Source organism: Lytechinus pictus, chromosome 6 (assembly GCF_037042905.1).
Source record: "Lytechinus pictus isolate F3 Inbred chromosome 6, Lp3.0, whole genome shotgun sequence".
Lineage (NCBI taxonomy): Eukaryota > Metazoa > Echinodermata > Echinoidea > Temnopleuroida > Toxopneustidae > Lytechinus > Lytechinus pictus.
The window spans coordinates 18,997,442-19,069,530 of record NC_087250.1 but is presented as its reverse complement, the minus strand read 5'-3'; the positions used below and the strand labels follow the sequence as shown (position 1 = coordinate 19,069,530).

General features: G+C 37.6%; 1 protein-coding gene across 5 annotated transcripts; it reads right to left on the bottom strand.

Moving 5' to 3' along the window:
• Positions 1-26,629: 26,629 nt before the first annotated feature.
• LOC129263184 (uncharacterized) lies at positions 26,630-60,229 on the bottom strand. 5 transcript variants are annotated; one of them, XM_064101105.1, is made up of 16 exons: positions 59,932-60,229; positions 59,617-59,685; positions 52,946-53,052; positions 51,030-51,158; positions 49,176-49,243; positions 47,608-47,815; positions 46,917-47,114; positions 45,867-46,244; positions 43,478-43,581; positions 42,890-42,932; positions 38,862-38,953; positions 36,512-36,685; positions 31,270-31,486; positions 30,008-30,262; positions 27,862-27,971; positions 26,630-27,412 (listed from the first exon to the last, which is right to left on the bottom strand). In XM_064101105.1, the coding sequence occupies exons 3-16, from the start codon at positions 53,004-53,006 to the stop codon at positions 27,236-27,238; spliced, it is 2,214 nt and encodes a 737-aa protein (XP_063957175.1). In that variant the 5' UTR covers positions 53,007-53,052; positions 59,617-59,685; positions 59,932-60,229; the 3' UTR covers positions 26,630-27,235. The 5 variants fall into 5 exon arrangements, with proteins under 5 accessions (XP_063957175.1, XP_063957177.1, XP_063957174.1 ...); XM_064101107.1 differs by having other exon boundaries at positions 52,946-53,046; positions 59,932-60,139; XM_064101104.1 differs by lacking the exon at positions 59,617-59,685 and having other exon boundaries at positions 59,932-60,206.
• Positions 60,230-72,089: the final 11,860 nt, after the last annotated feature.

Here is a 72,089-nt window from a genome sequence, read left to right as displayed (position 1 = left end):
ATTGATTGAATGATTGATTGATAATTAATCGATTGAGTGATGGCTGGATGGAAGAATTGATTGATTAATGGATTGATACTTATTATGATTTCATTAAAGTTTTAACGATCAAATTAACGATCATAATTATGAACCCGAAAGCAATGAGAGTATATTTTATCATTATAATTTTATTTTTTTAATTTTAATTCTTTGGCTACCCTGGGTAAAATATATAACTTTCTTATTAGGATTATGACTTTTATTATTATTATCATCATCATTACCATTATCATCATTATTGTCATTATTATTATAACTTATATTATTATCATTATTATTACTATTCTAATAGAAAAAATGCAACTTTGTCAAACCATACATCAGAGGAAATCCATGGATTATGACGATCTCTCAATCTACTTTCTTTGGAAGGAGCATGTTTGTTACAAAGTTCAAGGAAAGACGTTTTCCATTTGGACCACATTTTATTTAATGGTAAATTATTGGTATTTGAATTATTGAACGTATCACATATCTTCAAATCTTGAATAAATAATTTGGCTTTAAAATTTTGAAAGTCACGATAACGAATCATTTTATGTTTTATTTTCTTTTCATTACGTACACCAATGCATGTATAAATTAGATAGTGATCACTTAATGCGATTTTAGCAACGTCCCTGATTAAATGCTTATCAGGCATTGAACTGAGAATGTGATCTAAACATTTCGATGATGCACTGGTAACTCTTGTTGGTTCTAAAATCATTTGTCTTAAAGAAAAAAGGTTTTCTAGCAGATTAATTGGGTTGTCACACAAATGTTCATCGAGCTTATAATCATAGTTTAGATCACCTAGTACAATTAAATCATCATTGCTCATACTTGCTTTTTCAAAAATGTCAAGCATGTTATTAGAATAAGCTACATCAGCATTAGGTGGACGATAAACACAACCAATAGTTATTGTTTTAGATTTTAATAATACATCAATCCACTTCGCTTCCAATAACTTGTTGTCTAAATCAGGCGCGGATCCAAAATTTTGTGGGGAGGGGGGCCCAAATTTGACCTGATTTTTGGCGCCCATGTGTACTTTTCGAAAAATGGCGCCCCCTCCCTCCCGGCCAGGCTAACTTAAATGCCTTGAATGTATTTTGAATTATCTTATTACATAATCACATAAAAAAAGGCAATTAAAGACCACTTTTTTTATGTGTTCTTGAACAAAAAAAATCCATGAATATATAATGTAATATCAATTGGAGCGCGAAGCGCGAGCGATTTTGGGGGGTCTCAATTTGGTTTAACTTCTCACCAGAGTAGGCCCTACTAGAATATTGTGTGAACGGGAGCTGTAGTTTCTTTACTAGTTGTTTAGAATAGCCCTTATTAATATCAATGATAACCTCTTGGGAATAATGCAATCTCGAAGCAATCGACTCAATCTCCTCATCAGTAGCGAAGCTGTGATTTATTCAGCAGGGTTGCACGGGGGGGGGGGTGCTTGTTGAACTTTTGTAGAGGGCACCAAGATAAAACAATAAAAATAAAATGGGGGGTAGAAGTTAAAGAAATTCCGAAATTTTATTCTTAAAAACACATTGAGGTATCTCACAAGGCCTAAATAAATAATGATAACGCGAAGCGCGATATATTTGACATAAAATTTGGAAAATAATATTATATTTCCCCATAATCCCTTTCCTTTTCTCTCTTTTTTTTTCTTGGTCGTGATTTTTTTTTTTTTTTTTTTGGGGGGGGGACAAAACGCCCATGTCCTAACAGTCATTTCCTAGCTTTACTTTATAAACAACATTAATGTGCAATAATCTCATAAGCCCTATGCGAGGAAAAAAAAATTAAATTTCATGTATTTTGACCTGAAAATTGAACATTCTGGGCAATGTTTGTGAAACTGAACAAGATGCGTATGTAACTAGATAATTACTACGAGCGCGAAGCGCGAGCAGAAATTTTTAATGTGCGTTCTGACCTGGTCGAAAAGGGACCTGTTAAGGAAATTTTGCAGTTAGCCATTAAGACAATACATATTTCAACGATTAAATAATGCGACGCGAAGCGCGAGCTGAACATTTTTGATATTCCAACCTAAAAAATTAGATTTCAAACCCCCAACGGGACACTCGATTCATGTTTTGTCACTCATGAAAAATGATGGGTAGTTTTTGGTATCTTCCTACATTAATAATACGAGCGCAAAGCGCGAGCAGAAAATTTTGATATTCTGATCTAAAACTGGATAATTTTAGCACGTTTTTAATAAGATCAAGATGCGTATCTCGATAAACATGCATGCACGTGTTTTAGAGTTAGACAAAATCTGGGCATTCTGAATACATTTCATTTTTCATCATGAAAATCAATAATGCGAGCGCGGATCGCGAGCTGGAAATAATATTTGAAATTCCGATATGAAATGGGTCAATTTAAGCAATATTTAAAGCACTGTGTATATAGGGGAATTGTGAAGTGGATGTGGAAAGTACTTAATAAATGATTCGAGCGCGAAGCGCGAGCTGATATTTTATTATTTTTTAAAACTAGGATCGAGACATTTTAGGCCTAAGGACATTTTGTCATATAAAAATGATGCCTATCTTTTATTCCTCTTCCTAGAACGTGTCGATATTTTTTTTTGAAAAAGGACAATTTAGTTATGAATTCATAAAAATTGTATTTCATATTTGAAGAGTTTAGTTGCAAAAGGGGTTAGGTCCACTTTGGACCATTCCGAGAAAAACCATGTTTTTTATTCTCACTTATTGCAATAGTCTTATGAGAAACTAAATTGTCATGATGTACTACCCTATCATGTGAACATAAAATTGGGTATAAAAGAAATCTACCTGTCTTCAATTTTTTTCTATATATCTTTAAAAAAATTATCATTGTGGACCTAACCCCTTTTGCAACTAAACTGAAATTAATCCAATCTCTTTTCATAAGGTTCATAAGGTAGTATTTATTGTCCAGATAAATAAATAAGTGGAAATTTGCATTTTTACATGGTATTGAACATACATAACATAGCATAGAAAATGAACATATTTACAGAAAATCGAACAATCACATATAGTCAATTATGATATACACGTGCAAATACTACCCACTGGGTAGCATTTGAAAAAAATACTGTTATTGATATTAAAATTAAGATTGAAATGGAAATCTGAACTGAAAGTTAGATATCGGATATTGAATTGAAATTGCATTAGAATTGTAATAAATCAGTACTATAAATCTTCACAGCATTGTCCACTTGTAATTGTTATTGTTATCAGTATTTACATATTATTTTTATTTTCAATATTGTTGTTTTAAAGAATTAACATCAACTACCTGACAAGGTAAATTTACATTATTGGGCATATCATTATTCTTATACAATCCCTTCCTCATTCAGCATTCGGATTGAGCTTGGCACGATCGAATGAGTTTAAGAACCTATTTGTTCGACAACGTGCCGACCGTAGTCTATTATCAGATCTCAGCCTTTCGTAGTTTACATTCAATGGGTGATCATTATTGTATAGTATCTCTTTTGCCTTTTCAAGTATTCTGTTTCGGCATACATCAGTGAGGTTAAGGTCGGGTCCTGTTATTTTTTCTGCTTGTCTGACCATTCTACTTAGTATATTCAGATCTTTTTTGCGACAGCTTGTGAACCAAACCACACAATCAAATATGAGGATGCTTTCAATAAGTGATCTATAGAATAAAACCATTATGGTGCGGTCAACATGGAATGACTTCAATTTTCTTAGGAAATACATCCGTTGTATTGCCTTCTTGTAAATTGAATTGCATTGATCTCCCCATTTTAATCCATCGTCAATAATGGTACCTAAGTATTTGAACTTATGAACTATTTCAATTTCCTCTTCATTGATTAAAATTGTGATTTTTCTTTGCCACTTTCACTCACGTTTTCATTTGAATTTCAAATTTTCTTTCGTATCATCAGAGTGACTAAAAATTTAGAGGTTTAGAGACAGAAAACAATAAAATTTATGAAAAATGGACCTAACCCATTTTGACAAATGAGTTCTTCAGAAGAGTTTTGTTGCAAAAGGGGTTAGGTCCACTCCAAGAAAATAATTTTTTTAATTCTCCCAGATTGCAATATTTTTATGCGAAACTGAATTTTCATGATACCCTTCCATGAGAACATTAAATTGGGTATAAAAGAAATCTACCTGTCTTCATATATTTTATGATATACTTTTCCAAAAAAATTCTGTTTGGACCTAACCCCTTTTGCAACTAAACTGAAATGGACCTAAACCCTTTTTAAAAAAAAAGTGGCTTTTGTTTGCCATTTTAGTTCACTTTTTAATAGGAATTTCAACTTTTCTTTGGTATCATCTCATAGAGCTACTAAAAATCTATACATTGAGACATAAAAATCAAATTTGATGAAAAATGGACCTAACCCCTTTTGCAAGTGAGCTCTTCATTTATTAATCTAATAAGCCTAATGAGTGCGTGAAATCTGTTGACAGTGCATGAGGCCTGAAAAACTGGATATTTTATATTTTTTGTAATCATGAACAGCATTCATGGGTTGATACATTTATAGCAAATAATGCGAGCGCAAATCGCGATCCGAAATTTTTAAATGGGGGGAATTCAATTCAAGTAGTTTGTTACAGAATATATAGGTACAGTGACGTACCGTGGGTCACGGCATTGGGGGGGGGGGCACCACCACAAATTTGGTGTCACTTAGGGACCGCGCTCAGTTGCCAGGTATGCTGACCTAATAGAGAAATTTTAAGGACATGCAATGCCATTAAACGGATAAGTATGTCACTGATTAAATAATGCGATCGCGAAGCGCGAGCTGAAAATTTTTGATATTCAGACCAAAAAGAGACATTATAAGCAAATTGTTTGTAATCGTGATACGTACCTGTCTCGCTAAACAAACAATGCGAGCGCGAAGCGCGAGCTGAAATTTTTGTATGTATTGACCCCAAACAGGGACATTTTAAGGACTTTATTTTAGGTATCCATTAAGAGTATAAATATCTCAGCATAGTCATCTAATGATAGTGGCATCCTTTGCTGATTTTGTTAGAATTACATCTAAACATATGAAGCACTTTTTGTTGTCATAGTAATCATGATTATCATATGCATCTCACTAATCAAATACTGCGAGCGCGAAGCGCGAGCTGAAAATTTATGAAATTCAGACCTGAAGAGGGGCATTCTAAGGCTTGTTTGTAGGAATTCACTAAGTCCTTACGTATTTCACTAACCAAATGATGCGAGCGCGAAGCGCGAGCTAAAAACTTTTGATATTCAGATCAGAAAAATTGACATTTTAAGAACTGATTTTAGGAATTCATGAAGAGCAGACATCTCACCAATCGGCTCGGTGTAAAAATGGCAGAGGCAATAATGGCAGAGGTAAAAATGGCAGAGGTAAAAATGGCAGAGGTAAAAATGGCAGATGTAAAAATAGCAGAGGTAAAAATGGCAGAGGTAAAAATGGCAGATGTAAAAATGACAGAGGTAAAAATGGCAGAGGTAAAAATGGCAGAGGTAAAAATGGCAGAGGCAAAAATGGCAGAAGTGAAAATGGCAGAGGTAATAATGGCAGAGGTAAAAATGGCAGAGGTAAAAAAAATGGCAGAGGTAAAAATGGTAGAGGTAAAAATGGCAGATGTAAAAATGGCAGAGGTAATAATGGCAGAGGTAAAATGGCAGGGGTTATAATGGGAGAGGTAAAAATGACAGCTCTAGGTAAAATATGGCCAGTCTTAAACCCCCATGCAATGAATTGTCAAAAAGCCCCCGCATGTACATACATTAAATAAGAAGTGCATGTCACGGTTAGGCATTTCATCATCATTATGTCTTAATCGGCCTAACAATGCTATTTACGAATTCGTTGGAGGTGTACCGTGAACGCTTTTTAAAAAGAAATCAAACGACAGATTTTTTTTCATTCAATTTATCAGGAGCAAAATGAAACTGCACTATTCTCATTCATCATTTCATAACATTCCTTTTTGTCTGGCTGGTTTCTTTATATCTATTTTTTTTTTGTTACCTTGGTATTTTTTTTCTTATGCCTATTATTGCCATTGTTGTAAGTTGTTATATTTCTTCTATGCCCCCAGGAGGGGCCGTCAAAGAAATAAAATCATTGTCATTGTCATTGTCATTGTCATTGCCAGGTTTACCGATGCAAAAAGGAGGAAGAGTAGACATAAGAGAGGTGGAGAGACAGAGTGGGTTACGGGGGCGGGGAACAACATAGAGAACATAGCGGGGAAAGCTTAGACCTTGAAATTGTCACGAATGATTGTGGTTAAATATTATGTCCTTATTTGTAATGTCGTCTGTACTATTCTTTTTAAATATTTGAATGACAATAAGCATGCGTTCCCAGGCTTGGCACTGAATATGTAACTGATTATGAAAATCAATAATAATCCTGTTTTGAATGGTAAACCAATTTGGGGTCGATCGAGGGGGACCGTCTGGTTCAGATTCTTTGCATAAAAGAAGACCCTGAACCTTAACCACTGCATCCAATATGATATAAACGCCTTGATGGTCATAACCCTTGGAAGCGGTTGGGTATTTTGTACACCATAAGCAGCACCCTCTTGGTAATTAGCTTGGTATGCTAAAATGTAGAGATTTGATACAAATCTGTTATTTTTCAAACATAAAAAAAAACATTGTTTATTATCTAATTGTTATTATTTTTGTTGTAATTCGTTTTCTGACCTAAAAGAACTTCATTTAGTTGAAATAATTTTTGTGTAATTTTCCCCCTTAACCAAATCCCCTTTCATTTTGGATTGAAAACTTTTTTTTCTCGGCTTTTTAACAAACCGGTACCCCATTTTTCAATAACTTTTCAAAAGTAAGTGGTGCTCACTCAAGCGGAAATATTTTTCGACAGTTATATCGTCATTTGTTTAAATGGATCTGTACCAATATTAAAATGTGGAAAAATCTTCAGGATTTTACATGCGGGGGCATTTTGACAATTCATTGCATGGGGGTTTAAGACTGACCATATTTTACCTAGAGCTGTCATTTTTACCTCTCCCATTATAACCCCTGCCATTTTACCTCTGCCATTATTACCTCTGCCATTTTTACCTTTGCCATTTTTACCTCTGCCATTTTTGCCTCTGCCATTTTTACCTCTGCCATTTTTACCCCTGCCATTATTACCTCTGCTATTTTTACTTCTGACATTTTTACCTCTGCCATTTTCACCTCTGCCATTTTTACCTCTGCCATTTTTACCTCTGCCATTTTTACCTCTGCCATTTTTACCTCTGCCATTTTTACCTCTGCCATTATTACCTCTGCCATTTTTATTTCTGCCATTTTTACCTCTGCCATTTTCACCTCTGCCATTTTTACCTCTGCCATTATTACCTCTGCCATTTTTACCTGGCACCCACCAATCAACTAATGCGAACGTAAGCATGGACAGGAAATGTTTTATATTAAGACCCTAAAATTGGGCAATCACTTTAAGTAGTCATGAAAAAGAAGCAAATGTCACTACATAAAACAATAATAACTCGAAATGTGAGGAAATATATTTGGTGTATATTGATTTGAAAACGGGAGGTTTTAGTACAACATGATTATACATCTCGTTAAACAGTCCACGCGAGCACCAGGAACAATGAAGACATAGGCCCTGAGCAAACTGTTTCATAAAGTCATGAACAAAATGCTTCTTATGTAAAATAATTATGATAAAATATAACATTATAATAAACAATAATTTTTTTTTTTTGGGGGGGACGTGTCCCCCATGCCCCCTGGTAGTTACGCCACTGTATAGGTATACAGAAATCACCAATCAAAATGCGAGCGCACAGCGCTAGCTCATAGGCCTTCATTTTGACAATCGAGACACCTGAAAATGAATATTTTGAGAATCTTATAGGAAATACACAAAGATAATAGGTAGGCCAACAACATTTTAAAGTTTCGCTTAATTTCACAAGTTATATTCAAATCCTTGTCGGTATGCAAATGAGGAGACTGATGACATCACTCACTCACTACTTCTTTTTGTATTTTAGTATATGAAATATGAAATATTCCATTTTTCTCTGTTGTCGTGTGAAACAACGATTAATTCCTCCCTGAACATGAGCAATTAGCATTGTTTAATACTAAATGGTTCAATCAAGTTGGTTCATATTGTAAAATCTGTAAAAAATGAAATATTGTAAAACTCTAACAATAAAAGCAAAGGAATTCGTGAGTGAGGGACATTATCGACTGTCTCATTTGCATGTCACTGAGTTGTGCATATCACTGTTTTGTGAAAAATAAGCAAAATTTTATAAATGTCATAATTTTCTTATTTTACATCCGATTTTGATGAAATTTTCAGCATAATGCTTGTTTGATTTTTCTCTATTTATTCAAATCAACATTTTTTTTTGGGGGGTGGACTTGTCCTTTAAGAAATGAATGCGAGCGCGAAGCTTTTTCAGTTGTCAGATTAGAATATAAAATATTTTCAGCTTGTGCTTCTCGTTCGCGTAAAAAAAAACCTGTGAGGTTGAGATGCGTATATAACTAAACAGTGATGCGAGCGCGTAGCGCGAGCTCAATTTTTTATATACTGACTTAAGAAGGACTCTTTTAAGGTATAATTGCATTGACGCCCAATGGCGACAATGCATTGTTCTTGTTCCGTATTCCTATTCCGTCGTCTTCTTCTTCTTCTTCTTCCACCAAATCCCATTTGTTTAACACATGGTTTTTGTTAGCTCTACCCTGGCTCCGTCCCTCATCCAAATTCATCCAAACTTTGTAGACATGTCGTCAAGCATCCCTAGTTGTGCACCTCGTCTTCCATTTTCCAAAATCACTCATGCATGACCATCCAGGCGCCATTTTGTAAATTTCAAGTCCATTTGCATACCATTACTAATATCGTCCTAACTCCCGCATCCTGCATGTTACAGACTTCTAACAAATTGCTATAGATAGTCAAAGAGTTGCTCCATCATTTGCGACGTATAACCTGACCTTCAAAATGCCATCTTCATGCCCTAAATTCAAATCCGAAATAGCCTTCCTTCAAAAACTTCATATTTATTGAAACGTAAAGTCAAATAATCGTAAAATGGCCATAACTTTTTTCTTTTTATTCAATTCGAGTTGATATTTTCAGGAATTGATACTGGCAACATATCATACATACGACTTAGTTTTCACGCATCATCGACCTTCCGGCATTGAAATAGCGCCCTCTAAAGTTTCAAAAACGCTTATCTTTGAATGCTCCTCATTGCGTCATGCATGGCCAAACCCGTACCCTTTTTTAGATTTAGGGTGTTCAAGATATGCCCATTCATGCCATTTAGAAAAATATATACCTTACAGCTGACGAAATATCTGAATAATGCTCCCGAAAATCAGCAAAATACGCAAAAATGCACTATAATGCCAGCACAACTTCAACTTGCTCTTATTTCCTTATTATTGAAGCTTATCCTTTCTAACTTGGCAGATATGAGTATTGATATATACTTTAACCGTTCGTCAACCTTTTGTGACAGAAACTGACATAGAGCTCACGTCAGCTTAAAATTATTGTGCAAAACTGTCATTTTTAATGTCTTTCTTTATATGGCATTTACTTCCGGTCTATTGCTTGCGCAAAAATAAAAGTGGTATCAATGTCACCGCATTGGAATGCCCTATCCAGTGATACCAAATACGACATAGGTTACAACAGAAAATTTCAAGATAAGCCAATCTGAACACATGGTTTACTACTCACAGTGCACACATTATCAACAACAGAATTGTACACAATGTCTATGGCATAACGTATTATGCATGCACATCGTTCTGCTATGTACTTTACACTGAGTTACGTTAATGAACTGTCAGGGAAATGTGTATGCGTATTCATATTACTCTCTGTGTCTTTCTCTCCCTTCTCTCTCTTTTTTTTGAGCGGCCATAGGTCTAAAAATGGCCCAATGGACGAAATCCTTTTGACTTGAGAATGTAGCTTCCTATGGAGGGCAAAATGTACCAAAATCCACTTTGATTAACATGTAATTTTTGTTAGTCTTCCCCTGCCTCCGCTCCTCATCCAAATTCATTCCGATTTGGTAGACATGTTGTCCATGATGCATTATTGTGTACCTCTTATTTCATTTTCTAAAATCATTCATGCATGACAGTGCATGCACCATTTTGAGTGAGTGACATCATCATCTCTCTCATTTGGATGTAACTGGCTCGTTCATATAACTCTTTTGTTAAAAATAAGCGAAACTTTGAAATGTCATAACTTTCTTTTTTTACATCCGATTTTGATGAAATTTTCAGCATTGTGCTTGTCTGATTTTTCCCTATTGATTCAAATCAAAATTTCTATGAGGTGGACTTGACCTCTAAATCAGACGCGTCAATGCATGCACATCGTAATGAAACGATTGCAGTTCTAGTTCCTATTCTAAAAGTTTTTCCTTTTTCTCTTCGTCTTTTTTTTTCTTTTTTTCCCCTTTTTTTGTTGCGCCACCATGGGGGGGGGGGGGGCAAAAACTTTTCCCCCTGGATCGGCCTATGTATATTGACTTGAAAAACACTAACATTTTAAGGACTTATGTACGTGTGATCGATGGAGAGGATACACACCTCACTAATCAAATATTGCGAGCGCGTAGCGCCAGCTGAATTTGATATTTACCCCTTTTCTGACCCTGAACAGGTTACCTATCTTGCGAAACAAACTTCAAACTCGAGCACATTGATTTTTGTCTATTATCGTAAAAACAGGATATTTTAAATCAGCCGCATTAATTTAACCTTTTTGGGCAGGAAATAAATTTCACTATAAACAGGCAATACGAGCAATGTTGCGCCCCTGGTCGAACATGAATTTGCATGGAGCCCCCTAAGTTCAAGGTCAATTTAGCGCCCTCGGTTGAACATGATTTTGGCGCCATGTGAAATATCACTTTGCCCTCCCCCTTCTGAAACATGTCGCCTTATGGTCAAACATCAAATTAGCGCTCCCCTAGTTCGAACATCAATTTGGCGCCCCGCTAGTTTGAACATCAATTCGGCGCTCCCCTAGTTCGAGTATCAATTTGGCGTCCCCCTAGTTCGAACATCGATTCGGCCCCCTCCCCCCCCCTAGTTCGAGTATCAATTTGGCGCCCCCAGTTCGAACATCATTTTAACATCCCTTCGAACATCATTTCGGCGCCCTCCTAGTTCGAATATCAATTCGGCGCCCCTACATGTAGGTCCAACATCAATTTGGCGCCCCTAGTTCGAATATCATTTCGCCCCCCCCCCTTGCTCGAGTATCAATTTGGCGCCCCCTAGTTCCAACATCAATTCTGAGCCCCCCTAGTTCGAGTATCAATTTGGCGTCCCCCTAGTTCGAACATCGATTTGGCGCCCCCTTCGTTCGAACATCAATTTGGCGCCCCAAGTTCGAATAGCAATTCGGCGCCCCCTAGTTCGAACATCAATTTGGCGACCCTAGTTCGAATATTCAATCGGCGCCCCCCTACGTCGAACATCTATTTGGCCTCCCTAGGTTGAACATCAATTTGGCGCCCCCAGTTGGAACATCAAATTGGCGCCCCTAGTTCGAATATCAATTCGGCGCCCCCTAGTTCAAACATCAATGTGGTGACCCTAGTTCGAACATCGATTCGGCGCCCCCCCCCCCTAGTTCGAGTATCAATTCGGCGCCCCTACATGTAGGTCGATCATCAATTCGCCCCCCCCCCCTTCCCGTTCGAACATCAATTCGACCCCCAGTTCGAACATCATTTTGGCATCCCTTCGAACTGAATTTGGTTTCCCTAGTTCGAAAATCATTTCGCCCCCTAGCTCGAGTATCAATTTGGCGCCCCCCCCTAGTTCGAACATCAATTCGGCGCCCCCCTAGTTTGAGTATCAGTTTGGCGCCCCCCTAGCTCGAACATCGATTCGCCCCCTTCCCCCTAGTTCGAGTATCAATTTGGCGCCCCCAGTTCGAACATCATTTTAACATCCCTTCGAACATCATTTTGGCGCCCTCCTAGATCGAATATCAATTCGGCGCCCCTACATGTAGGTCCAACATCAATTTGGCGCCCCATAGTTCGAGTATCAATTTGGCGCACCCTAGTTCCAACATCAATTCTGAGCCCCCCTAGTTCGAGTATCAATTTGGCGTCCCCCTAGTTCGAACATCGATTCGGCCCCTCCCCCCCCCCTAGTTCGAGTATCAATTTGGCGCCCCCAGTTCGAACATCATTTTAACATCCCTTCGAACATCATTTCGGCGTCCTCCTAATTCCGAATATCAATTCGGCGCCCCTACATGTAGGTCCAACATCAATTTGGCGCCTCTAGTTCGAATATAATTTCGGCCCCCCTAGCTCGAGTATCAATTTTGCGCCCCCTAGTTCCAACATCAATTCTGAGCCCCCCTAGTTCGAGTATCAATTTGGCGTCCCCCTAGTTCGAACATCGATTCGGCCCCCTCCCCCCCCCCCTTGTTCGAGTATCAATCTGGCGCCCCCAGTTCGAACATCATTTTGACATTCATTCGAACATCATTTCGGCGCCCTTTTGGTTCGAACATCATTTTCTTTCCTCCTCTTCCTCTTTTTTTCTTCTCGTCCTTCCCCTCTTCCTCTCTCCTTTTCTTCTTTTCTTTCTCTCTTTTTTTTTATCTTCTTTCCTCCCTCTTCCTCTCTCCTTTTTCTCCTTTTCTTTCCCCTCTTCCTCTTTTTTCTTCCCCCTCTCCCCCTCCCTTTTCTTCTCTTCCTTTCCCCTTTTCTTCCCCCTTCTCTCTCTTTTTTCTCTTCTTTCTTCCCTTTTCCTCTCTCTCCTTTTTCGCCTTTTCCTTTCCCTTCTTCCTCTCTCTTCCCCCCTCTTCTTTCCCTACTTCCTCTTTTTTCTTCCCCCTCCCCCTCCCTTTTTCTTCTCTTCCTTCCCCCTCTTCCTCTTTTTTCTCTTTCTTTCCCCTCTTCTTCTCCTATTTTTTCTTCTTTTCTTTCCCCTCTTCTTTTTTCTTCTTTTCTTTCCCCTCTCTTTTTTCTTCTCTTCTTTCCTCCCTCTTCCTCTCTCTCCTTTTCTTTTCCCCTCTTCCTCTTTTTTCTTCCCCCTCTCCTTCCCCCTCCCTTTTCTTCTCTTCTTCTTTTTTCTCCTTTTCTCCTCTCTCTCTTTTTCTTCTCTTCCTTTCCCCTCTTCCCCTCTCTCTCTTTTTTTTCTCCTTTTCCTTTCCCTCTCTTTTTCCTTCTCTTTCTTTCCCCTTTTCCTCTCCCTTTTCCTTCCCTTCCTTCCCCCTCTTCCCTTTTCTTCTTTTCTTTCCCCCCCTTTTCCTCTCTCTTTTTTCTTCCCTTCTTCCCCCTCTTGTTTTCTTCTTTTCTTTCCCCTCTTTTTTCTCTTTCTTTCCCTCTCTTCTTTTTTTTTGCCGAAGGGGGGGGGGGCCAAGGCCCCCTCGGCCCCCCCCCATGGATCCGCGCCTGGTCTAAATCACATCTTTCAGAAAACATTAAGGTGTCACGAATAAACAGTAATACTCCTCCACCTCTTTAACCACTATCTCTATCTTTTCTTACTATGTTATAACTTCCAATTTTCATTTCAGTATTGCTAATTTTTTCATGTAACCAGGTTTCAGTCAAAATTAATATATCAAAATTAAACTTGGTGATTAAAAAGCGTATTTCATCAATTTTATCATAAACGCTCGGGACATTGAGGTGACCGATTGTTAGGCCCTTGTATTTAGATAAACGAGAAGCACATTCGCAGTATTCGCTGTTGGGTGACAAATTCAGATTAATTTCATCTTTTCTCGTCGTCAAGTTAATCGGGGCACACTCTTCTTGGCCGTGGACCTAATATTGACCCATTTTCTCTTTATGACCGAATTCAAAACATCTTCGGCATTGTAATTGTATTCCATGTCGGCATGTGTGTTCACGGTGGTTCTGTTCGCCACAAATTCTACAGCTTGCTGGAATATCGTAGAAAGAAGGTGGGGGTCGAGCTACTGAAGCGTATGAACGACGTTTATTGGTGAAATAAGGATCCAGGTACGGATCCATTGAAGTATGACTGCGTTGTGAAGAGTTGGGATATGGAATGTGGTACCGCTGGGGGGCCTGAAAACTAGTGTGGGGCGGGTAATATGACACGGGGGGTCGTGCATTATCCTGAGAGTAGAACTGCGAAGATCTATATTGAGGATTAGGTTGAGCAAGTTGTGTGGGTTTGGAGGGTGCAGGGGGTGGAGGGGGTCTGGATGCTTGAGGTGGTGGGGGCCTTGGATATCCATTCATATGCATCATAGATGGGAGTTGGGAGTTATGATGAGTGGGTACGGCTGGGAACGCATCCTGAACCCTAGGAACATCTGTTTGCACCTGACCGGGACCGTGACGTCTTTGACGATGAGGCTTTTGTGCCGAGAGGCAATCACTTTGATGAACTTGCTGAGAGGAGGGATTCTGGGACTTCATAGTGTTGTCGAGTAAAGCTTCTACGGCGTGTTGAACCTTACGTAATTCCTGCGACAGCTGGTCAATGCGATGATTCATACCTTTACATCTCATCATGCAGTTGTGATCCTTTGATCCACATTTAGCGCCACACTGATGACATTCTTCGGATGTCAAACCTTTGTTCGAGTCTTCATCAGGAGGTGGAATGTCATTCAAAGTGGACTGATCGTTGGGCGGTGACGATACGTCATCTTCGATATCTTTGGCACCTCCTTAGTTCGAACATCAAATTGGCGCCCCCTAGGTCGAACATAATTTTGCCGCCCCCCTATTTCGATCATCCATTCGGCGCCCCCTCATTCGAACATAGATTCGGAGCTTCTCCAATTCGAACATCAGTGTGGCGCCCCCCCCCCGAATTTAAACATTCGTTCGGCGCCCCCTAATTCAAACATCGGTTCGGCCACCTAGGGTCCCTTACTTTGAACGTAAATCCGGCTCCCCCTTCTTGAAACATCAATTAGCCCCCTAGTTTGAACATCAATTCGTTGCCCCCTCATTCGAACGTAGATCCGGAGCTTCTCTAGCTCGATCATTAGTGTGGCACCCTCTAATTCAAACATCAATTCGGCGCCCCCCTAGGGTCCCCTTATTCGTACATCAAATCCCCCCTCCATTGGAAAATCTATTTGCCGCCCCTCTAGATCGTACATCTATTCGGCGCCCCCAAGGTCAAACATCAATTCAGCGCCCCCAAGGCCCCTAGTTCGAACATCAATTTGGTGCCCCCTAGTTAGAACATCATTTTGGCGCCCCCTAGTTCGAACATCAAATCGCCATCCCCTAGGTCGAACACCATTTGACACCCCCTACTTCTAACATCAATTTGGCGCCCCCCCTAGTTCGAACATCAATTAAGCGCCCCCCTAGTTCGAACATCAATTTGGCGCCCCCTAATTCGACCATCGATTTGGCGCCCCCTATAAAGTCGAACATCGATTTGGCTCCCCGAAGTTGAACATCAATTTGGCGCCCCCTAAGGCGAACATCACTTTGGCGACCCCCTAGTCCGATCATCAATTTGATGCCCCCCCCCCAACAACGATTCGGCGTCTACTCATTCGAACATCAATTCAGCGCCTCTCTAGTTCGAACATCAGTTTTGCGCCCCTAGGGCCCCCTACTTGGAACATCAATTCAGCGCCCCCTTGTTCTAACATCAATTTGGCGCCGCCCCCTAGTTCGAACATCGATTCGGTGCCCCGAAGTTCGTGCATCGATTAAGTGCACATCTAAGTCTAACTTCAATGTGGTGATCCCTGCACGTACGAACATAGATTCGGCGCCCCCTAGGGCGAAAACAATTTGGCACCCCCTAGGTCGAACAACAATTTCCCCCCTGGGTCGAACATCAACTTGGCGCCCCCTAGGTCGAACACCATTTTGACGCCCTCCCTAGTTCTATCAATTCTACGCCCCCTCATTCGAACGTCGATTCGGAGCTTCTCTAGTTCGAACAACAGTCTGGCGCCGCCTAATTCAAACATCCATTCGGCGCCCCCTAATTCAAACATTTATTCGGTGTCCCCTAGGGCCCCCTAATTTCAATATCAATTTGGCTCCTTCTACTTGGAACATCAATTTGGCGCTCCCCTAGTTCAAACATCAATTAAGCCCCTAGAGCCCCTTAGTTCGAACAACAATTTCGGCGCCCCCTCATTCGATGGTCAATTCAGCGCCTCTCTAGTTCGAACATCTATTCATCGCCCCCGTAGTTCTAACATCAGTTCAGCGCCCTCCCCCTCCCTAGTTCGAAAATCAATTTGGCGGCCCCTACTTCGAACATCAATTCGGTGCCCCTAGTTCGAACACCGATTCGGCGCCACCTAGGTCGAAAACAATTTGGCAACCCTGAGGTTGAACATCAATTTGACGCCCCCCCCCTTGTTTGAACAACATTTTGGCGCTCTCTCATTTGAACGTCAATTCAGCGCTTCTCTAGTTTGAATATTAAGTCGGCGGCCCCCTAGTTAAAATATCAATATGACGCCCCCTACTTCTAAAATCAATTTGGCGCCCCCCCTAGTTCGAACATCAATTTAGCCCCCCCCCCCCCTAGTTCGAACATCAATTTGGCGCCCCCTAATTCGAACATCGATTTGGCGCCCCCTATAAAGTCGAACATCGATTTGGCTCCCCGAAGTTGAACATCAATTGGCGCCCCCTAAGGCAAACATCACTTTGGCGACCCCCTAGTCCGATCATCAATTTGATGCCCCCCCCCCCTTGTTCGAACAACAAATCGGCGTCCACTCATTCGAACATCAATTCAGCGCCTCTCTTGTTCGAACATCTCTTTTTCGCCCCTAGGGCCCCCTACTTGGAACATCAATTCAGCGCCCCCTTGTTCTAACATCAATTTGGCGCCGCCCCCTAGTTCGAACATCAATTCGGTGTCCCGAAGTTCGTGCATCGATTAAGTGCCCATCTAAGTCTAACTTCAATGTGGTGATCCCTGCACGTACGAACATAGATTCGGCGCCCCCTAGGGCGAAAACAATTTGGCACCATCTAGGTCGAACAACAATTTAGCGTGCCTAGTTCGAACATCAATTTGGCGCCCCCTAGTTCGAACATCAATTCGTTGCCCCCTAGTTTGAATATCAATCTGACGCCCCCTAGTTCTAACATCAATCTGGCGCCCCCTAGTTCGAACATCAATTTTTGGCCCCCCTCTTAGTTCAAATATCAATTCGGTGCCCCCTAGGGCCCCCTTGTTCGAACATCGATTCGGCACCCCCTAGTTCGAACATCGCTTTGGTGCATCCTAGTTCCAACATCAATTTGGCGCCCCCTAGCTCGAACATCAATTTGGCCCTTAGTTCAAATATCGATTCGGTGCCCCTAGGGCCCCCCTAGTTCGAACATCGATTCGGCAACCCAACCTCACGGAACCTCGGTCCGGCCTCAGTTTTACTCTAGGCCTTATCCTTCTCTTCATTGCAACCGGGAGTATGGAGTTTGAATTCCATCTACTCCTTTCACCCCTCTTTCTTTTATGTCAGTTTCCAATCCCACATTTTCATTGATCATTGATAATTTTCCTTTATTTATGCTTACTAATATATTCATGTCAAAATTTCATCGATAAACAAACGCTGTGCTTTCGACAGAGGGCATGAAGACGTCATGACCATTCTCTTCCCCTCCACTTCCAAAGTTGAAAAAAAAAAAACATATTGGGAGTAGTCGCCCAAAGTCAAACATGAAATTGGCGCTCGAAAGGTCGAACACTGATTCGGCACCCTCCCCCGAGTTATGAATGTAAATTTGGTGCCCCCTCATTTCAGGTCGATTTGGCGGCCCCCAAGGTCAAATATTAATTTTGCGCCCCATTAGTTCGAGCATCAAGTAGTCGCCCTCTAGGTCGAACACAATTTGGCACCGCTAAGTCGAACATCAATTTGTTCCCTCCAGGTCGAACATCAGTTTGGCACCCTCCAGGACGAACATTACTTTGGCGCACCCTAGTTCGAACATTAATAAAGCGTCCCCTTGTTCGAACATGAATTTGACGCCCCCCCCCCGTTTGAACATCAATTCGGCGCCCCCCAGTTGGAACATCACCTAGGCACCCCCTCCTAGTTCGAACATTAATTTGACGCCCCCCCCCCTTTGTTCGAACAACGATTCGGCGCCTCCTCATTCAAACGTCAATTTAGCGCCTCTCTAGTTCGAACATTTTTTTTAAATTTATTTATTTCAAAATATTTATTCAGTATAAAAACATGTATCAGCACAATGGCTGTTTTACATCATGGTCCTGAAGGACAAAATACAATCAGTAAAATAAATTCAATATTCATAAGATTAATATACAAGCAACAAAATAGATATAAGATAAACAAAATAGCAAAACGACAAAATTTTTGAATCAAGAGAAATGTGATAAGTCGAGTTTGAAAGTAGAAACAATTGTTTGAATGTCAGTGAAATAGAAACGACCGAGGATTGAACAATAGTCGACTCCGAGGATGGAGCAAAAATAGGGGGGATGGGAGTCAGAAAGAAATGAAACAAGAAATTGAAAAACAATGAGAAGAGGAATATTAAGAAGGAGAATATTGAACCAAACTCAAAATATTAATATGACTAACATATCAAATATATTTTAAAAAGTAAACATGATTATTCTATTCATTATAAAAGAAACCCATCTGATTAAAGAGTAATATCAATCTTATTCAAAAATATTTTTGTTTATAATTTCTCTTGAACGAGTTAAGGGTTTGTTGATTTTGTAATTCATTTGGGAGAGAATTCCATGATTTTGCACCTGAGTATTTGAAGGATTGTTTGAAAGGTTCGGTATTTGGTTTGGGCGGGACGACATTTAAAGAATCAGCATTACGAGTATTAAAACCATGTCTGTCATAAAACATTTCTATTTCATTGCAAAGTCTCAGTGGTGCAGAGCCATGTATGCAACGATACATAAGTACATTAATGAAATAATCTCTTCGCGTCTCAAAGTCTTGCCATTTTAAATCTTTAAATAATTTTGAAACACTAATATATCGAATCATGTTACTAGTGCCTCAGTGTATATGTACGCAGATGACACTACTATTTCAGTATCTGGTAAGACTAAAGCAGAGGTCGAAACCAATCTAACCCAGGCACTATGCGAGACCTATTCATGGATAAGAAATAACAGACTAATCTTAAACTATAATAAAACAAAAGTAATGCTATTAGGGTCAAAACAAAAACTAAGTACTACTCATAATCAACAAATATCAATAAATATACATGGCTGTACTCTAGAATGTGTAAATGAAGTGAAGTGTTTGGGCGTAACAATTGATAATTGCCTTGACTTTAAGCAACATACCAATTCAATTTCAAACCTTATCAAACGTAAGCTTGGAATTATTCGCAGGAATAAACATTATTTTAATAAATCTCAACTTTCCAAACTTTATTGGGGATATGTCATTCCCCATGTCCTTTATTGTTCTAATGTTTGGTTTGGGAGATCAGAAGGAAATTATGACACGCTTAACACGTTACATAAAAGAGCAGCGTATCTGATATCAAATCGCACATGGATGACACGTTCTGAAATCGTGTTTAAAGAACTAGATTGGCCCTCTCTAAACAAAGTTTTCCATAGAACCTCATGTGTTCTTATGTATAAGTGTGTCAACAAATTATCGCCCGCCATTTTATACAATAGACTTTCATTTGTCGATGATGTCTCTACGAGAACCACACGTAGTTCTGACAAATTGCTCTTGAGATTGCCCAAAAGGTCGTACGACCTTTTACCAAAAATCTTTTCTGTTTCTAGGCTCTTTCAATTGGAACCAGCTGCCTGACCATATAAGATTTTCAAAATCTGTACATTCTTTCAAATACCAACTTAAACACATAGACATATCATATCGTTCATTTTGATCAGTATACAATACACTTATCACCCACTATTCTCTTGTCCGTGCCGTTCCTAAAGTACTCTTAATCTTGATTGCTGCTCTTTTCTTGTCTTTCTGTGTTTCCCACTTACCACTTATTATTTAGACATTAAAGCGTGTCGTGTTTTTTCTTTCTTTTTATCTCGATGTATAATAGCAGTAGTGCTGACTTTGAAAAACAACTATTGAAAAGTCATTTATAGAAAACCCCCACAACTCATATGATGATAAAATACTATGTTCATTGACCCTAAATGACCTTTGACCTTGGTCATGTGACCAGAATCACAAGCAGGATGTTCAATGATACTTGATTACTCTAATGTCTACGTTCCATGAAATATATCTTTAACTTTCAAAGTTATGATGGCAATTCAGCAAATACCTCCAACATGACTAAAGTTCGTTGACCCTAATGACCTTTGACCTTGGTCATGTGACCTGAAACTTGCACAGGATGTTTGCTGATACTTGATTGCTGTTATATCTAAGTTTGATTAACTCAATCTATAAGCTCTCAAAGTTATGGCAGTTCAACTAATTCCCCAACATAATCTACGTCCATTGACCCTAAATGACCTTTGACCTTATTCATGTGACCTGAAACTCGGGCAGAGTGTTCAATAATACTTGATCACCCTTATGTCCCAGTTTCATGGACTAGAAGGTTAAGATTTTGATGTTGATTCCCCTAACATGGTCTAAGTTTATTGACCCTAAATGACTTTTGACCTTGGATATGTGACATCAGCCTCTGGCAGGATGTTCAGCAATAATTGATAACCATTATATCCAAGTTTCATGAGCTTGACCCTAATCCTTTTTAAGCTATGATGGCATTTCAAAAACTTAACCTTCGCTTAAGATTTGATGTTGACGACACCGCTGCCGCCGTCAGAAAAGCGGCACCTTATAGTTTTGCTCTGCTATGCAGGCGAGACAAAAAAGGAGGTATAAATGATAATGAAAATATATAAGATGGTGTTATTTACGTGAATGTTGTACAAAGAAAGGAGTTTAGGCAAGAAAATGTTTTTTTTTTTGGGGGGGGGTTATATATTTCTCATTTTCCCTTTCTCTTTATTCATGGCAAATAGATGGTGGTCAGTGAATTTTTAGCATAGGAGGTTACATCTTTTTAATTGTTAGTGACTGACACACCCAGTATTTCCTTTCTATCTCTCTCTCTCCTTCATTTTATACTTGGCTGGGAGATGGTGACCTGTGAATTATGAGCCTACGAGGTCGTATCCTTTAAATTGTAGGTGAACGGCACACCCAGTATTTCCTTTCTATCTCTCTCTCCTTCACTTTTATACTTGGCTGGGAGATGGTGACCTGTGAATTATGAGCCTACGAGGTTTTATCCTTTAAATTGTAGGTGAACGGCACACCCAGTATTTCCTTTCTATCTCTCTCTCCTTCACTTTTATACTTGGCTGGGAGATGGTGACCTGTGAATTATGAGCCTACGAGGTCTTATCCTTTAAATTAGGCACACCCAGTGTTTTCTTTCTATCTCTCTTTCTCTCTCTCCTTCACTTTATACTTGGCTGGAAGATGGTGACCTGTGAATTATGTGCCTACGAGGTCTTATCCTTTAAATTCGGCACACCCAGTGTTTTCTTTCTATCTCTCTTTCTCTCTCTCCTTCACTTTATACTTGGCTGGAAGATGGTGACCTGTGAATTATGTGCCTACGAGGTCTTATCCTTTAAATTAGGCACACCCAGTGTTTTCTTTCTATCTCTCTTTCTCTCTCTCCTTCACTTTATACTTGGCTGGAAGATGGTGACCTGTGAATTATGTGCCTACGAGGTCTTATCCTTTAAATTGTAGGTGAACGGCACATCCAGTATTTCCTTTCTATCTCTCTCTCTCTCTCTCCTTCACTTTATACTTGGCTTGGAGATAGTGAACTGTGAATTATGAGCCTACGAGGTCTTGACTATTAATTATACTTGGCTGAGAGATGATGACCTGTGAATTATGAGCCTACGAGGTCTTATCCTTTAAATTCAGCACACACAGTGTTTTCTTTCTATCTCTCTCTCTCTCTCTCCTTCTTTTTATACTTGGCTGGGAGATGATGACCTGTGAATTATGAGCCTACGAGGTTTTTCCTTTAAATTGTAGGTGAACGGCACACCCAGTATTTTCTTTCTATCTCTTTCTCTCTCCTTCACTTTGTACTTGGCTGGGAGATGGTGACCTGTGAATTATGAGCCTACGAGGTCTTATCCTAGAAATTCTAGGTGAACGGCACACCCAGTATTTTCTTTATATATATATATATATATATATATCTCTCTCTCTCCTTCACTATATACTTGGCTGGGATATGGTGACCTTTGAATTATGAGCCTACGAGGTTTTTCCTTTAAATTGTAGGTGAACGGCACACCCAGTATCTTCTTTCTATCTCTTTCTCTCTCCTTCACTTTCTACTTGGTTGGGAGATGGTGACCTGTGAATTATGAGCCTACGAGGGCTTATCCTTTAAATTGTAGGTGAACGGCACACCCAGTATTTTCTTTCTTTCTATCTCTTTCTCTCTCCCCTTCACTTTATACTTGGCTGGGAGATGGTGACCTGTGAATTATGAGCCTACGAGGTCGTATCCTTTAAATTGTAGGTGAACGGCACACCCAGTATTTATATCTCTCTCTCTCTCTCCTTAACTTTATACTTGGCTGGGAGATGGTGACCTGTGAATTTTGAGCCTTCGAGGTCTTAACCATTAATTATACTTGGCTGGGAGATGGTGATTTGTGAATTATGAGTCTACGAGGTTTTATCTCACAGTTCCAACATCGAAATAATCAACATGTATTCATGTTATCACAATCTCCCTGACGTTCCAGACATAAGAAAATATAAAAGAATAGACCCAAATTATCAAGTAAAGAGAACGATGCGATACATTTATATTTTTGAATACCCAAATTTATTTTCCAAAATGTATGTATTACTCATGTAGATAAGTGATATTTTTGACAAACGTTGGTAATAGTGATTACTTTACATCCTACGTACTACATGGGCCCGTTTCATAAAATGTCTTATAACAAATTTGCTATAACAGTTTAAAGCTACGGAAATCCTTCGATTTGATTGGCTGATAGTACACTTGTTATATAAATTGGGAATTCCTTATTATAACAAGTCTTTTTGAAACGGGACCCAGACTTGATGGACATTGTACATAAATGCTCTTGATTGAAGGTTATCCGATCAGGGGCCTGTTGCAAAAAAAGTTTCGTTTAAACGCATGTAAAAATATCAAGCACAAGTCCTGAATATGGTTGCTTCATTGGCTGAAAATCAAGTTTTTTTTTTTGAGTTGCGTTTGATCGCAACTCTTTATGCAACGGGCCCCTTGACTGTCATTGTCCACTATTGTGTTTTGTACAACGCCTACTTAGCTTGTTGTACGCGAGCAAATGGGAGGCTGAATGTCAAACATTCGTACCGTTGCACAAAAGACGTACCATCCAAAATGTACCGTCCAAAATGTACCGTTGCACGGCTTTATGATGTGACGTCACAATTACCGTGTTTACATGTGATCAGCTTTTGGTTCAGAACCGCGAGCCGATGCAGAATCGGCTTTTGGGTTTATCTTGCACCGCGTTTACACGCTGCATCGGCTCAGAACCGCGAGCCGATGCAAAAGCCGATCACATGTAAACACGGTAAATACGATTTAATTCATTGCGCTCAGTAAAAATGAAGGTAATGACAGTATTGACAGTAATGACAGTAATATTTATTCTGAGATCACCCCAACGGGTATTGAAGAACACAACAACATTTGAAACATATATTTGCATTTAAATTTTAAACATATTTACAAAAAATATATATGAACAAAAAATACAAACAAGAAACCCACATATTTCACTAAAATATTATAATAACATATTATAATAAGATATAAATACATTATTTCTTGAATTACTAAATTTTAGAATTAACATAAAAAAGTAAAACATGATGCGCACAAAGGCACCAGCAGCAAACTTAATACAAAGATTAAACAGTTTATCAAATAATACATATGTGATATCTATATCTATATGGTAATCAAGATGAATTATCAGAAGACAAATAAAAAGAAATAAATGAATACTTTTATTCTTTGATTACTCTATCAGAAGCGAAACATAATTATTTTACAAAATTTAGCCAGATTGAGAATTGTGTTTAATTTAGCTGTGTAGAATAATTTTTCCATTTTGTAAGTGTTAAGCCTCTTTGTGAAGTAATTGTCTAAATATAATTTTCTCTCTGCTGAAAAAGCCGGACAAACAAACAAATAATGGTATCCATCGCCTATAAGTTGTGATTGACACAGATTGCAAATTCTATTATATCTTTCAACGTTTTCATACCTCCCTATAACTATTGGTAGACGATGGTTTTCACAGCGGAATTTTGAAAAGCATATACGATATTTTTTAGGAAAAACAATCATGTATTTTTCTAATTCAAGAGACTTTTTATAGATCCGATAATTATTACATTGATGATTATCTTACATTTCCGAGTACCAATTTTGAAAGAGGCAATCTTTTAAACGTTAATCAATTGTACGTTTGATCCAAGTGCTGTTTGTGGTTTCACATGTATACCATAAATCAGACATTCCTAGCATATCGATAGATTTAATTTTGTTAAGCCATGAAGATTTATATACGTCCTCATTATACAAAACCTTCAAAATTCTATATATCATTCCCGATAATAATGTTTTCCCCAACATGTTCTAAACTACACCAGAAATTAATCATTTTCTATTAGAGATATATTTTTCAAGACCATATCTACCTAGTTTGCCTAACACCATACAATTAGCTGTTGATTTTTCAACTTTAAAATTTGCTTACAAAACTTCATGTGAAATATATCAAGATCTCGTAGAACTTCGAATCCCAAGATTTCACTGCCATACAGAAGAACTGTTAAGTTGGTCAAATAATTCTAACATTATATCAATAGGCAAGTCCAATGAATATGACTTTGTTAACAAGCTCTTCTGGCTTGGTTCAATTGTTTCGTCTGCGCTTTTTTTAAATCTGTTATTATAATTGAAGGTTATTCCTAAATATACATACTCACCAACTACTGATTGTAGAAATGAAAGGACGGTAATTTTCACACTTTACCCCTAGAGAAAACAACAACCTTTGTCTTATCTGAGTTGACATGTAAAGACCAAATATTACAATATTCATATAACGCATTTAAGGCAGTTTGTAAATCATCAGGAGATTCAGCTAAAATCAAAGTATCATCGGCATAAAGCAATGTGAACAACTTAATGTACACTTGTATCTCATTTTGTCGAGCATGTGTATTAATTTTTTTGGGTAAAACATTCAAGCCATGACATCTATCCTGGAGAAAACAACTGAAGTCATTTAGAAAGAGAGCAAAGAGCATAGGTGATAGGTTTTCTCCTTGTCTAATTCCAATATTACATTCAAATAGGGAAGATATTTCGTTATCTTTTATTACACACGATTTTGCCTGGCCATACATATTATATATAATTTTGAAAAACTTTCCATTAACATTGCTATTCATTAATTTCAACCAAAGAGCCGATCTATCTACTCGATCAAATGCTTTTTTGTAATCGATGAATGCACAATATACCCTTTCGCTCTCAGATAAGTACAAATCAATTATTGAATGCAGTACAAAATATGATCAAGAGTCGAATGACCATTTCTGAAACCAGCCTGTTCTTCACCAAGTATATCATTGCCTTCAAGATAAGTTGTTAACCTTTTATTCACAATACTTGTGAATAATTTACCTAGACAACTAAGCAAAGTAATACCTAGAAAATTATTCCGGTCTTTTGGATCTCCTTTTTTATATAGAGGTCTAATTAGTCTAATTGTCCAATCAGTGTGAACTACACCGGTGTCAAAACAATGTTAAATAAAAGAACAATACAAGTTTTTCAAAAATTCATTAAGAATTTGATCAACACCATTGCATATGCTTTACCATTTTTTAAACGTTTTACTTGCGCGACCAATTCGTCGATATCTATAGGTCTGTTCAAATATTCGTTCAGTGAACTTATTGCGACAGTGGTTGGTAAAGGAAAATCCTGAGTAGTGTTTAGCGTCTGGCTAAGATTTCGAAAGTGCTCTTCGAGTGTGTCAATTTGATTCCTTTTAGCATTCAATGAGGTGAGCATATTCCAATATTCACTAGGCTGATTAAATTTAGTTTTACGCAATTTTGAATGTAGTATCCTATTATACTGAATTTCTGCATTTTTAACCATTTTACAACACATATAGCGAATATTCTTATTCGTGCAATGGTGCGAGATTCGGTGAATGAAAGAAACGCTCTATTCAACTCGGCTAACGCCTCGTTGAATAGAGCATCTTTCTTTCACCTCATGCGAAGTCTCGCACAATCGCACTCATGCCTATTCGCTATTTGTATACTGTCGCCCATACATATATCTTCTGTGGCAAATTTTTCCAATGCTCAGAATTTGGTTTTCTTTTCATGCACATACTACAGTTGTTTTTCTGTGTTCACATAGGCGGCGGAGGCGGGGGTCGTGTCCCCCCTAAATTTGAGGTGGGGGACGATCCCCCCTAAATTTGTTGTTGATAATCTTTTTTTTTTCTTGTGAATTTTGTTTCCTGCGTCCCCCCTAAAATTTTGGTGGTCCCTCCCTTAAATTTTTGGTTGATAACCTTTTTTTTGCTTGTCAAAAAAATTGGGTGGTCCCATCTAAAATTTTTGGCTTCCGACGCCAATGTGTGTTCACAATTGTAGTTCTACATGAATTAATAAGTGCATGACTTGTTCTTTTTCTAGGGTTGTTCTACACAGTAAAAGATGTTTTACATTTTTGATAATGCTGTTTTCTTACAACAGCTGTTCATTTTTTAACAGTTAATTTCAATAAATTAAGCATATTTGTTTGAATGTTTAATCACTTGTTTGAAATATCGTATAACTAAACTTATTTAATAGCTTGAACTATTAGATTCCCCTAGTTGTTTAACCTCCAGTTGTTTGAAGTATTTAACAGCTATAGTTCATATAGTAATCAGCGTTTTACTGCGTATTACACATGTTACACAAAAAGTAACAAAAGAAAAAAAAAATAGCTTGATTATGTACTGGGTAGTATTGACAGGATCGATTCCTTCAACATTTGATTTGACCCTTGACCGTTCCTGACAGATGCCGGGCATTCCTGAAACCCCGTCTTAAATTGCAAGCTCACAAATGAGACTTAAGTTCAGTGGCCTTGGATCGTCGGTGCACCGGTTGATATTTTGGTAAGAAGTAGATCTTCTTTCCTATTCCTTGTTTGACAATCTGCGGGGTCTGTAGAGTGAGTCGTCGTTTTCCTCTTACCACAATATTAGCTTCGTGTTGCTTTACTCTATCTGTTACCTGCATGCATCATATTTTATAAAGATATTTGTATTATTCATTTAAGTATCTCTTTTTCACCTTTCATCCAGAATAAGTTTATTTTTCTGATGTTTATTCAGCATCTTAAAAATATAGATCTGTTTTAATGCAAACCTTACAAATAATGTGATAGTCTCTACGACAAATAATTGCTAATATACAGTGCAAACGGGTTTCGAAATTTCAAACTACCCATTTTCATATATTTTTCCCCAAAAGAACCGCTGCTTTATTGATTAAAAAATAAAATATAACGCCATACGTGATCATTGTTCTGCTGCATTACTTGAGAGCACTTAGAGACTTCTGATAAAGTAAGTGGTAAGCGCTAAAAAGCAGATATATTTATTATCAATTATGATTATTATAGAAATAGACCCAAAATATAGGTTTAATAAAAGGAGACAAAATATTGACAGAGATCTCACCTTCATCATGATGTCATCAAGATGATGGGCATGCGCACTAGCGATTAACTCCTCACAAAGGGCTTGGATGAACCACGATCCGTTTTGCTTGTCACGTAGCGAGAAATAGCCTGCCAATCGAATAACATTTTGCAAAGTTAACCAGGACCATGTCTTACAAAGACTTACGATTGATCCGATCAGCCACAACTATGGAAAGCCAGTAACGTCAACAACTAAAATTCATGATTGTTCAAAATATATGTATATTTAGATATGATGTATATTTCATACTTTTATTGTTTTCTTGATCGTTAAGCGTGGCCTTTGTTTACAAAAATACATTGTGCATATTTCCTGTATAAAAAATTATGACATTGATGGATTTCTATTGAGGTAAGATTGACCAGATCTATCGCAACTCTTCGTAAGACGGGGTTCTGAGCTTATGTCATTACATAAGAGATACGATGGCATTCATTAACTTAAACGTTCTTTTGTCCTTCCCTTTTTGTAGTGTTTCTTTTTACCAACCCTCTCTGTCTGCCTCCTCTCACACCTGTTGTTTTTTTTCTTTTGTAGGGAAGTGTTGCAAGAAACCATTTTTTGCAATCAATTGCAACCGTCAGTTGAAAATATAAAAGTGATACGTAAATCGTAACGAAAACAAATCAATTTATACTTGTCGCAAGTAGTAGATGAGCAATCAATTGTAAATTTAGCAATTAATTCAAAGATTGTGATTAAGTTTAAAATTATGAGGGGGGGGGGGACCAAAGGTTTTAAAAAGTTGGAGGATTTTTTACGAAATATAATAAGTCCCCTCAAAAAGGTCTTCACCGCCAATTAATGGTGATTTATGGAAGGGAATTTTTTTTTACAAACAAAAAAATAATAAAATGTTTTCACTCCAAAATGCAGGTCATTTTGTTTCAGGAAAAGTTTGACAAGCAAAAAAAAAGAAAAGAAGGAATGTCCCCACTTGCGTAGACACATTCGACAAAAACAAATATTATGTATGCCTCACAAAATGGGTAGGGGCACGGTCCGGGGATGTGCCTCTACTTTTATCCGCCACTGCTTGGAATGCTCCATTTGCCCCCCTCCCCCTCTCCTTTCACCTAGTGAGCTCATCTTCTACGTCATATCATCCTGAATGTGTTCCTGTGTGTAATTATTTCCTGGCTGCGCCTCTCGAATTAATACTCTCTGGTTCTCACTTTGCAATATGATTTTTTTAATTATAAAATATATAGAAAAATCAGTATGGCACACCGATCATGCCCACCATAACACACATGTCTACTCATGTCCTTCACCCTAACATACAAACCATCTTTCTCTACCCTCCTCCTCTCCCACATATCTTTACGACCCCCACACAAGACCTATCACTCATCTCACCCATGGGCCTCGGGGGGGGGGGGGGGCGGCACTGACGTATAGCGACAGTATTTTTTTACAATTAAGACCCCCTTTTAACGCCTTGCTAGCTAGCAGTTCCCAAGCATATAATTTTCATCACTTTTCATTGACCATCCCGTTCTTTAGCCGCTCATTTCAGTGTCAGTTCTCAATACCCTCATTTCATGTTAAATTCCAGTTCTCAAACGCCCCATTTGCAGAGGGCCAAAGAGCCCCTCAACGTCCGTTCTCAAGGGTATGGTTTCATATTTTTGGGGCAACACGTACACGCTTACCCATCAAAATCCTAGTGCCCCCTGGCCGCCGCCCCTAACTGATACACCATATTTCTCTACCCCCCTCCCTCTATCTCTCACACATATCTTTACAATCCCACACAAGCCTTGGGAGGTCCACTCTTTCGTAAGCTTGGTAAGAGCCAAACTATATAGAAACTCCACTCTCTTCCTCTCTTTCTATTCTCCCTTACCACGCTGACAAATTGCCAATTCGTCTTCTGTCAAATCATCACTTCGTCGAGTCACCAGTTCGTCTATGACCATTTCGTCTCGTAACCAGTTAGTCTAATATCCATTTTATTTTCATTCATTTTGCACAATAAACATTAAGTCTAATTAGACCAAATGGTGTACAGATTAAATGGATATTGGACCAACTGGCTATTAGACGAAATGGCAATTAGACCATGTGGATATTCGACGAATTGACATTGGACCAAATGAGAATAAACCACCACGCTTACCTTCAGAAGTAGCATGAGCAATGTAGACATCGGCATTATCTGGTACCCCACCGTCGGTATCCACCTCATCTCCTTTGATGTTATCAGGTGATGGTTTGACCATGGACCTATCTGGTTTCGAGCTTTCCCCATCGTCTTTGGCTAGTGCAACTCTTCCACCTGTTGTTAACCCATCAGTGCTCACGATGCCATCGCACTTCTCGGTCCCTGCTTCAAGGGGTGTGTTATTCGAGGAAGCACATGGAGTAACTTTATCTGTAAAGAAAGACAAAAAGGTACAACAGGCACCCTGCCATAACGTAGGAAAGCGGGGACACACACTCTTACAAGAGTGGACACTTGTGGGTTGCATCCGGGTATGCTAGGGGAGAATACAATTTACTATTTTACAGTGTTGTAGCGCCCTCTGAATTGGATTTGAAGCATTTAGAGTGTCTACAGAATTGAGTACTGTCCACGTATTCTTATATCTTATATCGAGGTTTTTTTACCTGACTGCTAAATAAGCACGAATGCCTGTGAACAAGCAACCAGGGGACCAACGGCTTAAGGTCCTCTCCGAGGGACCTGGTAATGAGGATAAATGCCTTACCAAAGGGCACTAGCGCACCACTTGGGAATCGAACCCGGGTCACCGGAATCCGAAACCCCCGCTCTACCGACTGAGCTATTGCGCCTCCAATGATTACGAAATTAACGTCCTCGGTTTGATGGTGTGCGGTCGTACAGGTCCATGGTTGGTGGCAATTGCCTTCACATGCACATATAAGATATATGATTGGTTAAAATTGAATAATAGGTTCAATATTATCGATTTACCCATCAAATTTGTTCCCTGTCTCCAAACTCTTATAAAAGCTATAAGTCCATAAACAATAAGATGATTTGAACAAATAGAGGAATATGAGAGGTAAGCATGTAACTGAACCCCCCCCCCCCAAAAGCTGATGTTAAAGTCAGAAAGGTGAGCCATTTTTTTAGTTTCACTTAATTTTTCAAAGCAGTTATATGTACACATCTAGGTCAGTATGCAAATGACATGAACAAGGGAGCCGATATCACATACAGACTCTTTGTATTTTATAATAAATATAAAGATATCATTTTTTATGATAAGGCTCCACTAAATCGAAATAATTTGATAAGATGAATTCACATCCTATGAGGAAGTATATGAAATGTTTGCATTATTGCAGGGGGAAATACAACATTTTTTTTATAGGGGGAAGGAAGTGGGCATGGGCCCTTTCTTGCATAATTACCTCCTCTGCAGGCCTGAAAGAACATGATCTTTGGTTTTCCGATCAAGGCTTGACAGTTGTTCCCCGAGAACATGTTCTTGATTTCCTCGACGGTTACGACCTTCTGGTCAGTACCAAGAATGCCCTCTGGAACCCCATGGCTCATGAAGACCAAGACGACTGAGGTGTGGGTGGGCAGGATTTTCTGTTTTAAGCTATTTAGCTCCATTCTTATTTCCTTTGAAAAAAATGACAAGAAGATATAGAGGTTAATATCAAATTCTCCTTTGGCGAATCAGCCACAGACCCTTAAGACATTCACATCAAACATTCAGTATATTTTGTATTTAAAATTTTATATACACACACACCCACGCACACTCACACACACACACACACACCCTCACACACATATATTTATATATATATATATATATATATATATATAGGCATCTTGGTTTTCCACGTATTGGCAATAATAATAATAAGACATCAGAAATGCGAAACAAATTCACGAGTAATGCAGTTTTTGAAGTGCCAACAGTTAAGTTCTTTTATTCAATCTCCAAATTTTCGGTAGACATCTACCTTCTTCAGGGAAGATTCGTGAATTGTGACAAGTTTGAATGACAGTTGTTTTTATTAAAGCGTGTGCGATCTCAGCGGGACTAGGGTAACAACTGCTAGCTGCGCAAAATGCTGTTATGAATGTATAGTGCGCGCTTTTGGGTAATAGACCATTAATGACGTAAGTTACGTAATAATAAAAGAGTATGATTTAGGTTTCGTAACAATAAAAATATTTCGTAATAATAAGAGTGTCTAACTGAGACCGCGCACGCTGCACATTGCACAGAGAGATCATAATAAACAAGATAGCTGAATTAAGGAAATTAAGGCAAAGAGGAAAAAGATATGATTATCTATAGAATGTGAATGCGTTGAGCCAAGACAGATCTTTGTTCAGGCCACTTTCAAACGTGCGGCTTTTGACGATATGTCTCAGCTCAGCCCATTTCCGTTCCTCTGCCGATCTGTATCCTCCGCCGAAGATGCAGACTTTGATATCTTTGACAGAGTGATTAGGGAGGTTGAAGTGGTCGGCCACTGGAAAGTCCTTTTTGTTTTTGGTGATGGAGCTTTTGTGGTTATTGAATCTGGTGCGAAATTTGGTGCTGGTTTCACCAATGTAAGTGACCCCCGGGCATTTGGTACACATTATGCAATACAAGACATTCTGTGCGTCACATGTGTGGTTAGGGGGGTGGACAGTAAAGCTGTGTTCACATCCCGTCGTACTTGCACGTGCGCGCAGTCTACGTGCGAAAACGTGGGCAAAAATCGGGAAATTCGTACGTCACGCACGTGATGAGTACCGACTCGGTACGGATTTGGCAGTGCGCAGACACGACGCAGAACTTTTAGTGCAGGAGGAACTTTCGCTGCGTGCAGGCTACGTTCGAGCTACGGATTTGCCCCACGTGCGCGCACGCACGCCCTCGGTACTGCCAAAGTACGCACAACGCACCGACTCCGTGAGACTTTTTAGATATTCGCCGCGGCCACTTCCTGTACCGAAGGTGCACTTAGCAAGTGCGCGTTGCCGCACGGATAATTGCGTGGCCCGTGCTTACTCGGCACTTTCCCAATCTAATTATTCAAATGAACGTGAAGAACTCACGTGCACGTGCGGAGTAAGCATGTGATCAGCACTTACAACGCACGTTGTGCTCATATATAAACAAGAAAACACAAAGTCATATTTTATTACCATGTTCCACATAATGACCTTATTCTTATTTATTCACACACTACATAATACATGAATTTCATGAACTATGTCCAAAATTTGTTATCATGAGTGCTTGAAGAGGTTGTAGAATGTAAACAAATGAAATCGAATCGTGTATCATGAGTTCAAACAAAGACAGTGGGAAACCGTATTAGTCCGCCAAATAAAATAAAAACAAGAATTAAAAAAAAATTCTTTTTCATAGATTTCTATGAAATGAAATAATGCTTATTACGAGTTCCTGCGTTCACACAACGAGATCCTGCCATGGTATTCGTCCGAGCGGGGAACTGTAATAGTTCGCGAAGTAGTTCCTTAGGGGTTTTCCTTCCCTCGCGGCCCGTTGGCCGACCATCTGGTCGGGTTCGGTCATCTGTACATCATTCCTCCAGGCCCCGGAGATTACCTTGCCATCCGCATCCTCACGGTCCACATTCACGTCAGTTTGTCCGAGCCGGTGTTTCGAAGCAAATTGTGAAGGATGATACAACCCAACAGGACGCAAATTCTGTTGTTAGGCTCCATCTGCAAGGTAGTCAAGAGACATCGCCATCGATGAGCCAATATCCCGAAACCGTTCTCTACGACACGACGAGCCCGAGAGGTCCGCTAGTTCATTACCCTCTCTTTGTGTATCAGGGCATGGCGACAATATGGCTTCATCAGCCACTTTCGAAGGGGAAACGCGTCGTCGCCCACTAGGAAATTAGGAAAATTCTGGTCGTCACCTGGCAGTGGATCCGGTGGTGGAAATCCAATGGTGGTTCCCTCAAGTGCTCCCGGAATGCTCCCCAAAACGTGGACTGGTTGAACACGCCTGCATCTGAAGAGGAGCCGTTGACCCCAATATTGCACCACAAGAAGGAATAGTTAGAATCCACGATTGCCATGAGCACCACAGAGCAGAACCACTTATAAGAGCGATCCACTCGTCCTGGGTAGAGGGCATGGTGCGCATCTATCTCCTTATATTCCTCGTATAGGGCGGTGCAAACTTCCGGTACGAACATGGATATACTATTGTGTGCCACCCGGAAGTCATATGCAAGGGACCTGCTTCCCGTTGCCAAAAAAGCGAAGAGTGATGGCGAGTTTCAGGCCAGGTTCCAAGGCGCGGCGACTCCTGAAACATTGAAAGTATCTACACCATTGATATATAGTCAATATGTGTAATCACACGTAAAGACAATTCCTTCTTTTTTCTAAAAGGAAAGGCAATCCCCCTCCCCATAATGGAGAATATAAGTTTTGATTGGCATTATAATTGCAGTTAGTTTTGCCCAAACCTTTCTAATAGTACATGGACCTTTTCTATTCAAGAAGGATTGCTTCAAAACTGTCAATATTCTTTATTACAATATTAAGGAGTTAGAAGTAGCGAATGAAATCATTGTTTATAACACGTCAAGTAATATTTGCCGTCCAAGTTATCGATGTTTATAAAGGTCCCACGTCTTGCTCATGCCCTGCCACTTGAAGCTGCTCTTGCAGTATCAGAAGTATTTGGAGTCTCTGTGGTAGAAGAGGCGACATTTTGAAGGACGTCAGAAGATCAATCTCTATAAATATACCCCACCACATGGGGGGGGGGGCTTACGTTCATCGCAAGTGCATGCAGTTGCAACCTGCGCGTAAGTAAGGACGGCGTACGTGAGCAGCACGTGTAAGTACGGCCTCCATTCCAAAATGTGTCGAACGCACGGAGATCGTACGTTGTAAGCAGGTACAACTCACTCCACACGTGCGCGACGTACATTGCACGCAATCGCTCACTGCAAGGCGTGACACGCGGGCAGCGCACGCACTACGTACTTACACCTTGCATAGTCGTACGAGTGACGTGCGTCGATGCACTTGCTCCCTGCGTTCGCCTCTTTTCCTTACGTTTTCAGAAAAACGCAGCGACCGTAGCCTCCCCCCAAAAACGTACGGCCAAAAAAACCGTACGGCGGCTTGTGACCAGGGCTTACGGGACTGAGAAATTTTTACTGTGCTATCGGTGGTTAAGTAAGTGCACACTTGGCATCGTGGCTTGCCACATCTTTTGTTGCCTTTTGGGGGCGAAGGTTTGGGCAGTTCGCTCCTTACTAGTAGCTTTCTAATGCTAGGAGGCTGGCGTTGTGAGTGAAGGGGAGGATCGCCCATAGCGGTAGAGAGTTTAGGGTCAAGGTTGATATTCGCAGACCATTCCCTCTTATACATATATATATATGTGTTGGTGTGGGTATGTATGTATACAGTGCGTCTCAGAAAAAAAGAAAACCGGGATACCCATGTCTTTTTTTCTTCAAAGGCAAATAAATCATATTTTATTTACATAATCATATAATTCAATTATCTTTCTTCAAGATACGACCACCGTGCTTGTTCGACGATCCCTGAAATGAGAGTGGATTAAGATATACACGTAAGTTTCTGCGCAGATCGTTTCTAATAAGCGTCAATATTTTTTTATTGTTTGTAATCTGACATGCGTGAACGATGTGCTTGGCTGTTGGTTTCAAATTCGGGATGAGATTCCAATTTTGCCATGAGTATCAAATTTATAGTAAACAATATATTTAATAATTGTTAAATCTATCATTCTTGTGGGACGCACTCTTATATATCTTATTTAAAACGATTAAGAACTTCGGCGTGTTTGATACAGGGGAGACAAAAATGCATATTGACAAGGTTAATACTCATTTACCTCAATTTTTTACCTCCATGGTTTATTTAGATAATATCCAAATTTTCTACATAACACATCTTCTCTAGATAGGGATAAGGATACACGATAAACGAGAAATGAAAAGATATATAAATATGCATGTACATATGTTGTTGCCTCCCCTCCCAACCACTTTTCCCCTCCCCCTCTCTCTCTTTGTTCTTAACCTGATTAGGGTGGGTGAGTAAAACACGTTTCTTAGGGTGAGTGGGTGCATGTGTGTGGGTGAGGGCGTGGGGTGCACATGCTAGAATAGATACATATGTCTGTGTTTCCTAGGGTCAGCGTGGGTGTGACAACATGGGTGCACATTCTGAAATATATACAATTCTGTGTTTCTAAGGGTAATTGGTTGTGTGTGGGTGAGGTGTGGGGTACGCGTATACATGCTGTTATAAATACAACATCTGTGTTTCTTGTAGGGTTAGTGGGTGTGTGTGGGTGTGAAGTGCGCATGCTGAATAGATACAAATCTGTGTTTTCTAGGGTCAGCGTGGGTGTGAGTGTGTTGAGTGAGGGCGTGGGGTGCACATACTGGAAGGGATAAGCTATGTGTCTAATGGTTAGTGTGTTCGTGTGGGTGTGGATTTTGCTAATTTGGATGAATTCACAAAGTAACGTGTGTGGGTCACTGAGGTCGCAGGAGCGTGTTGTACGTAAGATGTAAGAAAGTGTGTCTATAGGATCAGCAATTATAACTTAATGGGGGGGGGGAGGGTACTTCAATATTCACATAGTTCATAGGCAAAAAGTATTACCTCAGCAGTTAGATTTTGAGCTTCTTCAGGGGCATATCCAATCTCCTTAAAGACATGCCTCACATTGACCAAATCAATATGAGATCCCTTCCTTTCACTCGCTCTGTAGGTATCAAATATGTAGTTGTTCAAGATGAAAGCAACTCCCTTGTCTGGTTTGTCCATGGCGTAGCACTAAAAGATAGTATGATGTAATAAGAGACCAGAAGGTACCAGAAGTTGAAAAAAATCATCAAATAAACCACAGAAATTACAAACAATCACCTAACATTATCTGTTATATTTTGACACCTATTTTCTATTACCGTGTGCAATGCGTTTTCGACATTTTAGAGGGATGGTCCGGGCTGAAAATAATTATATCTAAATAAATAGAGTAAAATTCACAAAGCAAAATGCTGAAAATTTCATCAAAATCAGATAACAACTAGCAAAGTTATTGAATTTTAAGTTTATCAATATTTTGTGAAAACAATTATATGCACATCGTCATAAATTTTCATTAGGTGTGCTAATGATGTCACATCACTTTCTTTTTTATTATGTTATTACATGAAATCATAATTGTTTCATTTTTTCATACATGTGTAAATGATATGTCTCCATTAAGATGAAATTAGTCGCGGAAATAAATAACTAATGCATTTAATCAGTTGTCAATCCAATTGTTTTAGTTCTTGGTTGAAAAATTTCATATAATAAAATGCAAAAGAACAAGTGGGGATATGACATCATCAGCCCACCTAATGAATATGCATGAAGACCTGCCTAGAACTGTTTCACCTGAATAATGCATATCTTTAAAATTCAATAACTTCGTTATTTGTTATCGATTTTGATCAATATTTCTGTGAATTTTACTCTATTTATTGATATATAAATATCTCCAGCCTGGACCATCCCTTTAATTTCATCTTTACAATTAGTATCTAGCTTTGTCAGTCAGGGCCCCACTTCAGAAATAATTAAACCGAAACTCCTTACACAACTCTACGTGCAACCAATTTCAAACACACATTTGAGACCCAGCCCTTCATTTATTTTTCTTAACATTGCATCAATAATATCCGCTCTTTCTCTAAATGGGCGCAATGGCCCGTATCCTGAAGTCAGGGTGAACTTAAACCATGGTCTAACTCTATGATAAAATAATGGGAAGCCAATATCTCAAAAATTTTATTAAGTTGTATATTTCTTATATTTACTGTGCTCTTTCCTGATTCTTCAATGGTGAAGATAATCATCTATTTATACTTCCTGGACAATTATGAATAACTTGAGAGCCAAGTGAGCTGAAATATGATATCTCTACTGTTAGTAATTTATGTAACAGTTGTCTATCCATACTTAAACCCGACTTCAGAAGAAGGGCTATAATGTCACTTCAGGTTCAATCATTGTATCCCAAATGCCATACAGTCATACAGGTTGTCATTAATAATACCACAATTTCATAGATTAATGCCATGAAATTTCATGTATTGATTGCTGATGGGCACCCCTTCATGCATCATCACCCTGCTACTGATCTCCGACCTCAGTGGTGGAGGATGGGAAAGAAGAAGGGGAAGAAGCCCGGGGGGGGGGGGGGCCACTTCCATTGACGAGTGGATACCATGCGCGACCACGGGGTCTCGAAAAGCACCCTAAACACGTATTTTCCATATTCTGAAAATGCACCCCTTATCAAGTATTGGCGTGTAAAACCCTACCCTTAACAAGTATTGGAAACAAAACGATACTCTTGACAAGTATTCCCTGTAAATGAACCCCTAAACAAGTACAGCGATATGTCACGGGTCCGTCGGTCGTCGGGTTTACCTTTACACATCACTTAGTTTAGTATACGGCCCCACCTTCCACACCTCGCGCAAATCGTACTCTAAACACGTAGTGTTAGGGCAAAAAGGACATCCTTTATAAAACATTTTAATTTTGTTTACCATCCCCGCAAATTTGACCCTAAACACGTAGCTTTCCTAGCGAAATAGATACCCTTTTTTCATTATTTTTGTGTTTTTGACACCCTTATTACGGTACATACATAACGTGCCCTTTCTTGAAAAAGACATCCTTTTTACGTGTTTTTCTGGTCGCGCATGGTATCCACTCGTCAATGTAAGTGCCCCCCCCCCCCCCCCCGGGGGAAGAAGAAGAAGAAGGGGAAGGAGAAGAAGAAGAAGAAGGAGGAAGAGGAGGAGAAGAATAGTAATGATGATCGTAAAGATGATAATAATGAAAACAATAATAGAATACGGAGAAGGAGAAGAACTAGCAGAAGAAGTACAATAATAATAATAATAATAAGAGAACAGGAAAGAAACATCTGATACAAAATAAAAGCAATTACCATTTTCCGGTTCAGTTCTATAGACATATCTGTCAGGATGGCTTGCTTGATTTTTTGGGCGGTATAGTATCCATCGCATTCAAATGGAACGTCTGTGTGAACAAGACACGACAAAAAATAGAATTAAATGTATGTGTGTGTGTGTGTGTGAGAGAGAGCAAGGTCGAGAAAATGTGTGTGTGTGTGTGTGAGAGAGAGATAGACAGAGAGAGGAAGGGAGAGAGGGAAAGACACACATGGCCTAATACTCTGCATGTCCTAGTATTACTACATGTACTAAAATATTACTCAAATTACGACATACTGGATTTTATGCTCTGTTATATGGGTCCTACAGTATGATGATAATGGAAGGATTAAAGGATTATTTTCTTTAAAAATAATTGAAGTATTGGAGTAACTAGAACCGCATTTTTCTAAAATTTAGCTCCAACTGGGATCCAATTTAATCTTTTCAACGGTTTCTTTATTATTTATTTAAATCAATTACACTGATTTATTTATTAACTGATCATATACTTTTTGGATTGTATATCTATATCTTATCGTTCGATTCGCTCCATTTTCTGTTTCTGTATTTTGATATCAAACTCTTTATTAAAAAAAACCCGACGAATTATTCATCTATTATCTTATTTCATTACAAAATAACATAAGCAAATATACCTAGTTTTTACCATGATTTTTTTTGTAGCTGGTCTAAGTTAAGATATATTGGTATATTTGGAGTAAAAAACATTGAAAATGAAATCATTTGGAATAACAGCAATATTACTTTTAATAAACGTATGTTGGTATATAAGAAATGGAAGCATGCAGGTATAATTAGGGTTAAAGATGTTATAAGAAATCGTCAGTGGTTAGCACCAAATATTTTAAATAAATCTGTCTATTCTTCTCAGCTTTTATTTGATTTAGAATATGCTAAATTAAAAAAGTCTTTCCCTGTTTATTGGTTGAATAAGTTGTTTAAGGAAAATTATCCATTCGAATTAAAAAAAAGTGAACGAATCTTAATTTCATTAAAAAGTGGAGAACAAATAACTCTAGATTATTTACCAACAAGAAAGATATATTCTTTATTATGTTCGGAGGTATCGGAAGAACCAGGCATTGTTTCTTTTTGGTCTAATCTTTTTTCATTACCAGTTTCCTTTAGTTGGAACCATGTATTTTATTTTAAGTTGCATTTAATTGTGGATAATAGAATTAGACAATTTAGTTTTAAATTTTTGAACAAGATTTTACCCTCAAGAGACAATTTATTTAAGTGGCATGTAGTAGAAAACAACTCATGTAACATTTGCGGAGAAGTTGATACCACTTTTCATTTCATACTGTATTGTAAATATGTTCGATTTTTTTGGAAAATTATAGAAAGGTTGGTATTTTATATTTTCAAGATTACTATTTCTATAGATGAAAAAACATTAATCATAGGTTATGATCTGCAAAGTTCCAGCAATGTTATGTGTAATTTATTTTGTGTTATTGCTCAATTTGTTATTTATCGAAATTACATAAAAAGCATATTCAAAGGAAAAAGATATGATGCGAATTCTTTATGGATTGAATTCAAGCTTACTATGATTATTTATTTAGAAAGTTTATGTAAACAAAAAAGCAAGTTCGGAATTTTGAAAAAATGTGATATTCAAAAAATTATTGCATTATTGAAGTGAATTGATTTTTTTTATTGTTTGTATATATATGTACATGTTATTGTGAATAAATACCTCGATTAAGGACGTTCCACAGTTATGTTTGTGCGCATTATGATCTGCGCATAGTTTACACTCTGCGCGCTGACGTCACAATGGATGAACAGGTATTAATTAGCTGCGGGTATGAGCTGATTTTTCTCGTCTTCTGCACTTTAACTGCAGATCCGATGCGTTATTTCATGAAGCTAAAAAATTGAATTATTCCATGGACCATTCAAAAAAATATTCTCTACAATTTCAAAATACTTTACTCTGCAGTGCTGCCAAGAATCACGAATATTAGCCCGAGTTTGAATAAATGGTAGAGTGGTTTTGATTTTTTCTTCACATAGATACTAAGCATTCGGCCCATTTTTGGTGTTTTAAAAAGCACATTTGCTCTAATAAAAATGCTGATAGTTTAAAAACAAGCACATGAACCCCTATTTTTTAATGTTTCTACCTCTTAGGTATACCTTCCTCTACAACTCTGCAAATTTTGGTGAAAATGACATGGATTTTGAATAAAGTGCAGCATTTATTGTACGTTTGTATTTTGTTACTGAAATTTTACATTTTTCAGATTGGGATTTTGTTATCTTTTACGCCATTTTTAAGAACTGACAGTGCTGTTAAACTTAAAATTGCAAACAAATAGCACTATTAATAGATTCTCCATTCTAACGATACAATTATTAACTCTCTTGCGAAATTTGATGACTTTTTCATGTATTTTGAATGAGTAATGGAGGTTTAAACTCATTGTAGTAATCTTGGGCGGTCTAAAAATGCCAAATTCTTTTGAATGCGCAATTCTTAAAGGACAAGTCCACCCCAACAAAAACTTGATTTGAATAAAAAGAGAAAAATTCAACAAGCATAACACTGAAAATTTCTTCAAAATCGGATGTAAAATAAGAAAGTTATGGCATTTTTAAGTTTAGCTTCATTTCACAAAACAGTTATATGCACATCTCGGTCGGTATGCAAATGAGGAACTGATGACATCACTCACTCACTATTTCTTTTGTATTTTATTATATGAAATATGAAATATTTTTATTTTCTCGTCATTGTCATGTGAAATGAAGTTGCATTCCTCCCTGAACATGTGGAATTCCATTATTTTAACATGTTGTGCTTCAGGCTAGGAGGTCCTAATCGTCAAATTCGTAAAAATTGAAATATTGTATAATTCAAACAATAAAAAACAAAAGAAATAGTGAGTGAGTGACATCATCGACTCTCTCATTTGGATGTAACTGGCTCGTTCATATAAATATTTTGTTAAAAATAAGCGAAACTTTGAAATGTCACAACTTTCTTATTTTACATCCGATTTTGATGAAATTTTCAGCATTGTGCTTGTCTGATTTTTCTCTATTGATTAAAATCAACATTTTTCTGAGGTGGACTTGACCTTTAAGAACATCAATTTGGGTGAACTTTGAAGCTCTATAGAAAAAAATCAAGCACATGGACCTATGTTAATTTTTGCATATTTCGAATATTAAGGTTCTAAAGTATCTATGTGCAAAGTTTGGTGAAAATGACATGGATTTCACTTTAACTGTGGAACGTCCTTAAGAGGATAAAAGAAAAAAAAATCTTATTTCATTACCATTTTGCATTTCATAAATTTTTTAATATCATTTTTAAGTAACCTGCTTCATGATTTGTGTCTTAACTTTTCATAATTATAGAATTTCTCCTGATTTTTTTATTATTATAAAATAGAACATTTTCAGCCTGAAAAGTGTGGAACTTTGTGCGCGCTTCACCTTTTTTGTTAAATTCTGGCGAGTTCCCCCAAGTTTGCGCAGTCCCCCTTGTCTGCGCATATGCGTAATTCTAGTAAAAGAAGATACGCAACGAACACTATACACATGCAGTACAGATATTCATTTAAAAAATTCCGACTCAAAATGGTGGAAAATAATGAACCAGGGGCATTTCATGTACATGTGACAGTCTCAAAATGCAGCCGTTCTAATCAAAATCCCCGAGGGGCGTACAAAGTAAATGGGTGTGCAGTCATAGGGCACCATTTTTTTTTGTTCAGTCTGAAAATGACTGCCCGAGGTTTTTTTTCCAAGAAAATCATATTTTTCTTTCAAATTTTTATATTTGGCACACTCATAATAATACAAGAAACATTATCAACTGTTAGATTTTGTGAAATGAAAAGAAATTCATGGTAAATTTAACTCAAATCGTTAGGTGCGCAGACTTGGGGACCACCATCATACTTTTTTAGCGTTTCCGGTGGCCTCAAAGGAGTGCGTTGTTGCTATATCCATTTTATTTTTACATCGATGTACTCACCATCTAAATCATCTTTCCCCGAAGTTTCATCAAGTATCAAATACTGCAAATAAAGGTGGAAATTGTACTAATCATTAACATTATTAACAGTATTCGATTTCAGTGTCGTGTTGTGTAATTATCGTAAGAAAAAAAGAAGAAACAATTTACTCAAAACTAGGAGGATATCCAATGTTTCGTGTTCTGTTTTGGGGTTGGGGTTTGGGAATGTGTATGTCTGGAAGAAAAAAAATAAGAGGAAGGGACGAAAAAGTTGAATACTTTTCGGCAAATACATTACTGACTGCATACTATAATCTTCATCATTTATGTTCAAAACCAAAATGCTACAATTGCCACATCCCAAAAATAAGTATGAGAGCACAGTTCATGTATTCTTTGCACAGTAATCGAAGCCCTAATTATTTAGTATGATACTTTCATCAAACATATACATATTGGATTAAGTGGACCCGATCATATACAACGCATGCATTCGTTATTACTGTAATTTAATGCGTTAGACCAAAAATATCAGTTTCGAGCGAGAAGGGGAGGAAATAAAAGTCATTTTAACAGAAAATTATTCAAAATGTATTGTACGGTTACCTTTTTCCTGCGGTGCCTGAAAACTAATTTATATATAGCGAAAATCGCTGGCAGAAGAAGTAGAGGAACTCCCAATAAACCAATGAATGCCAACGAACTGAATCCTAAACGAAAAAAGAAACGACATGGATCGAAGTAATTTATTAAGTGGGGGCGGGTGTTGCAAGTTGTTAGAGCTTTGTCAGTTGAATTTAAAAAGAACCCGGCTACAATATATGTTTAACGGTTAATTATTGTGATGTTATCTCATTCTAATTTCAAATACTAATACGCGTGACATTTATTTCAGCTTGCATTTGTTTAAAAAAATGTGGGGCGTCGTGTTCGAGTGGTTACGACTCTCGTATTTCAATCAGAGGGACATGGGTTGAATCCCAGCCATGTCGTTGTTTTCCTTCAGCAAGAAATTTAGTTATACCCACATCATGCACATTGTGCTGCACTCGACCTAGGTGAGGTGAATTGGTACCCGGTAGGATTTATTCCTGTAATGCTTTAGCGCAAATACGGCGCCTCAGCTACAGCCGGTGTAAATGATATGATGCCAAGTATCAAGCTCAGTAGATAGAGTATATGCAATTATAGTAGCTGCGCTATTCAAATGGAACGTATTGTTATTACATAAATACAGGCAAGAAATGTAAACCAATAAAACTTTTGCATTGAGAGGTTCTGCTACTACCGGCACGCATACATTCGTAATTCCGAAGGTTCGTATTTCCGAAGGTTCGTAATTCCGAAGGTTCGTAATTCCGAAGGTTCGTTAATCCGAAAACGAAATAAGGTTCGTAATTCCGAAGGTTCGTTAGTCCGAAAACGAAATGAGGTTCGTAATTCCGAAGGTTCGTTAGTCCGAAAACGAAATGATTAACGAACCTTATTTCGTTTTCGGACTAATAACGAACCTTCGGAACAACGAACCTTATTTCGTTTTCGGATTGAAGAACCTTCGGAACATCGAACCTTATTTCGTTTTCGGATTATCGAATCTTCGGAATAACGAACCTTCGAAATAACGCCACAAATGTTCGGATTAACGAACCCTTTTACGTTTTCGGATTAACGAACATCGAGGTATAGGCAATTTACGTGTTTCGGAATTACGAACCTTCGGAATAAAGAACCTTCGGAATTACGAAGTGTAACCCTACCGGCAATGCAACGCCAACGATCAAATTATCATTGTCGCAGAATGTGGTATTATGTGTTGACCGTCCATTACTACCACAGCTTTCTGACACATGACGATACATGACGTCACCTGTCACGAATCGTAATATCGCAGCAGATTCCTCATGCAATACGTCACGTGACACCCATCAAAATGTCGCAATGGCATTTGATAAAGGAATGGATTTTCATTGGTTGAATGAGATGAGAGAGCTATATAAAACTGCGTTTCTCATTGGACATTTGTTCAAAGATAGGCGTGTCTTACAGAGATAAAATGAAGATGAAATGGTTTTTAGAATACCTATTCGGAGAGATTTTAAGGATATTTAACTCACTTATTTTAACGGAGATAAAATATTTTCTTCTGAGATAAAATGGATCTCAGAATACCATGCGAAATATTTATGTGAAAAATGTATTCACTCAGCATTTGTTTAAAGGTCAAGTCCACCTCAGAAAAATGTTGCTTTGAATCAATAGAGAAAAATCAGACAAGCACAATGCTGAAAATTTCATCAAAATCGGATGTAAAATAAGAAAGTTATGACATTTCAAAGTTTCGCTTATTTTTAACAAAATAGTTATATATGAACGAGCCAGTTACATCCAAATGAGAGAGTCGTTGATGTCACTCACTCACTATTTCTTTTCTTTGTTATTGTTTGAATTATACAGTATTTCAATTTTTACGAATTTGATGATTAGGACCTCCTTGCCTGAAGCACAAAATGTTAAAATAATGGAATTCCACGTGTTCAGGGAGGAATGAAACTTCATTTCACATGACAATGATGAGAAAATAAAAATATTTCATATTTCATATAATAAAATACAAAAGAAATAGTGAGTGAGTGATGTCATCAGTTCCCTCATTTGCATACCGACCGAGATGTGCATATAACTGTTTTGTGAAATGAAGCAAAACTTAAAAATGTCATAACTTTCTTATTTTACATCCGATTTTGATGAAATTTTCAGTGTTATTCGTGTTGAATTTTTCTCTTTTTATTCAAATCAAGTTTTTGTTGGGGTGGACTTGTCCTTTAAGATCTGTCGGCCAAAATGTTTTTGGAGGTGAGATTGTGATGGAGACGGGGCGGATCCAGGATTTTGGGAGGAAGGGGGGCATATACCTTGCATAATGCGTCGGGGGGAAGAAACATATGATGAAAAACAGGTCGAGAAATAGTCTTTTTCCGAACATCGCATGACTTACTATGGGGCAAGCCAGGAACAGAACTTGTAGAAGGCACAGTAGAAGAACTCGCGTCTGTAGGTCTATCCGCCTTGGTAGACATGGTAGGTACTGCCTTTGACGTTGGGTCCTTCTTTGTAGGAGAACGTGTGGTTGTACTAATATCTTCGGAGGTAGTTGATGAACCAGTCGTCGAAGGCATTCCTGTTGTCGATGGTGTGGTATGACCTGTGCGACTTCCCGGTGTTGTGCCATTTTCAGGTTGCGCCGTTCTTGTGGTAAATCTCCTCGGGGAGGAATGTTTATTTGTTGTCGTGGATGGTAAAGTGGTGTGTACAACATGATGTGGAGTAGATGTTGTCTTTGTCGTGGTGACCTGTGTGGTATGTTCCTCATTTGCTGTTAAATGAAATAATGAGGAAATCAAAGAATGGAAATTATCGGACATTAGATCTAATCTTGAGGATTTGTGTCCGATAGAGAATTGGCCTACAATGACGGAGAGGATGGATGAACCCAAATAAATTTCTGATCGGTTAAATTCACTCATTTGGAATTGGAATGTTTGATAACTTGCTTTTTTGAAAGGGAAAACAAATACGTTTTTCATCAAACCATTCAGTGTGCTTAAAAGTTGGTTCTCTAAAACAGTAGGGCTTTAGGATCCAAAAGACTAGAATTTGGAGTCTCAACGACCCTGGCACTGCATCCCTTCAAGACCATGGCCTAGTCCAGATTGGACGGGATTGGACGTCGATATAAAAAATCTTTCTTTCCCCAAGCTAACATTTGAGAGAGCAATTGTTCCCACGGACCCCGAACTCAACCCAGTGACGTGTCCACAGCTTTGCGGAGTGAACACTGGCTGAGGAAATCAGGAAGTCAACCCCTCTGTCAACGTCTAATATGAAATAGCCCTCGCTATAAGCGAGCCTCTGTACCCACCAAGGGAAATTTAGCTCTAAAATACTAGTGTGGACAGTATGTTGCCCAGGGTTATTAAAGAGTAGGGCATTTTTTGCCCAACTATTATAAGAGTGTACTTAATTGATCAAGCTAACACACACGCACCTTTACAGTGGGGAAATTTATCCGAAAGAGTTCCATTTGGCTGGCATCTTATTGCAGAACTCCCCACCAATGTGTAGCTGCTATCACTGCAAGCAAACTCGCATACTGTGTCGCACTTGATTCCAAGTTCTGGCGGGCAAGCTCCTTGGATGAGCAGGAGAGGGGATGAGTAAGCGGGCACCAAGCATGATGATGATTCTACCGATTAAGAGAGATATATATATTTCTGTTTATATATTTAAGATAATTTTACATTGGTCCATAAATTTATCTTGCAATTGTTTTCAAATGCAAACAAAAATTACTATCGAAACAAAATTAAAAAAATAAGTTTCTGCAATAACTTACGACCCCACTCTCAGTCCTTTCCGCGTGTGGTACGGGGGATAGGCCTACCGAGGTTTTAGCAAAAGGGACATGAAATAAAGAACAGGAGAAAAACGCGTACTACAAAAAATTCTCCAGATAGGAAAATTATGATGGAAGAACAAACATAAAAATATAGATTTATGTCAAGAAAACATATTTTAAGATCAAAACAGGGAGAAAAGAGCCAAAGGTGGTCGCTACCGAGCAGTTTTTTTTAAATTTTGTCTTTGGTCGGATTGAATTTGAAGAGGCATAATTGGCCGTCTGCATTTGGTATAGGGCTGAATTCTAAATGATAAATAGAACAATACAATTTTAGTACCTGTCATCTGTCCGGTAGATATGAGCCTGTCAATCAAAGCTTTTGTCACTCGCTGGAGACCCTCTTCCCGAGAAAAACATGACTGCAACATTGCTCGTGTCCCAGTCTGCACGTCTCTCACAAAAGCATCGTAAAGGTAGAAATGACGAAAAACCTCATAGATTCGCTTCTGTGTCATGTTTGTAAAAGTACGGCATGATATGCGAGCCTAGGTATTTTGGAATCAAAAACATTTTTGGAATATTAACTTGGTCAGTTGAATATTCTCCATTCGAGTTTTTGCCCATAATTGAAATAGTGACTATAATAGGACGTTGCTCATTAATTGCTATCCTGATTAGAGTCAAGAATTATTACAGGCAAGATGAAAATCGGGTGTAAAGCAAAAAACAAACAGCTACTTTTCCATTTGTAACTCCACTAGTGGACTGATCAATACGGAGTTACGTCACAAAGCCTGCTCTGTGTTCACAGTAGGGGAAGGCGGGGTTACTTTAAGTTGGGCCACCACCCCCAGGCCGATAATGAGTGGTGTCATATATTGATGACCCATTGCATAACTCCCTAACCCCACCATATTGACTGTTTTCAACGTTGAAACAAAAAAAAATTGAGAGGAAAAAAAAACAAATTTCTCAAAAAAAAGTATTTAAAAAGTGTGTGAAATAGATGAGCGCTTTTTACCCACATGCATCTTTAAATATAATGAGGACTTAATAACTATATCGTTAGTCCAGGCATGGATCATCATTCTTGTCATAGTCTTTGACATGATGGATGCCTAAGAAATGTGTGGATGCTAAATTATCGCACCCAGTCCGGACTGGGGTAGGTTGAGCCAGCCAACATGGGGGAGTTGAGCCATGGTAATTCATTTGGTAATGTATATTTAAAAAAAAGACTTTAAAAGCCATTGATATGCAGGCAGAAAATTCCAAATTCACAAGACATTGGTTTTACTTTTAGAGGATGTTAATATTTATAGAGAATTAGCAAGTGAAAAGACTTTAAATAAAAAAAATGTCATGCTGGTTCTTATCCCATATCTTTAGTACATAGTTTTTGTGGCTCAACTTATCCCATGGGTAGGGAAACTTGAGCCATCTATTTCTTTCAAAGGTGACAGTGACTTTCAGTGTGGTGGTAGAATGTTATATATAGGTATAAATGTGTTTCCCAAAAATTAAATTCTAAGTCAAGGTGATTGTTTCCACAAGATTATGAATCATATAACTTCTATCAGGAAAAAGGCAAACAATATGGCTCAACTTACTCCGCCTTCCCCTTCAGTTGGTAGAGTGACACAGGACGAGGCACGTATCGAGCATGTCGAGTATGCCTGACCGTCCTGTTGGCGACGTAGATGTGGATAACTGCTGCCACATATTTCAGATTGGGAAATGTGCTGTTGCTATGGCATGTTCAATTCTTTACGTCCACGCTATATTCGCGAAATAGTCTACTATATACATTACAAAAATTAATTACACAATGCAAATGTATGTAAAAAAAAAATGGGGAATACGTCAGAAAACATATGTATTCATAGAAATCGAATTGAAATTTACCGTGCCGGATTCATCATCGAAAGAAACACGAGGAAATGTTCGCATACTTTCCCATTGCTTATCTGCATCTGTAGGAAAGATTAGCGATATTATAATTTCAAACAGAACTAAAAGTCTGGAGAAATTTGAGACCATCATTTAAGAAAGAATAGTCTGATTTATTCATTGTAGCATAAAATTATGAATGTTTAATCTGCATGATTATTCTCGCTTTCTAGCTATACAGTGAGTCCCACAAAAAACGAAACCGAGATTTATCGATGATTTATCATAACTTAATCACAAATACAATAGACAATTCACGCATGAGTGAGCAAAAACAGTTTGAAGGATACCAAAAACCCATTTGGCGGGGGTTATCTGAATTTCAAAAAGAAAATCACATGCCTAAAAAGTTCTATATCTGCTCTTTTATTTGATACCTTAATCACAGAAAATGGTCAAGAAGTAAAAGAGTTCTGTTCCCTCGAAACAATGCTTATATTTCCATAATTTCATTAAATAAACGTGTTTTCACCGGTTCCCCACAGAAGCTATCGCACGGTTAACAAAAGACTTAATGAATGGCTGATCGTCAACAAAACGGAGTTCCAGTGACTCGGAACGCTAGCCTGTAAAACCTCTTCATTTTATGAAATTATTGAAATTCAAGCTTTATTTCAAATAACCAGAACTTTGTTATTTCTTGACCATTTTCTGTAATTGAGGTATCAATTTAAGAGCAGATTGAACTTTTTGAAAATGGGGTTTTCTTTTTGAAACCCAGATACAACCTGCTAAGTGAATTTTTTGTATCCCCTATTCAAATTATTTTTGCCCACTCATGCGTGAATGAGAAATAATTTAAGTAATTTCAGATAAAAGAAGAGATTCCAAGCTTTACAATGGTAGGTCACTTGTCTATTGTATTTGTAAGTTATGATAAATCATCGATAAATCTCGGTTTCTTTTTTTCTGGGACGCACTGTATAAACATATCAGATTAAAATTTAGCTACCATACAATCCAAATAAAGAAAGGAATAGTCGTATTCTTGGCTTGCATATTTTACCCTTATACCCTATAATGCCCTAACCCTATTTCTCCCTTAAGTATTTTATATTTTGATATACATGAAGTCAGAATCAATTTTGTTACTGATTCAATAATTTCATTTATATAGGCCAGTAGATAGATCTCCCTACAGAATTTAAGTGAGGTGGGAGCAAGAGGACAATTGGGAAAAAATGTTGGGAGAGGTGAAAGGTTGGATACCCCTTATCATTTGAAAAATGTAAAAACATAATCCATCGTTAATTCTTTTTTCTGTTTTAGCCCATTGTAAGACTTTATATTTGGTTACAGTATAGTGTACTTCAAAGGCAAACGGTACTATCTCGCCACCTTTCTCCTATTGGGTTGTGAAGAGGCTCTAAAGCAGGGGCCAATCCAGGATTTTCCAAGGGGGCGGGCACATTTTTCCCGAGGTAAAATTTGACAACCCCCCCCAAAAAAAAAAAAAAAAAATAAGGATTCCAACCAAAAATTATGGACACTTCGTCCATGATGAAATTTGGTGACAAGCATTAAAAATGGCCTTCACTTTCATAGGGAGCAAACTTGTGTTTTTAATGGCATTTTTACATTACACATTTTAATTGTGCCTCTCAAAGTGGGGGGGGGGGGGGACCGGCTGTGCCCCCCTTGGATCCGCCAGTGCATAAAAGAAAATATTTTTTTAGGCATAAATTTCCTCAGAACATTTTGTTTCATAAACATGAACATAAGCTATATATATGTTGTTCTATCTGATAATTAATTCAAGAAAACATTACACTAATGGTAATATTATAATAGTTGAAATTAAACACATACCTTCGTTAAATATTGGCGTATAAGGGAGGTCGCCAAGATTCGGTAACGGGTCTGTAGATGAGACTACTGGCGACAATATATTGCTCTCAGTGACGACATTTATTTGGTAAGGCACAGCAAATACAAAACCTTAAAAGGACAAAAGTTGGATACAATAGATTCTATTTTCCATACGCCTGAAAATATGCAATGTCATATTAGGCACAACATATATATTCAAAACGTGTTCCGCCGTAAGCATTGTATATAAGTAGGTAATCTAGATAATAAACTCTTGGGTCCTACACTGTTTAAATACCCCGTAATTTTACAGAAAAAAGGAGATTTTGCAGAAAGCAATAACAGAATCATTTTGTAAATTCATAAAACAGGAATTTTCTGCAATTTAACAGAACAGGTCTGTTCGAAAATGGGAAAAGGGTGTTTTGTTAAGGAAATTTGTAAGATTCCATCCACCAAATCCCATTTTCCTGTAAGATTACGCAATCTGGTATAAGATTACAGGTGTTGAGTCGAGATTCTGCTGCAGGAACTTCTTTTATTAATAAGGATAAATTTTATAACAGAGTAGATACCCATACGCATGCGCTAATGATTGTTTCAGAATTGCTTGTCAAATATATCTTATGAAGGCTTTTTTTAGAACTACCATTTTTGAATTCCTATTATTTCACTGAAATATTCGTAAGCCATCAGATTTTATTTCATTTGTGTCAGTAGCCTACTCTTCTGACAATCTTCTTGGTCGGCACATGCCGCATTTCAATGTTTCATCCGGTCAAAATAATTGAGAAACCATTAAGACATCGAGTAAAGTGTGAAAGGTAGCCACAAATGATATGAAAAAAAGGGATTCAAAGAAAATAGCCTCAACAGAGCTGCCAATTAGTAGGAGCTTATCCTATTCAATAGGATTTTTAGGGGAAAGCCTTACGACACCCCCCCCCCCCTCGAAATAGAATTTTGGAAACTTGTAAGAATGGTGGTTTTTTGGTGGGTTCTTCAATCTTTTAAAGAAAAATATGATTTTAGACTTGAATAGAGAATACAATCTTGTTTGTTTGTTTATTTATTTTCCGATTATTAAAAAACCCATAAAATATATATTATATAAATACATAACAAACATGGCATTAATATAAATAAACAAAATGAATTGCAAATGAATAGATAGAATAAAATAATCGAAAGGATTGCCCATTTCAGAGTTATTGACATAAAATTACTCTGGTCTTCCATGGGGTCCATAATCTAAAATATGATGTGATCTTTCACAAGCAAGGTGTCAGGTCTGCCTAATCCCTGAAAACCCCCATTCATGATTTAATAATCATTTTGGGTATCTGAAAGCGTTTTGCTTCCATGCGCTTCTAACGTTTGTATCACCTTTTCTCGTTCCTAATCCTATTTATTATCTGCTATTTTAAGGCGACCGTACACCTTACGATTGGTCTGCGACCCGATTTCAGAACAAAATGTAGTAGAATTTGATGCTAATATTTAGACTTGGAATATCTTACTGTGTAATGTTCCAAATCATCTTACGAATACCTATGTTCAAATCTGTGACTATGCTATCGTCCTTCTTAGAATAAAAGCAAATTTAATATCTAGTCGTAATGACGTCATAGCAGTCGTACGATTGGCTACGATTTTAAACTAATCTGGCCTTTACTCCAAAATCACAGCTTGCAATCTTTCAAAATGGTTATAATATTATTCTTTCAATTAATTTTAACCTCAAATAATATGACATGTTCCATTCACATTTTCAGAAAATGACCAAAATGCGATTTGTTCCAAATCGGATCGCGAACAGTCGTAAGGTGTGCGGTGGCCTTTAGGGGTATCATTTTTTAATGTGTTGAATTCATCACTTTTGAGAAAGTTTGAAAGAAGGAAAAGTCAATACTCGCCATAAGTCAAATGGAGGAGCACACACATTGCAACCGACCGCTGGAAATACAAATTTGTCATGTTTTTTTCTCATCGGAGACAGAGCGGAGAGCCGATAAAACTGTTTCTTTATAAACAGAAACAAACGAAGATAAAATTAAAAGAAAATATATTACACTTGAAAAAAAAAAAATAATGAAAATGCATGTTCAATTCATATTCGTTTATCGAGACTATTATCTATCTATCTATTATATATGTCTACACTGCAAAAACTCCGTTGTTGATTTAACAACACCAGTTCGGAATCTATATATGTCCACACCAGAGAAGTATTGAAACAACACTAGTTTGGAATAAAACCGATGCTGTTTTAATACTAATTGGTGTTGTATAAACACCTATCTGGTGTTAGACCAAAACGAAACTGGTGTATAACACTTCTCTGGTGTGGACATATATAGATTCCAGGCTGGTGTTAAATCAACACCATAGTTTTTGCAGTGAAGAGTCGTTTGTAACTATCCATCCATACAAATGAAAAATATCATATTTCAAATTGGCTATACCATTGTGTTACTGATACAGTATGCAGTGGTGCTCACAATTAAGAGTACACTCTAAAAAGGTTTACCCAATATTGGGTAAAATGGGAACATGCATGTTGGTTGGGTAAAAAGTTACCCAGTATGTTGTACATTTTACGCAATGTTGCTTTGAAATAGCCCAATTTCGGGTAAAAAATAAATACCCAGCAAACATGCATGTTCCCTCTCTACCCAATTCGGGTAAAATTTCACTCAGTGTTTTTAGAGTGTATGATTTAAATTGTACAATATCTGTCATATTTTAGATATTTGATAGTAAATCAGGGATAAAATATTACACTCATCCATAAATAAATCAATTTCATTTTTGCACAGAATGCCGCCCAGAGGTTGATAAACATTACTGCCAAATGGTTAAGCGAAAGATAATTTTGAGAAAAAAAAGTTCCACCATATTGAATAAAGAGCTACTTATTCTTAAACAATGCACCCATGGTATACACAATGTGTGAGAGAGAGGAAATCAAAATTTTTAAAGGAGTGAAATGAGGGTCAGCCTCATCGGTGCCGGGTAAAAATGGCAGAGGTAATAATAGCAGAGGTAATAATGGCAGAGGTAAAAATGTCTAAGGTAATAATGGCAGAGGTAATAATGGCAGACTGATGTAAAAATGGCAGAGGTAAAAATGGCAGAGGTAAAAATGGCAAAGGTAGAAATGGCAGAGGTAAAAATGGCAGAGGTAAAAATGGCAGAGGTAATAATGGCAGAGGTAATAATGGCAGACTGAGGTAAAAATGGCAGAGGTAAAAATGGCAGAGGTAATAATGGCAGAGGTAATAATGGCAGACTGAGGTAAAAATGGCAGAGGTAAAAATGGCAGAGGTAATAATGGCAGAGGTAAAAATGGCAGAGGTAATAATGGCAGAGTGTCAGGAAAGAAATTTAATACAATTCTAATCTTTCAGTTGAGTTCAAACATGTGCTTGAAATATTTACTTGGTCGAGGTTATGGTAGGCCTATAGACAATTGTATATGTACATATGTTTTGAATGTTTCAAAAGCAAGCGTTGGAAACGTTTGATACCCCCACCCCCCCCCCCTAGAGTACAGTACAAGATCAGGTGGATGCCATATTTTGTTCAAGTGTTCAAAATTTTCGTACTAGCTAAGCATCTTCATACAGGTGTCATAAATAGTTAATACTTTGCTTTAGCATTGAAGAATGTAAATGTACAGATGCACAGGAAGTCTTGTGTTATTAAGAATGTGTTGCTTTATGCACTCATCTGCTATTGAAATTATTTGAATTACTTTATAGAAATCTTACAGTCAGTCCTAGTAACGGTAGGGTATATTACGAGGTTAATTTCGGTAATTCAGGGAGAACCACCTAAGCTAGAATAGACCACAGATGTTCGTATAGGCAGTCTAAGTCAAAACTGAGGGACTACGTCGGTGACGAGATAACGACCCCAGCTGCCACCGGTTCTCCACCGACATGATTCGTCAAAATTCATGTCATCATTGGGGGCTCGATCTCGTCCACTAATTCGTTGAAGCCACATCTCTGATCTTGGGGCTGCTCATCGAGGGGCAACAGTCTGCGGAGGCCGAGGCCGAGTGGAAGAGACATCGCAAGCTGCGGAGGCCAGGAACTGGACCGACCACCAGGGCCAAGTGGGGCATGTCAGGCCAGATGAGATGATTGGGGCTCACATCAACTATTATCAGTAAGTTATGTTTTGTTATCTATATCCATGTATATTTTCATGTAAATCATTGTAAAAGAAATCAAAGGAGATCACAGAATGATTTAAGAGCTTTGATTAAATCTTTTACTAACTGTAATCTTCAGTTTTACGTATTCCTTATTTGGCGTCAAGCAGCAGTAGATAAATAATTTAAAAAAGTCACTTCCCACGTGACACAGAGGTAAAAATGTCAGAGGCAGAAATGACAGGTCATGACATGCTAGATCGTCAAAGTAAAGATAGATCCTTTCCAGTTAATATCAGTCATAATTATTGACCTTGAATGGACTCCTATCGACAAAATGAGTATTGTGAACTTATGAGATATTATTTGGATATTTTAATAATTTTAGGTCTATACTTTATCGTTGATATGAGTAAACTCAAACATTTTCATGCCAAAATGATTTGACTTTGTGAGTGATGAAAGTATTTATCTTGGCCAGTTCGTATAGTACAACAGCACTTCATCACATACATACCAAACGAATTGTAATATAAACACCAATGTGCGCTACCATTAACACATTGAAATAGACGAGTTTGGGATTTCTTTGAACCACTTGCATAACTTGGATAACAGAAAAATAACAAAACGTTCTGTAATAAAAGTAATTTTTCATATTTCAACATCATAATTGATCCAAATAGATATTGATATGATACGTATACAGTTTAATATCAACTAGTGTTCATTTTTTTCTCAGAGTAATACCTCATTGCAGCTAATCCAAGTGGATATCAGGTTCCTATGTTAACGGTTACCGCATGAATTTTGAAATGTGTAGCGAATCAGGGATATAAATTTATAGTTGTTTCTGAGGTAGGCCTACCATTCTATTGACCTGTTTTGAAGGAAAAATTCACACTGACAAATGATTTACTGTGAAAATAGCAGAAAAAAAATATAGGTGGAGGTTTGCGGAAAACCCATCAAAAAAATTAATAAGGTTATTGGAAGTTTGAGTTTATGATCTGTGACGTCATATACTAGTAACTACCCCGTATTTTATGCACTAAAATGTCTACTTTTCAATTTTTTAATCAGTGGTTCATGATTGCAAATAAAAAAAATATTTCAGGAGCGGGTGTGAAATTATTTGTATGTTAATATACTTAAAGTGATTGGTTAACATTGGTTTGACTTTAAAAAATCTGAGCTAGAAGGTCACACTTGTCACCTGTGTCTGTGATATGTTATAAAAATGAAGCCCAGAAAAAATTGCGTTCGAAAATAATTATTTAGTGCTTCAAAAATTGAAATATAAAGTGACCGAAAACACCATCTTAATTTCATCCCATACACTTATGTGTACTATTTAGGCGTCTATAAGATGCCTATTAACAAAATCGGGGTTTGCCTTGTAGTTTTAGCTTTTCATTCTCAATAATGGTTGTTTTCAGGGTTTATTAGTTCTAGTTCATGCAGTTGTACACATGTTTCATCTTGGTTTGAGAATTTTTTAAATCGGCTGCTCACAAAGTTAAACAATACCTTTAAGGTACAATTAAAACTATTTTTTTAGAAAATGACATTTCATTGGTATTTTTTATTACACCATATATGGGGAAAACTGTTCGCAAATGACGTCCCCATTAACGTAACATTTTAGTAGTTTTTCAAATCTTTGATGGATTCCCTAAAACCTTCACCAATATCATTTTAATAAACTGTATGTCAGTGTAAATTTCCCCTTTAATGAATTAAGTACAATATTTGGGATTCAAAGTGTTCTTCAAATTTGAATATTAAAAGAGCGATTTGACATGAGAAGGTCTTGCATCAAGTCCAGGAAAAATAAGAAATACCAACTAGTGTTATCATTTTTACCTCAGCCATTTTTAACACTGCCAGTATTACCTCTGCCATTTTTACCTCTGCCATTTTTACCTTTGCCATTTTTACCTCTGTCATTTTTACCTTTGCCATTTTTACCTCTGCCATTTTTACCTCTGCCATTTTTACCTCTGCCATTTTTACTTCTGCCATTTTTACCTTTGCCATTTTTACCTTTGCCATTTTTACCTCTGCCATTTTTACCTCTGCCATTTTTACACCGAGCCGTTTCATCATAGAGCTATTCTGTAATAGCTCTATGGTTTCATGGACGATTTTTGTTACTTCTGCCTTAATTCTTTTTAATGAAGCTTCGGAAATGACTTCAGAGTGACAATATCCCCCGGGGGGGGGGGGCAGTCAAATATATTGCTGTACACACGCGTGACCAAAAAAAAAAACCGCGTTTAAAGGTTTTTTTCAGTTTTGGACGCGGTCCGCGCGTGGACTCGTTATGGGTATCAAAAACACCGATTTTCAAGAAAAAGGGTGGTTTTAAAAGACTGGTCAATGGTCAATCGCAGGGTCAAACTTATTTTAGGGTAAGTTTTTTTCCCCCAAAGCCTTTTTTAAGACTAGCCAAACGTGTTTAGGGTATGTTTTTTTTTCCAAGCTTTTTCCCCGAGGTCATATTTTGGCGAAATCTTGCTAAGGGGCCAAAATGTGTAAATAAAGCCTGCAAAAAATGTTTTGGGGGTTATTTTGCACACAGAGAAAAATTCCTTTAGGGGGTGTTTGGAAGGTTCTTGGTCACGCGTGTGTACAGCAATATATTTGACTGTCCCCCCTTGGGCAATATCCAAAAGGCGCGCACTCCAAAATAATCATTCGATACGGCACAAAGTGGGGCCAAGGCCTTGAGCTTACTTCTCATTTGCATAATTTTTGAAAATTGTGTGCTCTCTGAGGCAATAGACATTGGGATATTCATAAGAATCAAATCAAATGAACTATGCAAGAAGGTTTGTGATAGATATCTATAGTTAACAATTGCATTTTTTCCCCAATAACGTAAAAAAAGAGCTTTTCACATTCCTCATGTTCATTCATGCGTGAATTTTAAACGCCTTAGAATCATTGAAGCATGTTAATTAGTTATGAACATTGTGAGGAAAAAAAAAACGATTGATGAGATAATTTTAGTTCCCAAAATGAAACAATACTTGCCTAAGATATTTGTTTTTTTTTTTCATTAAATGTTCATCGAACCGTGATATTATGAATATTGTAGGAGATACTCTTCCGAGAAAAGAAATTGTCATCATATTCGATCATTTTATTGATAGAAATCCAATCATAGCAAATTTCAACTGTTTATTCAACCGTGAAATTTAGTGAAAAAATTGTATCGTCTATTAGAAAGTACCTTTTACAAGCCTTCTGACGATTTTTCATGATGAGAATGTGGAATTCGTTCCAATAAAATTGTATACATATACTGTATATATATATATTTGTGAAAGAAATGGATGAGGGGAACAATTGTAGGTGTAGCTTAAATCAAGGTTCCCCAGAGCTATCTGCCCTTTTGGAAAAATTGGTGATGCCGAAAAAAATGTCTCTGCCGGGAATCGAACCCGTGCCCCCAGCTTTGAACGCCGGTGCCTTAACCACTAGACAACAGAGACGGGTTAGTGGCTAGGGTCGACCCCGATCCAATTGACCGTCAGATAGACAGATTTTCGACACTAAACCATTTATAATTTTTTTTTGTCGGGTGTAGGTGGGCTTAGAACAATGACAAGCCGCCAAGCCATATATGTATATATATCTTCAGCGCATTGATTTCTTTGAAAGGTGAGTTTCACAATCCGTATGCTCATGAACAGACGTGTTTTTCACGACTGTTTCAGAAACGGATTTTGAATTCTCTTTTTTTGTCACATCATGGGCACTGACGAAGAGTGTGACTTTACCTTTCATTTTTGAGAGCTATGCTCCTTTTAAAATCTACGATTTTATATTTACGGCATTTACTAAACCTTTTGTGATTATTTTATTCCTTATGCCGAAGCAGACTATTTCTATTTTATATATATATATATAAATATATATATATATATATATATATATATATATATATATTTGTATGTATAAAATAATCACAATTGGTTTAGTCAAATGCAGTAGAAAAAAGATAGTAGAATTTTAAAAGGAGCGTAGCTGTCAAAAAGGAAAGGAAAATTCACTCTTCGTCAGGGCCAATAAACTTATTAAAGATCTGATATTTGAAAAACTCTTATATTCTTCAAGAAAAAGTAATATATGAATTCTTAATTAATCAACTTTTGTGTTGAAATGTTATTTAATATAATAAAAAAATGCGAAATATAATACATATTGTTATACAATGAAATGTAATATGATATACCTGTACATGTTGTATAATACATAAAGTTATATAAGTCCATCCAACATGTTTTCTTTTAAGTAATTTAAATATGTTTACTTGATTAGAATTTAATTTACTTAATTGAGTTAAGCAAAAATTACTTGATTTTTTAAAGTGTTTATCACAGATTAAAAAAATCAAATTAATGCAAAGACACTTACATTTTCAGTTAATAATACTTAACTGCATCAGTCTCCTCATTTGCATACCGACAAGGATGTGCAGTATAACTGTTTTGTGAAAAATAAGCGAAACTTTAAAATGTCATAACTTCCTTATTTTACATCCGATTATGATAAAATTTCCAATGTTGTACTTGTTGGACTTTTCTCTTTTTATTCAAATCAACCTTTTGTTGGGGTGGACTTGTCCTTTAAACAACACGATTAAGAGCTCTTCAGTATCATACCTGTTAAAGCTAGAGCTGAAGATGCTATTAAGAGGCTATAAAGATGAAAAGATTAAAAGCAACATACCTTTCAAAAGTCTAAATGTTTTCTCAAGAGCGATATGGCGAGTTTCTCTGTGACTCTCCTGTGACAGAAATTAATTTATTTTTGCAAGATTAGTGCAAGTTACAAAGGCGCTGCTGGGAACATCGATTCGTCAATAGTGGGTAAAAACCAAAAACTGTACACGATTATCATTTGTACCACCTCCCTTATCTCCCTCTCTCTCTCTCTCTCCCCCCACTCTTTCTCCCTCTATTGCCTCCTTTGTCTCTCCCTCTGTTCTTTCTTTCCCTCGCTGTGAGGGTGTGTGTCGTGTGTGTATGTCTGTGCATGCGCGCCCCTCACTCGCCGTACATGTAATGCGCACGTGTATTTTTTGCGTGTATCTCTCCCCTTTTCTCTGTCGCTGTAAATGCATTCAGTTGTGTCAATATAAACCTATACAAATAGTAATTCTGGCTCATGATCAACCTAATTTTGAACTGCATTGTGTATTTTGTTTTGCAACCCAAACCATAACACCAGGGAAAGTCCCCAAAAAATGTATCTTCCAATTGTGTTTGATTTTGAAAACTCAATTAAAGAGGGGTAGTAGTCCAGTAGATATGTGAAAAAGATGCTCGAATCTGGCAGAAAGTGTGAAATTTGGCATACAGGGGTATTTTGGGGCGCTGATTAAAAAAATTGCCGGCCCCAAGCGATTTGACCATCGGGTTGGTCGCCATTTTGAAATCCAAAATGGCCGCCATGAAAAATCAGTTTTTACATGGCATGTGACACTGAAATTTGGCATATAGGGGTATTTTGAGGCACTGATTTCAAATATTGCCGGCGCTCAGCAATTTGACCATTTGGACGGCGGCAAAATGGCCGCCATATTGAAATCCAAGATGGCCGCCATGATATATTATTGCAATAATTTTCTCGAGTTTTATATGAACTGCGGTATTGAAATTTAGCATATAGGCTTAATTTGGGGTGCGGATTTCAAATATTGCTGGCCCCAAGTGATTTGACCAGCGGGTCGGACGCCATTTTGAAATCCAAGATGGCCGCCATGAAAAATCATTAAATGTCTTTTTCTTGAGTTTTACATGACGTGTGACACTGAAATTTGGCATAAAGGGGTATTTTGAGGCACTGATTTCAAATATTGCCGGCCCCCAGCAATTTGACCATTTTGTCGGCGGCAAAATGGCCGCCATCTTGAAATCCAAGATGGCCGCCATGAAAAATCATTAAATGTAATTTTCTTGACTTTTAAATGATATGTGACACTGAAATTTGGCATATAGGGGTATTTTGAGGCACTGATTTCAAATATTGCCGGCCCCCAGCAATTTGACCTCCAGGTCAGCGTCAAAATCGCCGCCATCTTAAAATCCAAGATGGCCGCCATGAAAGATAATTTGCTCAAGTCTTACGAATGGCCTGTAACACTTTGAATTTGGAGAAAAACTTGATCTTTGCATCCTTGATCAATGAAAAAAACATAATAAATGGATGTTATTTTGAATTCTCCAATATGGTTACCAAGTTTGAATGGTGTACAACATTATAATGGTGAGTAAAACCCATTGTAATGGCACTGAAAACAAATCCAACACAAACCACATCTTTGTCCGTTGCAAAGATTATAATACTTTTGCTCCCTTGATTGCTGATATAGATGTAACGTAAGTATGAAGCACCATAAATACACAAACCAGCTAGCTTCTTCTGCAGTTACACATTTGAAGTGGCTTTGGTTGAATAATAACCATCCGGAACAATCATTTTCTGTTGAGAGGCTGTAAATTATTTCTTTGAGTTTTATATGATCTGCAGTATTGCACTTTGACATATCGACAGAGTGCGGGGTGTTTATTTCAAAAATTGTAGGCCCTCAGCGATCTGATCCCGAGTCAGAAGGAAAATGTCAGCCATCTTTAAAGGCAAGATGGCTGCCATGAAAAAAGATCATCGAAAAAAAATCACTTTATCTAGTATCACGTAAGAGATAATAAAAATTCACCCAGTAATCTGTCCAATAGATATGCTGCAAAATAGCCACCATCTTGAAATCTAAAGAGGATCGACTGTCATGAAAATTCATTAAAATCATTTTCATAATTTGAGGCACTGCATTTTAGACATACAGGCAGGTTTTTGGCCTGCTGGTTTTGGAATATTGCTCCAATAATTGCAATATTTTATTACAAATCGACATGAAGAAAACTGCTCCAGACTTGAAGTACTGATGGTTATATAGTGGTATGATGATGATGATGAAATTAATATTAATGACGGATGATAATAATACATATTTTATCGTTCAAAATAGAATTCAGTAACAGAAATGCTCCGAAAATTTATTTTGCCCATACCCTTTACATGTAGATCGTGAGCCCGGCAGCAACTGAGCAGCGCCACATCAGACGTTGCTCTATCCCTTAAAAAGGGGAGTTCACCCCGGAGAAAAGTTTGTTGTAAAAACAAAAGAAAACATGATATAAAAAAGATATTGGTGGATCCATCAAAGTTATTAGAATGTCAAGTTTTTGATTTGTGACGTCATATACTGTACGAGCAGCTGCCCCATTATGTTGTGTGATATAAAATGCATAAATGGTTCATCATGGGTAATTTTTTTTTCTTTCTGGAACAGGTGTGAAATGATTTGATTGTTGATATACTGAAGGTCCAATAAAAAAACATTTTCACTTTTTTTAGGAGGCTACATTTCACTGATTTTTGTACTATAAGAAATATGGGGGAACTGCTTGCATCTGACGTCACAAATACACCAAATGAAATTCCAATATCTTTTTAAATATTTGATGAAATTCCCTCAAACCTTCAATATTTTTGTTTTCATTATTTATTCTATCCCCTGCGGGTTCGGGGATTAGAGAATAGGCCCGCTGTATTCTCTGCATGTCGTAAGAGGCGACTAAAAGAGACAGTCTGTTTGCCGTGGACTGCGACCCGTGTTGGGGGAGAAGGGGATCCTGATGATTGAGTGGATGGTGTGACTGCGGTCCTCCTGAAACAACACGTCATTTTGGCCCTGGATTCTCCTAGTCGGGAGGTTTTATAGGCCTGGTTAAAATCAATCGGCTGGTGATGTTCAGCCCTAAGATGCTATTTTAACTGGTTTATTTCTTGTTGTCTCTTCGATGTGTATTTTTGGGTTCTGTGCTGTTTGATCTCAAGCGATGTGATAGTTTGAACTTGGATTCTTTTGACACTACTTTCAATTTACTTTGGTATAGTATCTTAGAAGGCAACTGCTTAAACAGGTCAATCAGGGTGGATTTTGGTTTGCTCTGAGTATAGCACTGCTGTATCTCTGGCGTCAGTATAAGTGATTATCCTTATATATATATATGACGTCCCCTTGTTGGACTCCGATGGTGGGTGGGGAGCAATGGTGCTGAATTAAAAAAAGAGTAGTATGGCTAATTTCAACAAACAATCCAATAAGCGGAGTAGAAGTAATTCCAATGATGGTACTGAGCCAGTTAACTTCCCACGTTTTCTGGTCATTCAGGGTAGTGATCCAAATAAACCACTCAAACTATCGCCATTTGCTATAAATAAAGGTGTCGAGTCATTAGCTGGACCTGTGAAATCAATCAAAAGGTTAAGATCAGGTGATATTCTGGTGGAAGTCGAGAGAGCTGGTCAGGCGAGTAATTTACTCAAGACCGACAAATTTGTCAATATTCCTATTAAAGTCTCACCACATAAGACCTTAAACTCGTGTAAAGGTGTAGTTCGCTGCCCTGAACTTAGAGACTGCGACGATGATGAAATTCTTGAGGAACTTGCTGATCAGCAAGTAATCGATGTCCATAGAATAACAGTCAATCAGAATGGAATTAAGAAACCAACCAATACCTTGTTTCTAACTTTTAACAGATCTACCATTCCTCCATATATCAAGGTTGGCTATTTGCGAGTAAAGGTGGATATTTACATCCCAAACCCCATTCGATGCTTCAAGTGCCAAAAATTTGGCCATTTCAGAAGCTATTGTCAACTGAATGAGTGTTGTGAGAATTGTGGCAAGGATGATCATACTGGCTCTTCCTGCCAAGTTCCATCAAAGTGTACTAACTGTGGTGGCAGTCATCCTGCTAATTCTCGGTCGTGTCCAAAGTGGATCGAGGAGAAAAGAATCCAAGAATTGAAAGCTTTGGGTAACCTATCCTATCCTGAAGCACGGAAGCTGTATCAAACACAACATACTCAAAGTTGTTCATACGCAGATAAGGCCAAACAAAGTACTGGAGGAACTAATCAACAATCTAAAGTAACTCAACAGCCTAAGGCTACAGCTACTACCCAAACTGACATAACTTGGTTAAATGGTGATTTCCCTGTGACTCTCGAAAATAATAAAGCAACAAATACAGAGAAACCTAAATCTCAAACTAAAAAACAAGATCAACAGAAGAAGGGGCAGACTAAGACTAAGGATGGTCGCCGAAGTCGAAGTCTCTCACGGGATCCTCCCACTAGAAATACTTCAAGTAATCAAGAAACTAAAAAACCATCAACTAAAGTGAAAAGTAAACCTCAGATAAATGTATCAAAACCAAAGTTAACTGACTCAGTAGTAACTAAAAATAAATATGATGTATTATCAATTGAGAGAGATGATGATATGGATATTTCTCCAATTCATCAACCCTCCTCTAAAATTAAATTGGTTCAAAAATTAGATAATACGTAAATGTATTATAATGGGAAGGAAAAAGCCGTTGTTCAATGGAACTGTCGAGGAGTAAAACCTAATTATGAGGAAATCAAATGTCTTTTAATTAATCATAATCCATATGTTATGTGTTTACAAGAAACATTTTTGAGAGATTCAGATAATATTTCATTTAGGGGTTATGATATGTTTAATAAAACTAGTACTTCTTTGATAGATGGTAGACCTATTGGAGGTTCATCAATATTGATTAAGAAAGGAGTTCCACATGAAGCTCTTGAACTTCATACTAATCTACAAGCTGTTGCAGCTAAGATAACCCTCCACTGCACTTTTACAATATGTTCCATATATATTCCACCTAGACATGAGCTTTCAGAAGCTGAATTAGTTAGACTAGTTAACCAGCTTCCTGTACCTTTTTTGTTAGTAGGGGATTTTAATGCTCACAGTTCCCTTTGGGGCTGTCAGAACTCAAATAGATTAGGTAATATTGTTGAGCTAATGCTTGAACATTTTGATTTATGTCTTTTAAATGATGATTCTCCTACATATCTTCATCCAGCTTCTGGTTCCATGACGGCTATCGATATATCTATTTGTTCACCTAATATTTTTATGGATTTCCAATGGAAAGTCCATAGTGAACAATGTGGTAGCGATCACTTCCCTATTCTTATTGAAATTGTAAGACCTTTGCCAGAGGAAAAAGTTCCTAAATGGCAACTTCACAAAGCAAATTGGGATGCTTTCTCAAATCAGTGTTCATTAAATATTAACAATGATAATTTTCAGGATACAGAGGATCCTCTTGCTTTGTTTTCTCATACATTACTTGATATAGCTACCAATACGATACCAAAATCTGGTTCTTCTCATCGTAAACATAATCCTTGGTTTAATGCTGAATGTAAAGAAGCTGTTAAATGTCGTAAAAAGGCCTTAAGGAAATTTAAAAAATACCCAAATAATAACAATTTGCGAAAATATCGAGAAACAAGAGCAAAGACACGCAATATTATCAAGAAAAATAAACGTCAATCTTGGAAAAATTATGTTTCTAAACTGAATATTCATACTCCCATTAATAAAGTGTGGGAAATGGTGAGGAAAATATGTGGAAAACATCTGAGTAATTCTGTATCGTATTTAACTAAATCGGATGGTGATAAATGTACAGAAAGGACAGATATTGTTAATTTACTGGCAGAGGAATTCGAACATAACTCATCATCTAATCATTACTCTCCTACATTTCAGATTTATAAAAATCAAGCAGAAAGTCAGGAACTCAATTTTTTATCAAATAATGTAAAGGATTATAATAACCCATTTACTATCTCTGAGTTGAAAAACTCACTCGGTAAATGTCATGATACTGCAACTGGTCCAGATGAAATTCATTATCAATTTTTAAAACATCTACCAGAAGCATCTCTTTTAGTTCTATTAGATATATTTAACAAAATTTGGAGAACAGATGACTTCCCAGATTCGTGGCGGGAAGCTATCATTATTCCTATTCCGAAACCTGGTAAGGACACATCTAAGCCTACGAATTATCGTCCCATCTCTTTGACTAGTTGTCTTTGTAAAACCATGGAAAGAATGATTAATGCCCGATTAGTTTGGTTCTTGGAGAAGCGTGGTTTGATTTCAAAGTTTCAAAGTGGTTTTCGTCATAATCGAAGCACTGTTGATCAACTTATTCGACTTGAATCTTTCATTCGTGATGGCATTATTCGAGGTCACCATGTGGTATCTGTCTTTTTTGATCTTGAAAAGGCCTATGATACTACTTGGAAGTATGGAATTATGAGAGACCTTTTCAATCTTGGGTTGAGGGGCAGGTTGCCCATTTTCATTCAGAATTTTCTTTCGAATCGTGTGTTTCGAGTCCGCCTTGGGTCAACTTTTTCAGAATTACACAATCAGGAAATGGGTGTTCCTCAAGGTAGCATACTTTCTGTTACTTTGTTCTTATTGAAGATCAATAGCATTGTTGACGTTGTAAACCCTAGGTTTGATAAGTCCTTGTTTGTGGACGACTTTTGTATTTCTTGTTCGTCACAAAGTATGTCGACCATTGAAACAGTATTACAAAATTGTCTAAATAGAATTGAAAGGTGGGCAGATGAGAATGGTTTCCGCTTTTCAAAAACCAAGACAGTTTGTGTACATTTTTGTACTAAACGATCAGTACATCCAGATCCTAAAGTTAGAATAAATGGCTCTATCATTCCTGTAGTTCAACAAACTAAATACCTAGGCTTAATCTTTGATAATAAATTCAATTTTAAAGCTCATATTGATTATGTAAGACAAAAGTGTCATAAAGCTTTAAATCTTTTGAAGGTTGTGTCCAAATTGGATTGGGGTGCTGATCGCATTGTCCTTCTCCGTTTATATAGATCTTTAGTTAGATCTAAGCTTGATTATGGCAGTGCAGTTTATAGTTCCGCCCGAAAGTCATATCTTGAAAAATTGAAACCCATACAGAATCAAGGACTTCGACTTTGTCTAGGAGCATTTCGTACATCTCCTATGGAGAGTCTTTATGTGGAGGCTAATGAACCCCCCTTACATCTAAGATACGAAAAACTCTCTTTACACTATGCGATAAAGTTAAAAAATAACTCTCATAATCCGACATATGATTGTACATTCACGCCACGATATATTAATTTTTATACTAGTAAACCATCAGCCATCAAAACCTTTGGTTTACGTACTAAAGAAGCTTTAACACATATACTGGATGCTACTAACGTAGCTCCTTCCTTGATATCTAATATTCCACCATGGATGATTGCTGAACCAGTAATTGATTTTACACTAAGAACATATAAAAAGGGTTTTACAAGTGATTTAGTTTTCCTAAATAAATTTGGAGAAATAAGACATAAATATAGTAATTATCGTGCAATCTATACAGATGGATCAAAACACCAGAATAAAGTAGGTGCGGCTTGTATCAGTGGTCCTATACAAAGACAAGTTAGATTGCCAGATAGTTCTTCCATATATACTGCTGAGTTATTAGCTTTGAAAATGGCTTTAGGTGTTGTAGAAAACTGTGTCGGTAGACTTTTTGTTATTTATACAGATTCTTTGTCTTCTTTAACGGCATTACAAAATAGAAATCATAAACATCCTTATATTGTTCAGTTATTGGAAATTCTGTATAAACTCAATACACTAGGTAAACGAATAATATTTGTTTGGATACCAAGCCATACAGGTATTCAAGGTAATGAAAAAGCTGATAAGTTAGCTAAAGAAGCTTTAGATCTGGATATAACAGAAATACAGATACCTTACACTGATCTAAAATCAAAGGTTAATACTTATATTAGAAATAAATGGCAAACATCATGGGATCTAAATCCTAATAATAAACTCCATCAACACCAACCAAGTCTTGAATCACAAAATACTCTTCCATTAGCTAAACGACGGGAAGACATTGTATTGACCCGTGCTCGTATTGGACATTCTCACTTGACACATGCATATTTATTTGCAGGAGAAAATCCACCTCAATGCATATCATGTAATTGTACACTTACAGTAAAACACATCCTCATTGAATGTGCTGATTTTGCACATATTCGTACTAACTTTTATGATGTTCCTGACCTTAAGACATTATTTAGAGATATTTCACGACTATGTATTGTTAATTTCCTAAAGGAGATCAATCTGTTTATTAGATTTTAGGTGGGAAACTGTTCGATTCCCAATCACAACAGGTATACCCTTGGGCAAGGTATTTTATTCCAATTGTCTAGTCTTTCGGAGGAGACTCTAAGCCGTCGGTCCCGTGTAAGGGAGAGTCACACCATTTGCACGTTAAAAAACCTACTCCTCTTTTCGTAAAGAGTAGGGAAGTTATCCCGGGGAAGTAGTTAACATATTAATTTACTACTGATAATTACTAATTTATAATCCTGTTCCTTTGTAAAGTTGCATTGGTGTAATTTGTACTGTATTATAGTAACCTTTCTAGATTAACCGTCCGACACTTATATGACACGCATGTGTTGATAGTGTCGTTAAATTTTTATCAATCAATCAATCCATTAGCTAAACGACGGGAAGACATTGTATTGACCCGTGCTCGTATTGGACATTCTCACTTAACACATGCATATTTATTTGCAGGAGAAAATCCACCTCAATGCATATCATGTAATTGTACACTTACAGTAAAACACATCCTCATTGAATGTGCTGATTTTGCACATATTCGTACTAACTTTTATGATGTTCCTGACCTTAAGATATTATTTAGAGATATTTCACGATTATGTATTGTAAATTTCCTAAAGGAGATCAATCTGTTTATTAGATTTTAGGTGGGAAACTGTTCGATTCCCAATCACAACAGGTATACCCTTGGGCAAGGTATTTTATTCCAATTGTCTAGTCTTTCGGAGGAGACTCTAAGCCGTCGGTCCCGTGTAAGGGAGAGTCACACCATTTGCACGTTAAAAAACCTACTCCTCTTTTCGTAAAGAGTAGGGAAGTTATCCCGGGGAAGTAGTTAACATATTAATTTATTGCTGATAATCACTTATTTATAATCCTGTTCCTTTGTAAAGTTACATTAGGGTAATTTGTACTGTATTATAGTAACCTTTCCAGATTAACTGTCCGACACTTATATGACACGCATGTGTTGATAGTGTCGTTAAATTTTTATCAATCAATCAATCATTATTTATTCTGTTATTGTTTCAATAAACTTTTTGTCAGGGTGAACTTCCCCTTTAACTCGTTGGCCGCCAAACAGGGTAGAAGCAACTCCCCTCTTTTAACATACTTTGGTCTGATGCTGTCGGAGCTTGAACTCCCGATCTCCCGATTGTGAGGCGAACATTCACCACCCCATCATCCCATTGTCAGAATGTCCAACACACGATGGTTATCAATTGAATCGTTCCAAAGTAATTCCTTGAGATCTGTAAGATTCACAGTCAACCGTCTAGCATATAAATGATTGATAGCAATAATAAATGGATTGCCATCAGTTATACCATACATGAATTTTGATTCATGCTATCATATTGTACTTATTTTCCCCCACAATAATCAATATTTAGAACTAAGCTAGGTAATCATGTCCTTTGTGTCATGATGGGCTATATTGGAATTTAAAATGGCAGATAAAATTATGTGTTATATGTTCATTATCTATCCATATTTGAAAATAACATACAATACAAGTTTTTGCTTCATAATACCAATTTACAGTGTCACAGGTAATGTAAAATTCAGGAAAACATTTTTGAAAGATATTTCATAGTATGTCTTAAATGCAGTGCCTCAAATTATTTAAAACTCAAGAAAATGATTTTAATGAATTTTCATGACAGTCGATCCTTTCTAGATTTCAAGATGGTGGCCATTTTGCAGCATATGTACTGGACAGATTACTGGGGGGGGATTTCAATACCCCAAGATGCCAAAAATTCAAAATAATACCTACGTTATAATTATGATACTTGATTTGTTAAATGATTTTTTTTTATGGCAGCCATCCTGGATTTCAAGATGGTTGCCATTTTGCAGCTGAGGTATCACGGGCCTAAAACATTTCCCATAGACTCATGTGTTAAAGAGGTGCTCTAAAAAATTAAATAAATAAGGATAAAATTCGAGAATTGAATGTTTACTACCAGTGGATAGGATATATGTCTGACATTCCATTTATAACCAGAAAAGGGTACCTCGACCAGCTCATTTTAAAAATAAATCGGCATTTATGAAGACTACACATGACAGGATCATATTCATCACTTGAGACAGTAAAATGGTAATACTTCTTCCACCAGTATAAAAATAGTCCCAAAGTGGTGATATATCTTCCCAATTTAAAAAAAAAAGTTACTCTCACTAGAATCGGTGTTAGATTATCAATCATATTCATTCATTTTTGTCAATTAGTAATATCAAAATTAAAAATTGAGAATTAATGGGTGGGCTCATATGAATATCTTTGGCCTGCCAGTTGTAATTACGCCCGTATAACCCTGACTCAGGGGATCAGATCGCTGAGGGCCAGCAATACTTGAAATAAGCTTCCCACACTTCTTCTCTATGTCAAAGTGCAATACCGCATATCATACAAAACTAAACGAAATATTAATTGCAATATTTCTATGGCAGCCAGCTTCGAATTCAAGATGACGGCCATTTTTTCCGCCGACTAATTGTCAGATTGCTTGGAGCCAGATATGCTACAAATTTCAGTGGCACATATGTAAAATTCAAGAAAATTAGTTCAATGATTTTTCATGGCAGCTGACCCGATTGTCAAATCGCTTGAGGCCGGCAATATTTGAAATCAACGCCCAAAATTAAGCCTATATGCCAAATTTCAATACCGCAGTTCATAAAAAACTCGAGAAAATGATTGCAATAATATATCATGGCGGCCATCTTGGATTTCAAGATGGCAGCCATTTTGCCGCCGACCAAATAGCCAAATTGCTGGGGGCTGGCAATATTTGAAATCAGTGCCTAAAAATACCCCAACATACACAATTTCAGTGTCACATGTCATGTAAAACTCAAGAAATGACATTAATGATTTCTCATGGCGGCCATCTTTGATTTCAAAATGGCGGCAGACAGGATGGTCAAATAACTTGGGGCCGGCAATATTTGAAATCAGCACCCCGAAATAAGCCTAATGCCAAATTTCAATACCGCAGTATATATAAAACTCGAGAAAATGATTGCAATAATTTATCATGGCGGCCATCTTGAATTTCAAGATGGCGGCCATTTTGCCGGCAGCCTAATGGTCAAATTGCTGAGCGCCTGCAATATTTGAAATCAGTGCCTCAAAATACCCCTATCTACCAAATTTCAGTGTCACATGCCATGTAAAACCCAAGAAAATGACATTTAATGATTTTTCATGGCGGCCATCTTGGATTTCAAAATGGCGGCCAACCCGATGATCAAATCGCTTGGGGCCGGCAATTTTTTAAATCAGCGCCCAAAAATACCCATGTATGCCAAATTTCACACTTTCTGCCAGATCCGAGCATCTTGGCCATTTTTTGTCACATAACCGCTCCACTATAGGCCAGGAATGCGTGGAGAAGTGTACCAAAATAGGTTTCAACAAATTGTGGAAAAAAAATATTTGTACTTCCATTCCTCTCTGACCCGGCCTTTTCGATGTCCCAAGTTAGTGTGAATTCGATGTTTTCTTCTTTCAGAAACCATTTGTATTTTGAGAGTTGGTTTTGTTCCGGTAGCTTTCATGCTCAAAGGATTTGATGTGGTTAATATCAATCTTGAAAGGTCCCCCCCCCCCCCTGCAAGCCCGAACTGGTGCTTCTCTTCGTTGTCATGTCAGATCGTCGCCTTGTAAACTAGAGTCGTCTGCACTGATTTTTTTTCTTATACAGGGCATTGGGGATTTTTGCCGACAGTGCGTTTTTGCCTTTGACGTTATTTCGGG

Coding starts and splice junctions, on each gene's coding strand:
- LOC129263184 (XM_064101105.1), bottom strand. CDS start 53,006: ATGACAAATTTGTATTTCCAGCGGTCGGTTGCAATGTGTGTGCTCCTC. Junction 51,159..52,945: donor GCTCCTCCATTTGACTTATG/GCGAGTATTGAC, acceptor TGTCCTTTTAAG/GTTTTGTATTTGCTGTGCCT. Junction 47,115..47,607: donor ATCTACCGGACAGATGACAG/GTACTAAAATTG, acceptor CTTAATCGGTAG/AATCATCATCATGCTTGGTG.